At 60.1% G+C, this 60,948-nt stretch overlaps 1 protein-coding gene across 8 annotated transcripts; it reads left to right on the top strand.

Annotated features, from left to right (window-relative positions):
* Positions 1-2,339: 2,339 nt before the first annotated feature.
* BRD1 (bromodomain containing 1) lies at positions 2,340-36,625 on the top strand. Of its 8 annotated transcripts, none has more exons than XM_027968227.3 (13): positions 2,340-2,690; positions 5,596-6,973; positions 16,503-16,659; positions 20,964-21,095; positions 21,660-21,788; positions 22,024-22,336; positions 23,727-23,987; positions 28,101-28,580; positions 33,294-33,429; positions 33,776-33,903; positions 34,115-34,224; positions 34,617-34,771; positions 35,229-36,625. In XM_027968227.3, exons 2-13 carry the CDS (start codon positions 5,610-5,612, stop codon positions 35,410-35,412), a joined length of 3,549 nt encoding a protein of 1,182 aa, XP_027824028.1. In that variant the 5' UTR covers positions 2,340-2,690; positions 5,596-5,609; the 3' UTR covers positions 35,413-36,625. The 8 variants fall into 8 exon arrangements, 7 of the variants coding, with proteins under 7 accessions (XP_027824028.1, XP_042103834.1, XP_027824029.2 ...); XM_042247900.2 differs by lacking the exon at positions 2,340-2,690 and adding an exon at positions 3,303-3,999; XM_027968228.3 differs by lacking the exon at positions 2,340-2,690 and having other exon boundaries at positions 3,303-6,973; positions 28,476-28,580.
* Positions 36,626-60,948: the final 24,323 nt, after the last annotated feature.

The following is a 60,948-nucleotide window of genomic DNA, read 5'->3' as shown; positions in this document are numbered from 1 at the left end:
TTGTTTTGCCGTTTCACTTGAATGCTGGTTCCACTGTGCACGGAATTTTAGGTTCAGTTCTCTGAGAATGTTGACAGGTTCACCCCTTTGCCAACTGACAATCAGGTTCCATCTGATTAAAGAAAACCCTTCCCGACTGAAGGCCTCTGAGCTATTCTCTTCATCCCTGGAATTCCGGAAGGCCACTAGGACACACCTTCCCTCCTCCTGGCATCCCCCTGGTGGTGGAGAAGCCATCCTCCTAGGCTGTCTCCAGCTTCCTGCTGGTACCCGGCTTGCCTGAGGTGGACAAGGGTGCTCATTCTCCACTGCTGCCCCCACACATCTGGACCCAGGCAGTGACATTTGCGAGAGAGGGGCCATGCGCGCGGCTCCTGCATCTGGTGTCCACTGCTGCTCCCACACATCTGGACCCAGGCAGCGACATTTGCGAGAGAGGGGCCATGCGTGCGGCTCCTGCATCTGGTGCAAATGTGGTCGGGCCCACTGCTGGGTCTGCCTCACCTCGGCCCAAGGATAAGTCTGGAGGTTGGACTTTGCTCAGGAACTCGATCTCTGGGTGGCCTTGCCTGCAGCCCTTAACCGCCCGCCAAGCCTTCGCTTTTCAACCTGAGCAGTGGCTGCACAAATTCTGGTCAGCAAAAGGCCCGGCCAGCACCCCTGTGTGGACAGGGCCAGCCTGCTGCCAATAAGGTGTTTGCCTGAAGAGCCTAAGCGTTGGCCCTGCCCTGCCTGCCCACATGGAGGAAGGTCTCCCGGGACTCCGAAGAACCCAGGCTCTGCCCTGGGAGCGTGTTTCTTCTCCTACACTGGGGCCTCCCTGGCTGCCACAGACTGGGGGCCATCTGCCGCTTGTCCCCAGGCAGGGCTGGGCTCCCTCATGGCCAAATCCTCAGGGAAACAGCCAAGCCTCTCCCTCCTCCCAAAACACTTGGGGACTCAATCTCGAGAGGAAAACTATCATGAAACCACTGAATTTTGGAGTTCAAGCCAAGGCCACAGTGGAAGCTGCCAGTGGAGACTGCGGCTAACCCTCAGGCCTCTGAACTAGTGCTGCTCAGGCCCCTTCTGTTCTACCTGGATCCTACAGAGGCCGTTCCCACCGCAGGCCCCCCACTCTCGGTTCCTCAGGGCTCCCGGGCTGCTTGCCCCTGTCAGTACTGGCACGCCCTGGTCTCCAGCGAGGCCTGGCCAGCCAGCGCAGGGCCCTCCAAGCTGCCTGCGGCTGTCTGCCTGGCCAAGCCCGTGTCCATCTGGCGCTCACTCTGGGCTCCCCCCGTCCTGCGGCCCCCCTCTAGATTCCCCCCAACACTCAGCGGGGCCTGCTCCATCCAGTGCTTCTGACTCCTGGACCGGCCCCCTTCATCCCCTTCCCACTCCCCTCCCAGGCTCCCCTCCAGCACCCTCTCAGATGCCCCCAGTCCTGTGTCCGCGACTCCCTCGCCCGCCCAGCGCCCCCCTCTCCTGAAGCCCGCACCCCTTAGATGCCCCCGGCCGGTGTCCGGTGCCCCGTCGCCCGCCCGGCGCCCCCCTCCTGAAGCCCGCGCCCCTCAGATGCCCCCGGCCGGTGTCCGGTGCCCCGTCGCCCGCCCGGCGCCCCCCTCCTGAAGCCCGCGCCCCTCAGATGCCCCCCGCAGCCCGTGTGCCGTGCCCCGTCGCCCGCCCGGCGCCCCCTCAGATGCCCCCGGCCCGTGTGCGGCCCCCGGCGCCCGCCCGGCGCCCCCCTCCTGAAGCCCGCGCCCCTCAGATGCCCCCCGCAGCCCGTGTGCCGTGCCCCGTCGCCCGCCCGGCGCCCCCTCAGATGCCCCCAGCCCGTGTGCGGTGCCCCCTCAGGTGCCCCTGGCTCGTGTGCGGTCCCCATTGCCCACCCGGCGCCCCCTCAGGTGCCCCCGGCCCGTGTCCGGTGCCCCATCGCCCGCCCGGCGCCCCCCTCCTGAAGCCCGCGCCCCTCAGATGCCCCCGGCCCGTGTGCGGCCCCCCTCCTGAAGCCCGCGCCCCTCAGATGCCCCCGGCCCGTGTCCGGTGCCCCATCGCCCGCCCGGCGCCCCCCTCCTGAAGCCCGCGCCCCTCAGATGCCCCCGGCCCGTGTGCGGTGCCCCGTCGCCCGCCCGGCGCCCCCCTCCTGAAGCCCGCGCCCCTCAGATGCCCCCCACAGCCCGTGTGCGGCCCCCGTCGCCCGCCCGGCGCCCCCCTCCCGAAGCCCGCGCCCCTCGGGCGCCCCGGCCCCAGCGCCGGCGCGCGGCCCTGCCCTCCGTCCCCTCCCCCGGCGGCGGCCGCGCGTCATGGCGGCGGCGGGCGGGGCGCGTCTCGCACGCAGCGCGCCGGGCGGAGCGCTCGCCGCATTGTTTGCTTCGCTGGGGAGCGAGCGGGCGAGCGAGCCGGCCCTGGCGTCCGAGCAGCCCCGCGCCAGCGCCCCGCCGCCCCGCCGCCGCCGCCGCCCGCCGCCCGCCGGCCGGGCTCCCGCGCCGGGCCTCCGCTCGGCCCCGCCGCCCGCGCGAGCCGCCGCCCGCGAGCCCGCGGCCGCCGCGCCGAGCCGGGCCGGGCCGCCGCCGCCAGGAGCCCGCGCCCAGAGCGGCGGCGGGCCGGGCCTGCGCGGCCGTTGGCGGAGGAGCCGCGGGCGCCATTAGCGCCGCCTCGGCCGCGCCGGCCCCCGCGCCCGCCGCCCGGCTCCCGCGGCCGCGGCCCCGAAGGTGAGTGCGCCGGGCGGGCCGGGGCCGCCGCCTCGCCCGCGGGCCGCCGCCGCCGCCGGCCTCTCGGTGCTGGGGCCGCCGCCATGTTTGGGGCCGCCGCGGCGACGCATTGTCCGCGGGCGGCGGGGCCGGGGGAGGCCGCGGGGCGGGGGCGGCGGCGGCGGCGGGGCGGCCGGGGCCGGCGGGCGGGAGGCCGGCCTGGAGAGGCGGGGAGGGAGGGCGGCCCGGAGGCCCGGACGGGAAGCCGGGGGGCCGGGGAGGGAGGCCGGGCGGCCGGGGAGGGAGGCCGGGCGGCGTGGGAGCTCGGCAGGGAGGGAGGCGAGGCCGGCGGGCGGGAGGCTGGACGGGGAGGGAGGCCGGCCGGGTTGAGAGGCCGGGGGGCCGGCGGGGAGGTCGGCCTGGCGAGGCGGGGAGGCCTGGGGGGCCGGTCTGGAGGCTGCAAGGCCAGGGAGGGAGGGCGGGCCGGGTTGAGAGGCTGAGCGGCCGGCAGGGAGGGAGGCCGGCCGACGGGGAGGCCCGGGGGGTCCGGTCGGGAGGCTGCAGGGCCTGGCCGGGAGGCCGGGGGGCCGGGGAGGGAGGCCGGGCGGCGTGGGAGCTCGACAGGGAGGGAGGCGAGGCCGGCGGGCGGGAGGCTGGACGGGGAGGGAGGCCGGGCTGTGGAGGTGCCGAGGCCGCCCTGCCCGCCGCGCCTCCCGCCCGGCGAGGTGGGGGCGGCCCGGGGTCTCGGCTTCCCCGGCCGAGCGTTTGCCCGAGGGTCGCGTTATGTAACGGACGCGCTGGGCTTGTTGAGCCCGGACGGCAAACTTCCTGTTCCAGGGCCGCGCGGACCCGCGCGGCCGCCCCCTCCCGCGCCCGCGGCGGGCGGCCTCCGGGCCCCCAGGAAGAAGTGACCTGGTTGTAATTTACGGGGCACGCGCTACAGGCGGGCCCCGCCGGAGGAGCCGCCCACCGCCCGAGAAGGGTCGCGGGGGCGGCGCTGCATGCCGCCCCTGCGCGAGGGTGTTCGTGGCTTTCCTAGGGCCAGGCGGGAAAGGCGGTGTTGGAAGCTGAACCGGTCTTGGGTGCCGCGTTCCTCTCTTGTGGCCACAGGGCTTTTCAGGGGGCATTTATCAGAAGGGTCTGGAGGGTCTGTGAATGGCGTCCACGTGGGAACCTTTGTCCTGCACGGAAGCTCCAGCTGGACGGAGGTTGGAGGTTTGGAGCCTGGGGTGTAGGGGAATGGTGGCCTGGTGAGGTGGTTTGCAGAGTGACCAGCGCCTTCTTGTCCCTGTCACCATCGAGCTTTCAGATTGCAGAGCTGCCATGACCAGTAAGTGCTGTCCTTCTTGTAGCAAGTGGCCAGATACAAAGTCTCGGTCACTTCAGGAGCATGTGGGTTTTGAAGAGCCGGTTATGGTTAGTGCTGTTGGTACTGTGCTCTGGAGGAGAAAATTACACGTTTGCCTTTCCTCTGCTGAGTAACCAGCTGTGGCTTCTGCCCCACCCCAAAGGACCCCTGAGGCTGCACGGGGGGCCCTCCTGCAGGCTGGGGTGTGGACAGCAGGGGGACTTGCTCCTCTCCCCCGGAAGGGCTGGCAGGGCCAGGGCCAGTTGGGGGGCAGCTTGGCTGACTGCACCCCAGGAGTGCAGGGCTGTGGGCCCCTGGGATGTGGAGATGCAGGTGGGTTAGGGTTGGTTTGCCCACGGGCTCTCAGGCTCCCCTTTGTAGGGCATTCTTGTCAGATTTCACAGAAACATTTCTGTTTCACAAAAGAGAAGGAAAACCACAGTCGGAAGGCTCTGTCTCAAGGAATGCATCTCAGGTCGGCTGCGATTTCCTTTCAGGTGTGACAGCGCAGGCCGCTGTGTGGCGCCTTTTCCTGGCCGACTCCCCAGGGCCTTGTCCGGCGGGGGGCCTTGGGCTCCACCGGGCACGAGTGTCAGCCAGTCTCGTCAGCATCACTCTGCTTCCTGTCAGTGGCGAGTGGTGGTTTGGAGTGGGGAGAGGGCACTGTCATCAGTTCCTAAGGTGTTACCCTGCTTGGCGGGTGCTGGACCAGAGTCCGGGATCGTCAGGAGAGGGAGACTGGAAGTAGAACTTGCTGGTGGCTGATGGCGGATGTCTGACAAGAGCAAGTGCTCGAAAGTCTCCATGGCCAAGGCTTTAGGCGCTTGAGCCTGTGCTGCACCCGGTAGAGAGGAGGAGCACTCTGTGGATGGCGAGGGGGTCTCTGGGTTGCCCTCACTGTGACAGGATGATGGCCCAGCACTGTGGTCAAGCCAGCAGCGAGAGGGTCCCTGAGGGGCAGGCAGGTGGCTGGAATGCGGTGGCCACTTCCGAGGCCCTGCAGGGGCTGGGTGGGGTCTCCTGGGGTGAAGCCTGCCCAGGCCAGTATGGGGCTGCCCTCATGGGTCCTGGCGCGGGCGGTGGCCTGTGCCTCAGCATGGCTGTGCAGGGTGCGTTCGTGGCGACAGTGGCGGGCTGAGGGCTCTCTCCTGAGCAGCAGCGGGGGTCAGGCAGTGGCCAGAGCCTGCAGGAGTGCAGCTCTGTGCATGTACTGTCTTGGGCTCGGGACTGTGACCCGAACTCGCGAGGGGTGTGGATCCAAGCCGACCAGTGAGCTGTGGGCGTCGGCATTCTGGAGGGACTTGTCCCCGTGTGTGCCTCTGGGGGCCCTCCTGACTGCCTGCCTTCTGCTCTGGTCCTGGGAGCCCTTGGGGGGCAGTGGCCTGGTGGCAGTGGCTGGTGGCGGTTGTTGAGGTGCCTGCATGAGTCCAGGATGAGTGATTTTGGGAGCCTCGGGCAGGTTACCTGGGAGTTGTGTTTGGATTTAGTGCCAGTTGGTTCGCTCTGCGCACATGTGCTGGGTGGTTTTCACCTCTCCTGTCTTCTGCATGGCGCTCACGTGTTGTCTGTCTGTTTCAGGGAGTCAGTGCCAAATGAGGAGGAAAGGCCGAGGTCATCGCGCTGCAGCGAGGCACCCTTCCTCCCCCGGCAGCACCAAGCACTCCCCCACACGAGAGACCCTGACCTACGCTCAAGCCCAGAGGATGGTGGAGATCGAGATCGAGGGGCGCCTGCACAGGATCAGCATCTTCGACCCCCTGGAGATCATCCTGGAAGATGACCTCACCGCCCAGGAAATGAGCGAGTGCAACAGCAACAAGGAGAACAGTGAGCGGCCGCCCGTGTGCTTGAGAACTAAGCGGCACAAGAACAACCGGGTCAAGAAGAAAGGCGACGCCCCGCCCGGCGCCCACGGCGCGCCCGCCTCCGCCAGCGCCCTCCCTGAGCCCAAGGTGCGGGTGGTGGAGTACAGCCCCCCGTCGGCGCCGCGGCGGCCCCCCGTGTACTACAAGTTCGTGGAGAAGTCAGCTGAGGAGCTGGACAACGAGGTGGAGTACGACATGGACGAGGAGGACTACGCCTGGCTGGAGATCGTCAACGAGAAGCGCAGGGGCGACTGCGTGTCGGCCGTGTCGCAGAGCGTGTTCGAGTTCCTCATGGACCGCTTCGAGAAGGCCTCGCACTGCGAGAAGCAGAAGCAGGGGGAGCAGCAGTGCCTGATTGACGAGGACGCGGTGTGCTGCGTCTGCATGGACGGCGAGTGTCAGAACAGCAACGCGATCCTCTTCTGCGACATGTGCAACCTGGCGGTGCACCAGGAGTGCTACGGCGTGCCCTACATCCCCGAGGGCCAGTGGCTCTGCCGCCACTGCCTGCAGTCCCGCGCCCGGCCGGCCGACTGCGTACTCTGCCCCAACAAGGGCGGCGCCTTCAAGAAGACGGACGACGACCGCTGGGGCCACGTGGTGTGCGCCCTGTGGATCCCCGAGGTGGGCTTCGCCAACACTGTCTTCATCGAGCCCATCGACGGCGTGCGGAACATCCCCCCCGCGCGCTGGAAGCTGACCTGCTACCTCTGCAAGCAGAAGGGCGTGGGCGCCTGCATCCAGTGCCACAAAGCCAACTGCTACACTGCCTTCCACGTGACGTGCGCCCAGCGGGCCGGCCTCTACATGAAGATGGAGCCCGTGAAGGAGCTGGCCGGTGGCGCCGCCACCTTCTCCGTCAGGAAGACCGCTTACTGTGACGTCCACACGCCCCCCGGCTGCACCCGCAGGCCTCTGAACATTTACGGGGACGTGGAGATGAAAAACGGTGTCTGTCGGAAGGAGAGCTCGGTCAAAGCGGTCAGGTCCACGTCCAAGGTCAGGAAGAAAGCCAAGAAGGCCAAGAAGACGGCCCGGGAGCCCTGCACGGCCCTGCCGCCCGTGTGTGCGCCCTACATCCCCCCGCAGAGGTGAGCGCTGCAAGGGGGCGCAGGGTCTGTGCGGGCCCGCCACGTGCCGTCTGCCCGGCCCTGACGGCCCCTCTGACGGGGGGCCTTGTTCCCGCTGCCCTTGGCGGGAGCGTGGCTGTTGTCAGAGACTCGGGTCTGAGGCGGGGCCGTGTGTGTGTGTCTGGTCTCCTCGAGGACCGGGGCCGTGTGTGTGTGTCTGGTCTCCTCGAGGCCCGGGGCCGAGCTCGCTCGGCCGCAGCCCTGCCTCGGGTGCCCAGGGGTCACTGCCCTCTCTGCCTTCCTCTCTGTGCTCACGGCAGCGTTTGGGGATCTTGTGAGGACTGAAAAAACGCACGCATTTATTTATCTGGCTGCCTCAGGTCTTAACCGCAGTGCATAGGATCCTCTGTGCTGTGTGGCCCCGAGCACGCGGGCTCCGTTGCCCTGCAGCATGTGGGGGCCCAGGTCCCCAGCCAGCGACTGTTCCTTGCACGGGGAGGCGGACTCTCGCCCGCTGGATCACCAGGGAGTCCCCTGGTGGGATGTTTGATTTGCTGAACTTGGGCAGTGTGGCCGGGTGGGGCAGACACGGTGGAGACGAGAGTGGGGCTGACGGGGACCCTGGCGGGAGACTCTGCCTGCCTTCCTGTCGGGGCACGGGCTGTCTGGTTTCCCAACCGTTTCTCTCAGATGAGCGTCGCCTGGTCAGCATGGGATTCTCTTTCCCGAGTGGTCCTGGTGGTGGGTCAGGATCCTGCCGGCCACCCCCATCTCTAGACTTGCCCCCTTCTGCTTGTCTCTCTGGCTACTGACTTGTTTTTATTTCATTGGATTTAAAAATGCTCTTGTTGGGAACACCAGGTAAGTGGCTTGGGGAATTTCTCAGCAGACCTGTGAGCACTGTGGTTTGGGAAAGCCTTAAACACAGGCTCCAGTGTCGAGGGCCCGGGGCCCTGGGACCTCCCATCAGCGGCAGAGGCAGGGAGAGCGGTTCAGGGGGCTGCGCAGGGCGGCCCATGCGGTAGGCGCAGCCAGGGACATCCTGGCTTGTGCTAGAGGAGCAGGCACTTCCTGGGTGTTTGTTACAAGTTAGAAGTGTCCTAGGGGAGAGAAGTACGTAGATAACAGAGTCAGTAAATTCAGACAGTGAATAGAAAGCACTTACCATCCCTCTTATCTGGAGAAGACTTCTGGTAAAACCAAGTGTTTCTTTGCAAATAAGTCGGTCTGACTTTTTAAGACAGTTTCACTTGCATTTGGAGAAGGAAATGGCAACCCACTCCAGTACCCTTACCTGGAAAATCCCATGGATGGAGGAGCTTGGTATGCAAGAGTCCATGGGGTCGCAGAAAGTCGGACACGACTGAGCGAATTCACTTTGACTTCACTTGCATTTCTACCCGAGGGTTGGAAAGTATAGGATTTATATCAAGAGGTTTTAAGACCCCAAAGTTTTCAGGTTTACTAAAATCAAAGTAAATAAAAAGTTCGACTTTATAAATCGAGAAGCCAGGAGTCCAAGGTACTGCCCTCTGTCCAGTCCCATGTGGTGCCCACTGCCCATCTGTCCTCCAGAGGGTCAGGTGCACGGCTGGGAAGCATGGGCTCCTGGGGTCGGAGGTGCTGCCTCATGGGGGCCAAGCGGAGGAGCGGCAGGCCCTTGCCCTGCCCTCCCTGGCTCAGAGCGGAGGTTAGCGATGCACCTGGGTGAGTGTGCGTGGCTGTGGGCCTTGCCGTAGTTGTCGCCCAGAGTCTGCAGAGACCCTGACGTCAGACCAGCGTGTAGGGTGTTGGGGCGGCTGGGAGGCCCAAGCTCTCGACCACTGCTCTGGCCCCAGAGGGGGTCACTGGGGGCGAAACCCTGCGCTCTCCACAGCCACAGGACAGAGCTGCTGCCAGGACGGCTCAGGGGCCAGCTGCGGAGGTCTCAGAAGAGGAGGCCCCTCCCTCGGCTGAGGGGAGGGTCAGCTGAGAAGGCTGGGGGTGGTGGCGGGGACTGTGAGTGCTTCGTAGTTTGCGTGGTTTAAAAAGTTGTTTGCAAGTGAAAAAGATAGTTGAGACACACTGATTCTGAGACCGTCCTCTGCTCTCAGCAAGAGGCAGGCGGTCGGCTTAGTTTTCTCATCTTGCAGCATGTTCACACTACAAAGGCCACTTTCTTGGTGTCTAGTAACAGACCCCAGGGCAGAGGTGTGGGTGCTCTGAGCGAGCGCTCCCTCCGCGGGTAGGCCGGCTGGCTGTGTGGCTCAGCCCTGCAGCTGCTCCGCGCGCCTGGCCGCGCGGCATTGGCTCTTTGGGGAGCGCCGAGCGCGGCCCTGGCTGGGGCCCTCCTGGCCTCCTGGGCCTGCTGCTGTGAGGGCCCAGCCTGCAGCGAGCTCGGGAGCTGTGCCCGTCTGCCTGCCTGCCCCCTCTCTCCTGTTCTTCAGCTAGAGGGACTTTCTCCCCGAAGTAGAAGCGGCACGTTTGAAGTTGGGGAAGACCCGAGAGGTCAGATCAGAAGGAGAGCGCGCGGGCGCTCGCCCTCTCTGCTGCCTGAGCTGGGGCCGCCGTCTGGTGAAGGGGGCCTTGTCATCGGGTGGTGCTGTCCTCCTCGGAGCCTCTGCTTCCTTACCCGCTTTCTCTGCCTTGTGCGTGAGGGCAGAGGGTGGGAGAGGCAGCCACAGGAGGACCGTCACAGGCCCGGAGAAGGGGCGTGTGGCGTTGGAGCCTCTGGGTCTCTGGGGCCATTGGGTGAGTGAAGCTCCTGCGGAGCTGCCGGTCATCTGCACTCTGGGTGCTGTGGGTGCTGCTCTGGGCATGCGGAGGGGCCGCGGCAGGTTCACGCGCTGCTGCTCGCTGTGGATGCTGCCTCACGAGCCCAGACGGGGCCCTCGCCAGGGTGGGGGCTCGGCGTCTCATCCCTAGAGGACGCGACTGAAACCCCAGGGGGGCTGGCTGGACGGCGGGGGCTCAGGGGTTGCTGGGCTCACGTGCTTAATGCTTGTTGAATGTAGCAGCGAGGAGTCTGGGCCTGAGTCTTGTTTGCCCTCTTTTCTGACAGCTAGTTCTGTCACGATCTCTAAAGTTCTGACGGGCTGTGGCCTGGGGAGACGGGGGAGCTTCGTGGCCCCACAGGTGGGAGCACTGCTCTGGGTGCCCTGTGTGTGTGGGTGCCGCCAGGCAGCCCCTAGCCGGGTCCTTGGGGAGGGGCTGTTGACAGAGCCCAGGTCGGGAGTGCGGGCTGGACCGTGGCCATGGTGCGGGGAGCCAGCTGCGAGTCTGCCCCTGCCCCACTGGGCGAGCGCACAGCTGGGGGACCGTGCCGTGTGGGTGCCACGTGTCTGTGCTGACCTTCCCGTGACTTCGCTGGTTTCCCTGTACTTGAATTTGGGGTGGGGGTGTGGGGGCTGGCGGCCAGCTCCAGGCTCTGCCCCTGAGGGCCTTTGGGGGTGGGGTGGGGCCTGGGCACACGCCAGCCTATGGGCACTGAGAGTCAGTGAAGCCCAGTGTGGGGAGCCTGGCGCTCCATGGTGGCTGTGCCGCGTCTTGGGCATTTCTGAGCGCCTCTCTCGGGCTCCCGTGTGTCTGGGGCTGAAGCCAGCGCCGAGCGGGGTGCGTCCCGTGTCCCTCAGGTGTGTGGACCCCTGGCGGGCCAGGCATCCTGGGGGCGCAGAGTGGGCCCGGCGCCTAGGGTGTCTGCTGAGGACTGGGGTCTGGCAGTGCCTGCTCACGGTCCCCGTGTCTGCTTCTGCAGAGGGGGGCAGACACACGTGGACGCTTTGCTTCGCCCTGCGCTGGGGGCCTCTGCCAGGAGTGGGCCGTGGGACGGGCCCAGTGCCCGTGGGGACTGGCCTCGGCATCCTGTCCCGCCTTGTCCTTCTATTAGCTTCAAGTGCTTGTTCTGAAATGACTTCGGGTTTATAAAAGGCTGCAGAAGTAGGGGGAGAGAAATCTCCCCGTCACCTCCCTCAGCCAGAGGCCCCTCTTGCTAATGGCTCACCCGTGTGCTGTCCTGAGGGCAGACCACGTGCCCCTGTGCACCTCCCAGGCGGGGGCCAGCCTCCCCAGGCGCCTTCTTGCCTGCGGCTGGGAGTCCTGCTTGGCCTCCTAGGATCAGGGTCGCCCTTAGACTGCCTGTGCCTCCCTGTGAGGACTGAAGGGCGTGCCCACCCCGTGGGGTTCTCCTCTCAGCGCCGTGGAGGGAGGTGCAGTTTTCAGAGGGTCTGCCCAGCAGGCCTGGGTGCTGAGGCGGGCATCTGCAGGCGTCAGCGTTGGTGGGGTTTCTCAGGAGAGGGGTCTCTGACCAGCTGGCTGTCACTCGCCTGCTCGGGCTCTGAGGGGCGGCGCCCGGTGCAGGCAGCTGCCTGGCTGGGGGTGGGGGGCTTCCTGCCGGGAGGCACGCACAGGCCCCCGGGGCTCCCGGCTCTGATCTGTGCAGTCGGGCAGGGGGCGCCCCAGGAACCAGCAAGGCCCAGAACTGCGCCCCTCCAGAGGCTGACTCTGGGCTTTTGGGGGCTGGCAGGGGGGCTTCTCTCATGTCCCCTGACCTCCATATCAGCTGTTCTGAAAGGGCAGGGACTGTCGTGGAGTTATAGCCGGCTGGGAAGGGAAGGTGGCTCCGCTCCCTGAGACGCCGGTGGGGCGGCCCGGGCCCTGCTCCCCCGTCTGTGGGTGTGAGGAGGGATGAGGTTTTTAAAAAACCAAGTAACGAATCCGGCTGCGCGGGCTCTGCAGTTGTGGCATCTGGGCTCGTGGCTGTGGCCTGAGGGGTCCCTGACCTTGGCCTCTGCGTGTGGAGTCTCAGCCACAGGACCGCCGGGAAGTCCCAGGGGATGGTTTTTAATGCTGTTTTCTCCCTGCTTTTCATGACTTTAATATAGAAAGTTTAACAGAAAGACACTGACAGGGATTTATCAAATGCAGCAAAAAACGTCGGCTGACACTCGTTCCTGAGAGCCCTCAGGCCCGTCAGCCCGGCCGTGGTGACACAGGCCGCTTGCTGCGCATGTGGCTGGGTCCGTCCCAGGCCTGCTTTCCCGTCCTTCGTGCCGGGGTGGCTGCTCTCCTGCCGTGGGCGTGGGCAGGCCTTGAGTGCAGCCTGTGGCCGCAGGCCCTGGCCGGCAGGGTAGGTCTCCGTGCCCTGGTTCCCCGGGCCTCCCCCTGGTTCCCTGGGGCCCTGGTCTGGCCTGTGGGTGGCTGGCCATTTGCTGTGCTCACTGCACGTCTTCCCCGCGGCGTCCCTGCTCTTCACGTCTTTAGAAGCCCTTGTCAAAGCTGGACGTTTGTGAGGCCGGAAGCGCTACCCCCGCACCCCAGCTTCGGGAGCGCTGGGCCAGCCCCCTCACCCGCCTCGTCCTTTGGGTCACTCGGAAGCACACCCCAGTCCCGTGACGTCCCCCGGGGCCTTGGCAGCGCAGCTAACAGCTCGCTTCAGAGCCCGGCCGTGCCCTGCGGCCCTGGAGTGGGTGTGTCTGGACGGCGTGTGTCTGTCTGCTCTGAAGACGCGGCGTCTGACCCTGTGGTCCTCAGCCCACACACCTGTCTTTCCTGCTGGCGGGCAGGGCCGTCACTGACCGTTCCTGCACGCCTGACCTGGAGACCGCTCTGTGGACCCCCCCGTCCCCGAGATGTCTGTCTCCTCCTGGAAGTCCGGCTCCACGCCAGCCTTCACCCTGGCCTGGGCAAGGCCCACCTTTTGCTCACTATCACCTCTCCAGTGTTTGCTGAAAGTTCACGGTTTTCTCCATAAACATGTCCATGGAAACTTAGTATGAGAAATAGCGTTCTCTCAAATGGGCGCGTTTGGGTGCCGTGTGGACGCAGGGTCTTTACGCTGGTGCCGCGCGTGGCAGGCTCCCTTAGGTTCCCTGTGGACGTCACGTGTGCAGTGGCGGTTTGGGCGGACGTTCCCTCCGTGGGTTTCCTGTGTTTCCCGCCGGCCCGAGTGGGTTTGGCGGGCGGGAGCGCGCAGCCCCGCCTCGGCCCCCTTCCCGGGGATCGCCTCCTGCTTCCAGGGCGCGTTTTCGCTCTGTTTCATGGCTTGTGTTTGTCACGTCTCACTTGAGTGTTCATTCCCTGAGGGCCTCGAGGTTTTCTTCTGAAAGCTTTGCAGCTATCCCTCCACCCCTGCCCCCGGCCCCGCGGCCTTGGCACTGACGGGACCTCTGGGGCGCAGACTGCTGGCCTCCCGGGTCAGGATGGCCCCGAGGCGAGGCTTCGCAGCCATGCCGTCCCTCACGTGCCGGTGTCCGAGCAGCCATTTGCCCGCTTCGTCCACGGAGCACCTCCTCCCCCAGAGACCCACAGCCACCCAGCCCCGGGGGCGTCTGTGCGGCCAGCCTGCGCGCTGTGCCTGCCTGCCTCCTATGCGCCCCCGGTCGTCCGTCAGGTTCTTGGACTTTGGAGTCGGTTTGGAGGTGGCCTGCGTGCCCCTTTCTGCCCTCCTCACTGGCATCGTCACGGGCGCCTCCTGTCACTCGAGCGTGTCTTGTGGCCGTCTCCCTTCGCGGTTGGTGCACCCACCTGTGTGGTGAGCGCAGGCCTGGCGGGGGTCCCGGGGGGGCTGCTCTCGAGGGGCACCTCCCAGTGAGCCAGGAGTGAGTTACAGGGCGCCAGGGCCCCGTTTCTTGTCTTTTGTCGGGGGGGGGGGGTCGCAGTCTGGTCTCCTTCTGGGACTTCGATCTCTAGACCACTGGCCTCCTGCGCTCGGCCATGGGCCCCGGGCCCTGGGGTGTGTCTGTGCGTGTGGCGTCTGGCCTGGCCCCACTGTCCCGCCCGGTCGGGACTCACCCAGAGGACTGATGCGTGCCCTCGCCTCGCCATAGTCAGCGCAGGGCTGGGTTGGCTTGATTTCCTTTTCTGATAGTGAACCTCCTCTGAGAAATGGGTTCCTTTTATTTCTTTTGGGGGTGGTAAGGAAACTTTTAAACGGCCCGTTCAGTTTCTAGGGTGATGGTTAAAGGAGTGTACTTCAGCTTCTTTCTTTTCGTAATTCGGATTTGGCCAGGGACATTTTTCTACAGGCTTGTTGGGCATCTCGGTCTTCATGATACTCTTCTTTTTTTTGAATTGAGAGTTGGTTGATTGCTTTAGAAAGTGTTAGTTTCTGCTTCATTGGAAGGACTCGTGCTGAAACTCCAGTACTTTGGCCGCCTGATGCGAAGAGCTGACTCTTGGAAAAGACCCTGATGCTGGGGAAGATTGGGGGCAGGAGGAGAGGGGGGCGACAGAGGACGAGATGGTTGGATGGCATCACCGACTCAGTGGACGTGAGTTTGAGCAAACGCCGGGAGACAGTGAAGGACAGGGAAGCCTGGCTTGCTACGGCCAGTCCATGGGGTTGCAGAGAGTTGGACGTGACTTAGCGACAGAACAGTGGCAAGTTTCTGATGCGCTGCAGAGTGAGTGACATACAGTTACGCTGGTTTCACATTCTCTCCCGTTATGGTTTATTATGGGGCACTGAGTACGATTCCCTGTGCTGCACAGCAGCCACTCGTTATTTATCTGCTTTACGTCCAGTCCTCTACACGTTAACCCCACACTCCTAGCTCATCTCTCCCCACCCCTGCCCCCTCTGGTCACTCTAAGTCTGGTCCCTGAGCCAAGCCTGCCAGTCTCTCTCTGTTTTGTGGATGAGTTGGTCTGTGTCGTTCAGACTGCACACGAGTGACGCAGTGTTCATCTTTGATTCAGCTCGCTCAGCGCGGCAGCCTCCAGGCCCCGTGCTGCTGCCGTGCCGCCATTTCCTGCTGATGGCTGCGTAGTATTCCCTCCCTCCCTCCCTCCCCCTCCCTCCCCCCCCCTCCCCCCCTCCCCCCCTCCCTCTCTCCCTCCCCCTCTCCCCCTCACACACACACACACACACACACACACAGCCCATCGCTGTTGCTACTGCGCCATCCTTCCCTTTCTCGTGGCTGAGCAGCGCTGTCTCTCTCAACACCCCGCGTCCTCTCTGCCGTTCCCGGCGGCGGCGGGCGTTTAGGTTGTCTCTGTCTTGGCTGCTGTGAATGGTGCTGCTTTAAAGGCACGAGGCTCGCTGTCCCTTGCTCCCTGCTCCCGTCCGTCTCTTCCCTGCTCTTCACAGCGAGCACGGCGCTGGGCTTGCTGAGCTTTTCCCGTGCGCTCTTGTGTGCTGCCTGGCGGCTCAGCCAGGGTCGCGCGCCGAGTCCACCTTCTACCGGTGCCGCCCTTCACTGTTGCCGGAGCTGCGCGTGTGTGAGAGCGCATGTCTGCGTGCGCTCCGTGTGTTAAGCTGCCTGCTCTTGGCTGGCCCTGAGTCAGGTGGCAGTCGCGGGGTGAGGGCAGACCTCAGCAGAAGGGCGCCGGCTAGGTGCCCAGGACAGACACAGCCCCTCTGCAGAGGGGGGTCTGGGGTCCCCAGCGCCTTCCGCTGGAGCCAGCACCGTGTGACTGGGCGGGCCTGTGGACGCGCTGGGTGGGGCTCGCTGTCTGCCCCTCGCTGGGTTCCTCAGCCGCCAGAAGAGGCCCTGGGCAGGGCTACCCTGAGCGGCACGTGGCCTTTGGCCCCGAGGCTCGAGCTGTAGCAATTGCCTTAATGAGAAGGAGCATTGTGGGTTTGGACACAGCGGAGCCGAGGATGTCAGTACAGTTACGTCTGATTTAGGAATCACACTCCTTGGAAGATGTCCTTTTAAAATTCCTTAATTTCCGCCCTGAAATGTTGATGTCCGGTGTTCTGAAAGGAAGCCGCCTGTTCCATTGGGGTTTGGTCCGCAGCCTGCATTTGTTGTCTTCGGGAGGCGTGGTTCCCAGGAGGGGCGAAGGCAGGGGCCAGAGGCCGGCCTGGGGGGTGTGAAGCCCTTTGCGTCCCCTTGTGCGTTCTTAGAATCTGTCGAGTTTTACAGTCTCTGAAACGATGGCCTTGCCACGAGGCCTGGGGGCGCTTGTGCGCACTTTTGTGGCGCGCTGACCCCGCCCTCAGCAGCTTCTGCCTCCAGTCGTCCCATTGCTTTTTGTCTTGTGGGCTCTGGGGCCCCTTGAGAGGGGCCATCCTGCAGGCCTGCTCTCACCTGGGGGAGGCTGGTGTGAGCCTGCGCAGCTCGGGGCGGGGGACACCCGGGGTCCCTGGACGCGTGAGCTGAGGGCTCGGGGCGGGGGACACCCAGGGTCCCTGGACGCGTGAGCTGAGGGCTCGGAGCGGGGGACACCCAGGGTCCCTGGACGCGTGAGCTGAGGGCTCGGAGCGGGGGACACCCAGGGTCCCTGGACGCGTGAGCTGAGGGCTCGGAGCGGGGGACACCCAGGGTCCCTGGACGCGTGAGCTGAGGGCTCGGAGCGGGGGACACCCAGGGTCCTTGGATGCGTGAGCTGAGGGCTCAGAGCAGGTGACATCTGGGGTCCCTGGACGCGTGACCTGAGTGGTCCTGAGTGGTGGTGGCGGGAATGCGGCCTGCGGGCAGGCGGAGCCGGGAGGCAGGTGGTGGTGGTGAGGGGGCGGGGTGTAGCCAGGGGGACGCATATGGTCTGTTGACTTCATTTCTAGTTTCCGTGATAAAGTGTCCATGTCCTGCTTCATAGCTAAACCCTGAGCTTTTCCGTGTTCTAGATTAAATAGGATTGCGAATCAGGTGGCCATTCAGCGGAAGAAGCAGTTTGTCGAGCGCGCCCACAGCTACTGGCTCCTCAAGAGGCTGTCCAGGAACGGAGCCCCGCTGCTGCGCAGACTCCAGTCCAGCCTGCAGTCCCACAGAAGCTCGCAGCAGGTACGTGGCCCGCCGGGGCGGCAGGCGGCGTTTGGCCGGGGCGGCAGGCGGAGCCTCCGTCTGAGGTGCCCCTCGGCCCCGTGGTGTGCTGTCGTTTGCTGGCCCTGCCCGCTGGGGGGTGCACGGGGGAGCCTCTGCCAGCTGAGCAGGGGGTGGGTGTGCCGGGGCCTCAGGTCAGGGACCCGTGCGCAGGAAGGGCGGCCGGGAGGGACGCGTGCCTTCCTCTCAGTAGCTGATGCAGGTTCACAGGCTGGCTGACGTTCAGAGTGCTTTTCTGAAAGGTGGGTTTAGGAAGGGAGAAGCCGTCTTTGTGAGCTGTCACAGACAAACGGGGCTTGGCCACTGCTGGAGCTGAGGGCGGGCTTCAGGGCTGAGTGGAGTCTGCTCTTCCCGTCGCCCGCGTGCAGCAGGGTCGCCTCTGCTGGTTCCCGTCGCCGTTTGTGGGCCGCCCAGCCCGTTGTCCGGAAGGCTCCATGAGCCACGATGCCCAAGGGGTGCAGGGGACGCGGTGCCCCTGGGCTGGCAGGGCCTTCCCTGGCGTGGGGAACCCCCTGCTGCGTTCTGGTCGGGGCAGGCCTGCCTGGCTGGAGGCTCCGGTCCCTGGTCCCACGGCGGGCGATGGCGGCCGCCCATTCCATCGCGTTGTCCTGAGAGCCGCTGCTTCCCCGCTCTGCGCATTCTTCCCGCGGTTCCTGTGCGAGTCCGGGCTGTCTGCTGCCCGGCCTGGACGGAGCTCTGCCTCTTCGCCGCCTCAGGCTTGCGGTGCTGACGGCAGGTCATTCAGCATCGCGCACACGTGAATGTGCGTTTAAATAGAGAAGCTTAGATGTCTGAAGCTTGGATATCTTTCTAATGCTTTTTGAAATCCAGAGGAGTGTGATGTTTCTGGGTGACTGTGGGGTGGGCCGTGCCCCTGACCCTCCTCTGTCTCCAGGGAAGGAGGCAGCACATGGCTGTGGGGCCGCTCCTGGGATGCCGGGCGGGTCAGGTCCCCCGCCCGGCGGTCCTGGTGCCTGCAGGCACAGCTGTGCAGGCTCACCAACCCCGCCCCGCTGGGGAGGCCGAGCCCCACGCGCTAGGCCGGAGCCACCTCGGGCATGTACAGAGGGGCTGACGGGGCCGGGTGCCTGGCTCCCTGCCTCCTGCCCGCTCCGTGCAGCGTCAGGGCTGCTGGCGGCCAAGTCCAGTCTTGCTGCCCACCCTGGGGCGGGGATGCTCGTCCTGAACCTTCCGCCCCTCCTGGGCCTTTCTTGGGGAGGCCCTGTACTCCCTCTCCTCCCCGCTGGATACGGGGTTCTGTCTCCGTCAGGGCTGTGTCAGGACCTGGGCCTGTGGGCTGCAGGGCTGGCTGTGGGCTGGGGGAGTGTCCACGGGGCTGCAGGGTTGGAACCATGGGGACTGAGGCTGGCTGGCTGGCTTAGTGCTGCCTCAGGAGCTCCAGGAAGGGGGGCAGGGCAGAGCCCGCAGGGCCTTTGGGTGCTCGGAGAGGGTGTTGGGCCTTGGGGGTAGCGAGTTAGGCAGAGGATATCTCAAGATGGGAGCAGGGAGGCCAGCTGGGGGCCTTTGTCCTCAGCCTGGTGACGGCGGAGCAGTGGGAGGTGCAGAGTGCAGAGCTGGGAGTGTGTTCTGGGGCTGGGCTGGCGGGGGGAGTTGCGTGGGGAGCAAGACCTGGGCCGAGGTTGGGGTGCGTGAGGGGCCTGCCCGCACCTCGGGAGCACACGCTCCCAGGGTCAGCATGTGGGTTTGAGAGCAGTCGTGTTCTCACGTCCTGCCACACATGAGGGAAATTTGTAATGATAGGAGAATTCACGCACAGGAAACAGAAGGGTCAGTTTTCTCTTGGCTGAAGGAACTGGGAGGAACCACAGAGATTCAGACTGAGGTGCAGCTGGGCTTGACCAGGGGCCAGTCCTGACTTGATGGTAGTGGGCTCAGCGGTGCAGCCCGTGTGGGCAGGGCCACGGGTGGGGGTCTGCCTGCCCCCGCCAGCCTGGAATGGCTGGGAGCGCCCCATCGCAGGGTAGGTGGGAGGGCTGCACTGCCTCTTGCTTCCCACCCTGTCCTAGCGGAGGTTGGCTTTTGGGGGCAACCCGTTCATGTTCCACATGGACTGTTGAAGACTTGGTGTGATTCTGATGATTTTTGAAACTTTAAAAATGCTTGATATTAGTGTTTAACCTGACGCACTAGTCTGTGTGTCTGGGCGTCTGCCCTGAGCTGGGCCCTGGGAGAGGCTAGGTGCAGCCCTTCTCTCACAGCAGACCTTCCAGTCAGGGACGGACAGACAGACGGGATGAGCTGGGCTGGATGGGATGAGGCGCTTCGGTTGCTGGGTACTCCTGTCCCCTGCCTCCTCAGTGGTCTGGCCCCTCCGTGGTCTGTGCTGGGCCCGTGGAGCCCTGGCCTCTGTAGGTGCCCATGGTGGTTCCATCCTGCAGAGCAGGCTGGGGGCCTGCGGGCATGTGCTGGGCTGGGGGGTTGTGGCTCCTGTCCCACCCACCCTCGAGTGCTCACGTCCGCCAGCTCCCCTTGACGCGCCCTGTGGTGGGAGGGCATCCCCTGTCGCTTTCCAGGGGCTTTCGGACAGCTGGTTGTCCTGCTGAGCTGGGGCAGGGCCTCTTGCTGTCTACACCACTGCTGCTGGCGGCTTGGCAGGGTGAGATGGCTGTTCCTCAGGGTCTCCCACCCTTGCTCGTGCCCTGGGAGTCGGCCTGATGTGTGGGGTCCTCACGCCGCAGAGCCGGCCTGCCCTGTCCCCAGCTGGGGTGCTGGCCTGACCCAGTTGGTGTTGGCCCTGTGGGGTGGGGGGTTCTGTCTGTCTCGCTTCTAGGCACTGGGTGTGCTCCCCTCCTTCCACGGGGGAGCGATGGCTGGGTTGCAGACAGTGTCCTCAGAGCTCTCTTGATAGCTGACTGAAACCAGAAATGACTGCAGCACTCCCCCAGTGTATGGAGCCTTCCCGGATTGGTTTCACGTAGGAATTAGACTGCTCTTGTAGAGTCAGAAAGGCAGGCCCTTCTGTACACAAAAGGTGTGGGGCTTGGCCAGGTCCTCCCCGCAGGTTCCTGCTTGGTGGGGGCACTGTGTCGGAGGCAGGGCCTGTGGTCCTGCAGCCAGCGGCAGGCACAGCAGGTGGGCACCAGCGGTTTCTGGGGACTTAACTGCTCTCCTGTGTCTCATGGGCCACCAGGCTGAACGTCCTTCGAGCTGATATTTTCAGTGTCTGTTTCAAACTGACGGAAGAGATGATTTCAGATGCTCTCGGGAAATTTGGTTTTCTGAGCCCACTGTTTAATGTATTTACTGGCCTTGTTTATACAGCTGATGTTACTGTTAACTCCTGTTTGATGTCTGAGAATTTTAAATAACGTAAAAACAAGCCGGTGATTGGAATCCGGTAGAGCTGGAGGATGCTGGTGGAGGGGAGACTCAGGCCTGGCTCCTTCCCTGCGTCCAGCCTCCTGGGTGGGCCCATCTGCTGCCTTCCCCAGTAGAGCGAGAGGGGCCTTGCAACTCTGGCCACGGGATTTTTGCCTTCAGACCCTGAGGTCCTGGAACGCAGCGTCAGCCTTAGTCAGGGTTGATCCTCTCAGAGCAGAGTGCTCCTTGCTGCCAGGGTTCGGGGTTTGCACTGGGATAGGGGTTGGGGGCCGCGGACGCAGCCAGATGGCTGCCCTGTTACAGCTCGCTCTGGATGGAGGTGGGCCTCAAGGGGCAGAGGAGGCTGAGTGCGGAGCGTTCTGGAAAGCGGTGCCTGCGCTGCCGCAGCCGGAGCAGGCCCATGGCGGTGGTGGTGGCGGCGGCGGCGGCGGCGCGGCGGCAGGGAAGGGGAGCCTCATGCGTGAGGTTGGACTCGGCTTCCAAGTGGCCTTGACCGAGAGGGCCCCAGACTCCCCAGACTCCCGACAGGAGCCGTAGTGGGGGGTGTGGGAGGAGCTGTGGTGGGACAGCCTTCAGGTGCACTGAGAGGCCCGCACGTGCAGCGGTGGGAGGGTAGGCCCCTGGGGCTGGGGGCGGGCAGCCCTGAGCCCTTCCAGGAGGCTCTGAGGACCCCAGGTCCTGGGCAGAGCTCGGGGAGGGACGGGAGTGAGGCCGGGGGTGCGGGCATTGGCGGTGGAGTGCCGGCGGAAGCGCTCTGCGCCCTGGCCCCACCCCCGCCACAGCGCTGGCCTGGAGATGAACCAGCGACGGGCGAGCTTGTCCTGGGAGGAGGCTTCCCGGGGAGGAGGCGAGGGGCTGAGCCGCGGAGCCTTACCCGTGTGTGTCTGTGTGGGGGAAAAGGCCGACTCCATTCTTTTTCTCAGAGAGAGAACGATGAGGAGATTCAAGCTGCCAAAGAGAAGCTCAAGTACTGGCAGCGGCTTCGGCACGACTTGGAGCGCGCCCGCTTGCTCATCGAGCTTCTGCGCAAGCGCGAGAAGCTCAAGCGGGAGCAGGTGAGGCTGCGGGGGCGGGGCGTCCCGGGGAAGGGGCGGGGCGTCCCGGGGAAGGGGCGGGGCGTCCCGGGGAAGGGGCGGGGCGTCCCGGGGAAGGGGCGGGGCGTCCCGGGGAAGGGGCGGGGCGTCCCGGGGAAGGGGCGGGGCGTCCCGGGGAAGGGGCGGGGCGTCCCGGGGAAGGGGCGGGGCGTCCCGGGGAAGGGGCGGGGCGTCCCGGGGAAGGGGCGGGGCGTCCCGGGGAAGGGGCGGGGCGTCCCGGGGAAGGGGCAGCTTGTGCTAGGCCCACAGTCCTTGCCCCGGCTTCCTCTGAGTGGTCCTCTCTGGTGAGGGGTGCTGGTGGCTTTAGGGGCTGACACCGATCTCTGCCGTGAAGTAGACTGGCTGGGGTGGGGTGTGGTGTTCAGTGGGTCCCAGGAGGTGTGAGCAGGAGGGTGATACTGTATGCTTGTGCCTTTAATGTGGACCTCCATGGGCCCCTGGATGGTGCCGCACCCTCGAGGTGGGAGGTGGCTCCTCAGAGGGCGCATCCCCTCGGGCGCTGAGCCCTGGTGCACTGGCCCCCAGGTGAAGGTGGAGCAGATGGCCTTGGAGCTGCGGCTGACCCCGCTCACCGTGCTGCTGCGCTCGGTGCTGGACCAGCTGCAGGAGAAGGACCCGGCCCGCATATTTGCCCAGCCAGTGAGCCTGAAGGAGGTAGGTGTCCTCGCCTCCTGTGCCGGCCTCCCTCGGGTCTGCAGTGGCCCAGGGGATGTGGAGGACCCCTCCCAGTGTGTGCGTGTCCGGCCAGAGGAGCTGGGCTGCCCTGCGGTACTGCGTGAGCATGGAGTGTGCCTGCGTGTGTATGTATGTACATGACAGGTGTCTTGGTTGCGTGGAGTGTGTGACTCTGGTTGTGTCTGTAAACAGTTGCTTTGTTCCCTGAACCCAGGTCCCGGATTATCTGGATCACATCAAACGCCCCATGGACTTTGCCACAATGCGGAAGCGGCTAGAAGCACAGGGGTACCGGACTCTCAGGGAGCTGGAAGAGGACTTTGACCTCATCGTGGACAACTGCATGAAGTACAACGCGAAGGACACAGTGTTCTACCGGGCCGCTGTGCGGCTGCGTGACCAGGGCGGCGTGGTGCTCAGGCAGGCCCGGCGCCAGGCGGACAGCGTCGGCTTCGACGAGGCCTCGGGGATGCACCTGCCCGAGCGGCCGCCCCCGGCCCCTCGGCGGCCTTTCTCCTGGGACGAGGGTGAGCACGGCTGTCCAGGAGCAGGTGCTGGGGCACTTTCCCTGATGCTGAAGTGCAGGCTCAGGAGGCGGGATGCGAGCTGCATGCTGGCTTGAGGTTTTCTAGGAGCCCCGTGAGGACTTGTGTTCGCATCCTATCTTTAACCTGGTACACCTGATTATTGTGGTTTTAATGTGAAAGTGACCCAGGAATGGCAGGGTTGCTCTCAATGGCTTCTCCTCTGTGTGCCATGTAGCGTGGATCTTACCCTCAGCGCATCTTTGCTGAGAGCATCCACGTTTCAGGTGCCCACTTGAGAGGCACGTGAGCCGTGGCCCGAGTGGGACAGCAGGCTGCCCTGATACAGACCAGGGAGCAGTGTCACTCGGGCTGTGTGTGCAGGAGGGCCTGGGGGCCTGTGAGGACGTCCCGTGGCAGAGGAAGCCCCTCACAAGGGATCAGGGAACAGGTGCAGGCCCTCCGTGCTGGTCCCCCCGCCCCACCTCACGAGGCGGCCTCGGGAGGGGCGCCGTGTCTGCTGGCTCTCCCAGGCCCCCGGAAGCAGGCCTGCCTCCTCCCCACCCGAGCGCTCTGGGTCGGGAAGGGGTGCCAGCCTCGCGGGAAGTGGCCAGGCGGGGCACCGTGAGTCCATTTCTGCGCCCAGGTTTTCACGAAGGATGGACTGGGGCGAGAAGTACGCCCCCTCTGTGTCCCCTCTGTGCTTGGGCGGCCCCAGGCCCCTCCCTGTAGTGTCCTCTGCCTGAGGGGCTTTCGGATGAGATGGGATTTCTCGCTGTGGACCCTCCTGTCTGTGGCATTCTGTTAGGACGCATTTTTACTTGGTTCCCTGTACTGGCGTCTTGCTCTTCTCATGATGAGGCGGGTGCTTTAGGGAGAGGTTTGCCTGTGGGGCCAGAGGCTTCTCCGTGTCTGATGGCCGTGCTGCCGTGGCTTTTGTCCCGGTTCTGTTTGCAGGAGACTCTGTAGACTCGCTTAGTCTCTTAGCCGCTTCTCACTGATTCACGGTAGTTTACTTCATACGTGTTGGTGTTTGGCTGAAATTTATTTTGTTGAGGATTTTTCTCATAAATATATCCCAGACTCCAAATTACCTGTGAACTTTGCAGCCCAGTTTAAAAAAAGCCACATAACAACCTGGCACTGAGACTCAGGCTCAGACGCACGTGGCCCCGAGCTGGTGCCCCTGGCGAGTCTGGACCTCTTTCCGGCCTTTCTTCGCCTGGGCGCCTGGTCTTGGTGGGAGGGCTCAGCGGCCCTGGGCGCGGCCCCGGCCCCTGTGTCTGCCAGTGGTGCCCAGCCACTGAGAGGGTAGGGCCCTGGGGTCCCTGGGGAGGTGGTCTCAGGTTGGCGGCGCCCATGTGGCGACTGATGGCCGTGTCTCTGCCTCCAGTGGACAGGTTGCTGAACCCGGCCAACAGGGCCCACATGGTCCTGGAGGAGCAGCTGAGGGAGCTACTGGACATGCTGGACCTCACGTGTGCCATGAAGTCCAGTGGGTCACGGAGCAAACGGGCCAAGCTGCTGAAGAAGGAGATTGCCGTCCTGCGGAGCAAGCTGAGCCAGCAGCACAGCCAGCCCCCAGCCGCGGAGTCAGGTACTGCAGGCTCGGAAGAGGACGGTGCTCCGCGGGGGCAGGAGGCCGCGGAGGAAGGTAAGCGCTCGGAGACGCTCCGGGCTGAGGCTGGGGTAGTCCTGTCTGCGCCGCATTTGGCCACTTAAAAACGTTGGGGGTGAAATGAGGTTTGTTTCTCGAGCACGGTTCAGGTTGTCCACAGCCTTGCAGAGCGGTCAGAGAGTGAGGGGCTGGTGTGCCAGGAGGCGTGGCCGTGTGCTGGGGCGGGAACGTGGAGCAGTCTCCCAGCAGATGCCCAGTAACCCGGCGAGGCTGCGCGTGGGGAGGACCGTCTCAGCTCCTCTCCCAGGGCAGCAGGGCCCTCCAGTGGCCCCGTGCCCCTGTGGGTGGGACGCGCGTGGGGGCCGCTTCCTGGGGACAGCCCAGGCTCAGCCTGGGCTCCTGGAGGTGCCCTTCAGGTGCCCTTTGGGCGGGTGGAGCGTTGCCCCCTCCTGCCCTCCTCTCCTCACTTGAGAGTTGGGCGTTTCAGGCAGCAGCACAGGCGGTGGGGTCAGGCTCCCTCCCTGCACGGCTCTTAGCAGCTGTGTGTGGTCTTTCTGAATTTTTACGACTTTGTCCAAATAAGAACAACAAAGTGGTTAACGAAAGGACATAGAAAGCTGCTCTACTGCTCACCCTTTGAAAAGGACCGAGGTCTCTGCAGGTGTGTGCTGGCCTTGGGGCCCTGCCGTGTCCTGGCAGTGATGCTACGTCTCTCTCTGTGGTGCCCGTGAGCGGGTGGACTGCTCTGGTCCGGTGGTGTCCTGCAGTCCAGCTGCCTGAGGAGCAGCGAGTAGGACCTGGATCCCCAAGCTTTCTCTGCTTGGAGAGGGTGGCCGTGCGGTGAGGCGGGGCCCCTCGTGGTGCCCTCTGCCTGGGTGGCTGTGTGCCAGCTGCAGGCTCTGGAGCGTCCCTGCTCGGGGGTGGGACTCGCACTTGGACTGTAGAGTCCGGGGCCTCCCTGCCATCAGCACGGTGGCCCTGCCTGTGGGTTTGGTTCCAAGCAGCCCTTCTCCCAGGGGCCTTCGGCAGCCAGGTCTCGCTGGGCTCCCCGACGGTGCCCCCCTGTGCCCTCGGGGTTCTCAGGGTATAGGACGGCCCCTCCTGCCAGCCACCCCTGTTGCCCCCACTGCCCCTCGGGGTGAGGGCGTGCATGTCCCTTCTTGGGGGAGAACGGGCCACCAGGTTGGTGTTACCATCGCCCCAGCAGTGGGGCGGCTTCTCTGAGCTCTCCCGCTATGCGGGTGTCCCGTGGGCCCCTCATGCTGCTTTTGGGGTTGGGCGCACGTTAGAGGAAGCCAGCGTAGTGGTCTGAGCGGGGCCAGCTGGAAGGGGCGTGTGGGAGGAGCCATGTGGTGGAGGTGGCTGGCCAGCGGCACGGGCGGGGGTGCCCCCAGTGAGGCGACAGACATCAGCGTTGGGGGGGTGTCTGTGAACAGTGGCCGGTGCAGACCGTGGAGACGGCCGCGTGTGAGGGAGTGTAGGAGTGTGCTTGGGAACACGGTCCTGGGGCAGAAGTCACTCAGCGTCGCCCACCACACCTGAGAGGGCAGTGGCTTCTCGCCGACTTAGTTGTGATTTGATGCTCGCGGGGTCTCCGCTGGAAACCCTGACAAGGAGCCTCGGGGCAGGCCGGAGGGGTGGCAGCATGACCTTCCCATGGTCAGCGGGGAGCCTTGCGGGCAGGTCTTCAGTGTCCAGGTTGGTTTCCTTGAGCAGTGGGGGCCCGAACGGCGTGGCCGTGGGCCTTGGAGGGGAGTCTGCCGCCCGCTGCCGCCCTCTCGGGCTAGTCTCAGGTTGGGGCTCTGTCTTCACCACTCAGGACTGGGTCCTCTCCTTCCCCAGAGGGGTAGGGGCCGTGGGAACCAGCGCAGCTGAGGCTGGATGAAGAGGTCACGCTCGAGTCAGGCGGGGGGGCCGCCCTGACTCGGGAGAGATGGTGGCACGGTGTCCAGTGAAGCTCCCAGGCTGGGTCCCTGGTCCATGTGTAGCTTTGGTTCGGAAGCACCTCATGGGCGGGCAGTGCCCGGGGTGTGGATGGTGGGGTGGGGTGCCCTGGGCGGGGCCCATGCTGATCTGTGCGTCGTGAGTTCCCTCGCCTGGGACTCCAGATGCCAGGTTTCACGCCGATGCGTCCTGAGGCTCTGCGTTCGTTGGTGCGGCGAACACGTCGTTTATTCCAGACGTTCCTGGAACGTTTCTCCCGAGCAGCTGAGTGGTGTGTTAGCAACCAGTGGCCGCGGGGATGTGGGCCTAGCGTGTGGTCCCCGAGGACAGACCCCAGCAGCCCTGGCCAGCACCTGCTCTGCGGGCCGCCGGGTGGCGGACACCGCCCTGTCTGTTCCCGTCTGACGAATGAGAACACCGAGGCTTGGAGTCCGCGGCCCGTGGGAGGCCTGCAGCTGGTCGGGGGGTGGTTTGCACTGGGTCACCTGAGTACCTTCTGCCGTGACCCTCGCCGTCCATGAGGCTGTGGACGTCCGGGACACATCTGTGAGCCGCCCTGGCAGCCTCAGAGCCCTGAGCCATAGTGTCGTCTTCGAGGGGAGACGGGCCTCTGACGAGCCCCGCTCGTGGCTGGTGTAGGCAGAGTGTGGGCACAGTGGGGGCCGCGGGCTGCGGGGTTCAGGGCCTGTGTGCTGGGGGCAGCTGCCCTGGCAGGAACGCCCAGGCCTGGGGTGGGGCGGCCGTTGTCTTGGCCCACTGCTGAGTGGGGGCCCTGGGAGGGGCGTCCTCCATGGAGGGCGGGGCAGCTCCGGGGCAGTGCAGGTCCCCTGCCGAGGCAGAGGCAGAGGCGGATGCCGGCAGCTTGGGTATCAGGTCAGCATGAGAGCCCCTGTGGGGCCCTGGGTTGTGGGGAGAGGAGGCCTCTCCAGGGAAGGAGGAGGGGCCGGCTCCCAGGGAGGGTCCAGCACTCACCCTCCCGCCTGCAGCTCCCCCACGGGTCAGTGTCCTGCACGGCCACGGGCAGCGGGTGGGAGCTTCGTCAGCAGGATTCGAGCCTTGCCAGCTGCACACGTGTTTCCAGTTTGCACGTGTGTTTGCTCTGACATTTCTAACAGTTTTGGTCAAGGAAAGGCTGTCTCCTCGTTTTGCAAGCCGTGTCACGGAGGCTCGTCTGAAAGCTCTGGGCGGAGCCTGACCGCGGCCGCCCTCCTAGGTGCCAAGCCTGGCCGGCCCATCTCACTGTCAGTGGGGAGAATTCACAAAACGTGCTCCGAGACCTAAGTGAACCTTTGAAGTTGTGTAGCTTCTCACTTTCAAAATGACTTTGAGTTGAAACCTGTAACCTTGTGTTATTTCCGATAGACCTGGGGGGATTTGCAGGTTTCCTCCAGTAGAGACGACTTTGTAATCGTACGTGCTGCTTACACTTGTTCTGTGTTGCACGTCTTGATGCCAGCCTCAACCTTGATTGGAGGGAAACCTCAGGGGCTCATCCCAGAGAACATGCCCACCCCGTCCTCCAAGGACAGGTCTCTCCAGCTACCCAGGGCCCGGGGCTAATGCACTGGTTCTCAAGTATCTTGTTTTTTTTTGTAATTTCTAAAAGCTTTTCTAAAGAGGCTAAGATTAAGATAGTCTTTGTCCAAAGATTGTGTTTTTATCTTTCAAGTCAGATTTAAAATAACGAGCTTGGATTGTAATGTTTCTGAAGGCGGCACGGTCTGAGAGCCGATGGGGGGCGTTCCTGGCGCGTTTGCAGCCGCTCACCGCTCCCTGTTCTTTGCCATCGACTTAGAATGCCCTGGTCAGAAATCAGATTTACATGCTTGTTTCCTTCTGTTTGCTAACCTTGTGGACCAGGTCAGGACTGTGGGAATGCCCGCTTAGACCCCCTTAGTTACGTGACATATTTTTCTTCCTCAAGGTAAGTGGCTGTCGATTGCAGCGACTGTCATGAGTTCGAATGATGTCTTGGGCTGGCGCATGTGCAGTGGGCTCAGGGAGCCTCTGGACCCTGGGTGCAGGCGCCGGCCGGGCGTCAGGGACGCGCACACAGTAACCGCGGCTGCTTGCAGACAGTTATGTGTGATGCTGTGTTTCCTTGATTGAATTAGTATTTTGGTGGACTTCACAATTATAGTAAGTTTTATGATAGCTTTGATAATTATCAGCTTTCAAAAATCACTTTATTTATAATTTTTTCAGGAGATAAATCTCCCCCTAAACTTGAACCATCAGATGCATTACCTCTTCCTTCAAACTCGGAGCCTAACTCAGAACCACCAACCCTCAACCCAGTAGAACTCCACCCAGAGCAGAGTAAACTGCCCAAAAGAGTCACATTTGGTAATGAGTCACATAGCACTTGCACTCAGAGCGCGCTGCTAAGCGGACACTCTCCAGAGCCCACCCTCGCCCGTAGTGGCGCTGCGCCGGGGGCGGAGCCATCGAGCGATGTGAACAGACGCACCTCTGTTCTCTTCTGCAAACCGAAAAGTGTAAGCCCCCCAAAGTCTGCCGAGAACACTGAAACCCAGCCAACTTCTCCTCAGCTAGGGACCAAAACCTTTTTGTCTGTAGTCCTTCCGAGGTTGGAGACTCTTCTGCAGCCAAGAAAAAGGTCGCGAAGCACCTGCGGCGACTCTGAGGTGGAGGAGGGGTCCCCGGGAAAGCGCCTGGACACAGGTAAACAGCGCCCCCCGTGTGCTCCCAGTCTCGGGCAGTCGGGGTGGGGGTGGGGCCTCCAGGGCTGGTGTTTGCCCTTTGCTGTCCACGGGAGGAGACAGACACGGTTTCTTTCTGAAAAGCGCCCCGTCGCAGGCCTGAGGTGGCAGCACCTCAGGGTGGCCGAGGGCCCGAGTCCGCTTGGCCTGGGGGCCCTGCTGGTCGCCTCCTGGGAGTCTGGCCCCAGAGGCTCCGACTGTGGCGGGTGCGTGGGTGCCGGGCGGCGGGCCCCTCTTCTGAAGCCTGCGGGCCCGGTGGACACGGCATGCCGTCCGCCTGCCCTCTTGCTGTCCTGTGTGGCTTGGTTGGTTCACGTGCACTGAGCTGTCTGCTGCTAAGGCAGTGTGAATGTGGTTCTGGTTTATCACAGAGCGCTCATGGCTGAGGTCTGTCTGATGAGCTCACGTCCGCATGCCTGCGCTCCTCAGGAGTCCCCTGGGTTGTTTACACACCGGGCGTCTTTGCTCCCCTGCTTTCAGCCTGTACTGAACCCCAGCCCTTCTGGCGGATGCTCGGGGTTTCCGTGCTGGTGAACTAGCGGTGGGTCACCCTCACGTCCCCTCCGGGGTGGCTGTGCTGTGGTTGTCTCTGGAGGCGTGCTGGCCGCAGACTGGAGCCGTGGCGTGAGTTGTCGGTGCGTCGGTCACAGCCACACAGAGAAGTGCGTCCTCCCCTCTGTTGCTTGGATTTGAGCCACGGGTCCGCGGGGTGGGCAGGTCCCAGCTTTCACGGAGGTGTGTCTCCCGCACCTTGACTGACAGACCGGTGGTCTTGTTGCCAGAGTAAACGTGTGCCCGTTAACTAGCTTTATTAGATAGTACACTTTGCAGTAGGTAGAGTGCTTTTGATGAGCTGATGCCAAGTTGGCCGTTTTGGTGCGTTCAGAGCGCGGAGCTCTTTGGGCTGTGTGAGTGTCCGGGATCCAGGTTCACATGGGCCCCTTTGTGGCGGCCCTTTCTCAGCCGGGCTTAGTGGGAGACGCTTGGCTTGGCTTTCTGTTGCTAGGATTCTCCTAGCAGCGTCCCCGATGCCGGGAGGCGAGGCAGACGCCACTCTGTGGTCAGGGCCCTGGCGAAGCCGGTGTGCCGGGACTGCCAGGCCCTGAGTGCCCTCTCTAAGTGGCTGAGCTTCGGACCTCTGGCCCCGTGGGTCTCCGGCTGCTGGGCTTTCGGGGCCTCTGGGCTCCCTCCTGAGATGTCTCTGTAGGAACCACATCCCTCCTTTGCCGCCACCCCTGAGACAAGGGTGCTGCAGGTTCTCAGGGATGGTGGCTGCTCTGGAAGGCAGTTCTGGAGGCCTTGCGAGTGGGCTGGGCACGTTGGAGTTGCCAGCCCTGCGGCCCGGCTCAGGCAGCGCCCTTTCTTCCTCTCCGGATGGTGGCGTCTTCCGTCTTCCATGCGCAGTTCGTCCTGGGGGTCTGCTCGGCACCGACTGGGCTGGCCCCAGCTCCTGGGGTGGCCTCACCCGGGCGTCTGACGGGCTCCGTGGCTCCAAGCCACAGACTTTGCGGTCTCGGGATGTGGGCATTTGCAGCCTTCCGCTTTTCACAGAGAGCTGTTTTTGTGCCTCGTAGGAAGTCCTCGGTGTCCACTGCGTGTGGCAAGGCCTCCCTTCTTCCGGGCATGTGGGCCTCTCGTTGCAGACACCACTGGGGGTCATCGCGCTGGCTGTCGCTCCCGGAGCCGCGTCTCTGGGGCCCGCGCTGTCTGCCCGCCTCCTCCGTGCCCACCGACTGTTGGCCTGGGCCCTCCTGTCGCGACACCTGCCGCGTGGCTCCTTCCTCCTGGCATGTGTGCTGTTCAGGGAGTGTCTGGCCTGCAGGCCTTCAGACTAAACGGCTGTTCCGCTGTTTTCCAGGTCCTCGTTTTAGCTACTAACATGCGGGGTAACTCACTCTTTGGACCCTAACTGTTCTCTCTCTCACCTTGGACGGGAGAAGTGGAAGGACCCCGCATCCTTGCGTGTCACCCAGTCCTTGTGGATGGCATTGGAAGCGCCACACAAAACCCACACACAGCACCTGGAGGAGCCGGGCCGCCTCACCCTGCCCGCCCCGTCTGGCGGCCGGCCGCCCGCAGGTGCTCAAGCTGGCTGGGACGTCGCGTGGCCTCCCTGCGCCCAGGGCGACCGTGCAGAGGGATGCCTTGGGCTGAGGCCCCCGCGGAGCCGCTGCCTCCACAGACGACTGACGTGGACAGACCTGGCCTGCCCTCGCTGGCACTGGACTGGCTCTAGAGGACCCGGGGTGGAGCTGGGGCCGGTGCAGGAAGGACCGCGCGGCCCGGCCCGCGTGGCGTCGGCGCCGTCCGCCCTCGCTGTCGCTGTTGGCGCTGGCCTTCCGGCTCCTGCTGCCCCCTGCTTGTCCTCCTGCGCCTCGGTCGCCCCCGGGTCTCCGGGGGGCACAGCTCTGTTACTGTCACCACGCCGAGTGCCTGCTGCCGGGAGCGGACGTCCTGTCCCGGGCGTGGGCCTCCCCTGACAGGGGACCTGCCGGCCTTCCTGCTGCTGCGTCTTCTTGGAGCCGCCCTGGGCACAAGCAGGGCGTTGGGATCCTGCCTGCTGTGCATCTATGCTTTCATGGAAAGGTGGAGAGACACCCCAAGATGCAGTTCCATTGCCGACAGTGAAAATAAAACCTTGTAACTAAGACAGCCGGCACTTGACGCCGCTGCTCCGAGAGGCTGGCTGCGGTCCAGTGCCCGGGGCACCCTGCGCGAGCCTGGCGGGCTGTGGCCTGCAGGAGCCCCTGGGGGCCTCCTGTCCCCGCGCCGTGAGGGTTCAGGACGCTCACTGTGGCCCCGCCGACCGGCATCTCGAGTTGGGCCAGGGCTCCCCACTCGGCGTGTCAGTCTCTGGGATGGAGAAGGGGGTTTGAGACCCTGGGTGCCTCTTGTCATCCGAGGCATTGGCTCTGATTCCCAGGGACCCTGGGGCCTTTGGCCTGTCCCCAAAGCCACTTTTGACTGGGCCCTGACCTGACTCCTGGTGTTTCAAAGGGACCCTGTGCGAGCTCCTGCCCAGTGTCACTTGAGGCCCCGTGAGGTGCTCCAGCCACGGGCCTCATGCCCTTGGGCTTGTCTGCCACTCAGCGGGTAGCGTGTGGAAGACTCTGCTTGACTCACTTGTCACCCTGGGTAGGGGTGTCCCCTGAGTCCTGGGGAGGCACGCGTGTCCTCGTGTTCCCCCGCTGCCCCCCGGGTCCTCTCCCCCCGGTGTTGCTCGTCACCGAGCGTGTGCACGGGCAGGGCTGTCGGCGCCGTCTCCCCGGGATGCGCTCGGGGTCCTGGGGCTGGCCCATCCCCCCTTTCCCCACCCTCCGTCGGGCCTTGGGTGGGCGGCTCCCGCCTCCCGCCGTGTGCCGGGGCCGCAGACGGCAGGCCCCGTTCACCCCTCGCCGAGCCCTTCCCAGGCGCCGGGTGCCTGTCAGGTGGTGAGGCTGCCCGTCACCCTCTTGGGGTCCTCTTCTCTGCCAGGAAAGGCAGCTGAGCGGCTCGAGGGGCGGGGGAGGCGGCCCCCCAGCTCTGGTTCTGCGGCTCCGCGGCTGAGCACCCTTGGCCCTGCTGTCCCTGAGGGCGTGTCTGGGCCTGGCCCTGCGTCAGAGGCTATCTGGGGGCCTCCTGGGGTGTGGTTGGGGTCTCGGAGCCGATCTGGCCCCTGGGCTGAGACGAGACGCTTGCTTTCTCGGTGGTTTGGTCCAGGTTCCCAAAATGAGTGTAACACTCCTGACTACCTGTGGTTGCTACTTATAAATAAATAAGACCTGGGTAGAAGAGAGAACGTGCCAGGCTTGGGGTGCGTCCGGCAAGGGGCAGCCATCTGACCGGCTCACTGAGGGCGGGGCAGCAGAAAGCGTGTTGTCTTCCTGCGTCTTTGCTGCTGTCTGGTAAAGGGTCTCCCCGTCTCCTTTTATTTACAGAGAAATATGTACAGCAAATGAGAAAACCGGTAATCAGCCAGTCCTTCAAAACATTTTTAAAGAAATGGATTTTTAGGTTTTTGAAGCATGAGGAATGGGATTCTTTTTGAAGGAAAAGTCACGTTCCCCCCTGCAGCCGTCGCCCAGAGGGTCTGGGCTGGGCTGGGTGGCGCTGGACACGCCTCAGGCTCCCGGCGCGTCCGTGACCTGGGGGATGGGGCGCATGGTCTCCTCACTGCCTCCTGCTGGCGTGGACTTCTGGGGCAGGACCTGAGGTTGGCTCTGAGGCCCTCCTTGACCTGCGGCGTGATGCTGTGGGTTTGTGGGTCGCTTGCTGTTTGGGCCTCCTGGCCTCCTGTGTGCTGTGGCAGGGTCGGTGTGAGTGGCTTCCGGACATAAGGGTCCCACGCGGACCGGACGCTTGTCTTGGGTCTCAGGCTCTGGAGGGCTGGGGACCCTGCTCGTGCTTTGTTTTGGAAGAAGGTTTTCCTTCGCTGGGGACGTGCAGATCCCCTGGAAGCCCCCCCGCCCCCTCGCAGGCTCAGGGCCTCGGCTGGTGGGGCTGGAGCGTCCAGGAAGGAGTAGCCGGTGTCTGTTCGCCGTCGTGGGACCTGTGTTTCCACTCGGTTCCCCTCTTCTGTGCGTCTGTCTGTCTCCATGTGCCGGGCGCGTGGGTGTGGGTTGCAGGTACGTCTGTCTGTGTTGTCCCGATTTAGAGAGCTGGCGAGCTCAGGGCTGCATGCACACCTGTTTTCCAGGTCTCACCAATGGTTTTGGGGCCGCGCGGGGCGAGCAGGAGCTGGGCGGCGCCCCGGGGAGGACCGCCGCGCCGCGCCGCCGCTGCGCATCCGAGTCCAGCATCTCCTCCAGCAGCAGCCCGCTCTGCGACGCCAGGTAGGCCCTGGGTGTGCCTGCTCCCCGCCGCCCGCTCTGTGAGGCTCACAGTGGGGACGACAGCACTCGAGAGTTGAGCACAACTTGCGAGCGTCTAGGTCACGTCCACACGGGCCTCCCCCCAGCCCTGGTTTATCACGGAGACGGCTGGGAGTCCCTGGGGGTCCTGTGGTTAGGACCTGCCGCTCTCATTGCCTGGCCCAGGCTGGTCCTTGGTTGGGAAACTGAGATCCCACATGGTGGAGCCAAAAAAAAGTGGCTGTAGCCCACACTGCGTCCCCTGAACCCCCCACGCCCGGCACCTGTGTGCTCTGGGTGCTGACGGTCTGTCCGCTTTCCCCTGAAGCTTCAGTGCACCGAAGTGCGGCCGCGGCAAGCCAGCCCTGGTCCGCAGGCACACGCTGGAGGGCCGCAGCGAGCTGATATCCTGCATCGAGAATGGGAACTATGCCAAGGCGGCGCGCATTGCCGCTGGTGAGTCCGCGCTCACCAGCCCTGCACGGAGTTGGGGGTGCCGGAACCCGGAGGCCCGGGGCTGTGGAGCGGGGCAGGGGCACAGCTGCAGGACCCCGACACAGCACGGGGCCACTCGCGCCCCCGGTCCTGGTGCCCAGGTGACCTCGGGCGCGCGGCCCAGCGGGTCCTGAGGGCCCCTGACTCCCCTCTCCCCCACCCTTCTCCCCAGAGGTCGGTCAGAACAGCATGTGGATATCCACCGACGCGGCCGCCTCCGTTCTCGAGCCCCTGAAGGTCGTGTGGGCCAAGTGCAGTGGCTACCCCTCGTACCCAGCCCTGGTGAGTGCGGGTGGGCGGGTCAGGCATACAGGCGCCGAGCCTCGGGGCCGTGTCCCCCGCTCCTGGGCCTGGGGCCACCCCGCACTGCCGGGACAGCTGTCCCTGGAGACCCCATGCAGAGTCGGGGTCTCAGGGTGTTAGGCAGGCAGGGAATCAGGGAGTTGGGGTGTGGGGGTCTCAGGGTGTTGGGGAGTCAGGGTGTGGGGGTCTCAGAGTTGGGGTCTCGGAGTCATGGGGTGGGGCTCTTGGAGTCATGGTGTGGGGGTCTCGAAGCCAGGGCCTCACGGTGTCGGGGTGTCAGGGTCTTGGCGTTGGGGTGTGGCTGGGTCCCTCCTCGCCCACCTCCCGTCTGGCCGCCGCCTGTGCCGTGACCTCGCGCCCTCCCTGTGCAGATCATCGACCCTAAGATGCCGCGCGTGCCTGGCCACCACAACGGGGTCACCATCCCGGCCCCGCCGCTGGACGTGCTGAAGATCGGCGAGCACATGCAGACCAAGGCCGACGAGAAGCTCTTCCTCGTGCTCTTCTTCGACAACAAGAGGAGCTGGTGAGCTCGGCCCCGCTGAGCGGGAGCGGGCGCTCGGCCAGCCCCGGGACGGGCGGGGGACCGTGAGCGCTGGGCCCCCCGGGTCCTCGTGCATTCTGCGGGCTCTCTGCAAGGGCCGCTCCCGCTGTGGCTGCACGGCTTCCAGCTCCAGGCTCCTCCGCAGCCCCCGCCCTGAGGCCCGTCTGAGGCCCCGCAGTGTCCCCAGGGCACTGGTGGGACGTCTTGCTGACCCTGCCTCCTCCAGCCGGCTGCCCTGCTGGGTTCTGCTGGGCAGCCCTGTGCCCCGCCGGCTGGGTAGCGGTGTGCCTGGCAGTCAGGTGGGGGGCGGCGGGCGTGCCCGCAGGGCTTGCGCTCTGGGGTTCCAAGGAGCTGCCTGGGGTGTGGAGGCCGGGCATGTGTAGGGTCGCCATGGGCAGGTGGTGTGCTCGGGCCTCACAGTCTGTTTTCTTCCTCAAAGGCAGTGGCTTCCGAAGTCCAAGATGGTCCCTCTGGGCATTGACGAGACGATAGACAAGCTGAAGATGATGGAGGGCAGGAACTCGAGCATCCGCAAGGCCGTGAGGGTCGCCTTCGACCGTGCCATGAGCCACCTGAGCCGCGTGCACGGGGAGCCGGCCAGCGACCTCAGCGACATCGACTGAACGGCAGCTGGCCCGGCGTGCATAGCTGTACATGCTGTACATTGCCCCCCACTTAACTTATTCTCAGCTCCGCTCAGTCGGGTTCTTTCTCCCGGGGAGGGGGAGGGGTTCTTTCCCGGTTTCCTGTGGCCCATCCCCATCTGGGCGCCCGGGACGGCGTGGGCTCACCCTGGGCGCCGCTCCGTGCCCCTCACAGGGCACCGGCGGGGGCGCTGCTGGCGTCGTCTCCTCAATCTGTAGCTCGCTCGCTCTCTCTTTTTTTTTTTAAAGACTTTTGAATGTTTAATAATTTTGTAAATCATACTCTTTACACAGAGTACCACTATTTAATAGACGGGATGTACATTTACAATGACAAATGTGTATTTTAAGAAAGAAAATGACATTATTTTGAATGGTACTTTGTGGAAAGAGGTGGAGAATAAATTTATGCCGCGTGCATCACTCGCAAATCACCAAAAACACTCCGCCGCCTCCGTGAGGGCCGGGGCAGGCCTCCTGGGCCTCCCCTGCCGCCTTGCCCACCTGCCAGCCTCCCACGGTGTGCCTCCCAGCGGATTATTTATTGTAGAAAGTGTATTCATTTGCTTTATAATGAAAAATAAATTTGCAGAAGTATATTGATATGCATTTTTATACAGGCACATAAAAATTCAACTTGCTTTGGGAGCAGGATGTTGGTTGTTGTATAAATGACTCTGGCTGTGTGTGCTTTGATTTTGTAACTTGTAATCTTTTGTTTACAATGAGGGGCTTTCTGTAACTTGTTTTAATTTAGAACACTTTGGTAGCAATAGAAACTTTGGATACATTTTTGTATGGTACATGTGATGTATATAGAATTAGTACTTTATTTTTATTTTTAAGAGGTAAAAGCATTATGTTAGGGGAAAAGGTCGGGTGGGTTTCCAAAATTGCATTTTTTATATAAAAAAAATAAAGTCAAGATTTGGACGATGTGGCCCTTTCATTCCCGCCTCCCTAGCACGCCGAGCGGCCGGCAGCCGGGCTGGGGAGGGTGCCCCGGCCTGGCCCGCCCCTGGCCCGCGCCCCGCCTTCATCTCAGTGTTCTGGGGTGTCGTTATTTATTACTTCACCTAATCATATTTTTATTTTAAAATGGTAGCTTGAAACTTTACATGTTTTTTTCTTTTCAGTTTCCATTGTTTGTAACATTTCCATAGAAACTTGAAAATAAAACATCTTCCTTGGATAGCTCTGTCCCGTGTCTGACGGCCGCCTTCTCTCTGCTGGGATCCTGGGTCCTCGTGGACGGCCTGCTGGGCTGCCTTGCCGCGGTGCGGCCTTGGCCGTGGTCCGAGGGGGGTGAGAGGGACAGAGGCCTCCCGCCCGGGGCCTGTGCTCGTGGTGGGGTGGGCGCTCCTGCACCTCCGCTCCCCCAACCCCTCTGGGGCTGCCCCGCCTCTCTGGGCCACCTGCTTGGCCCTGCCCGCGTGCAGCCTGCCCGTCTGCCAAGGTTCCGTGGTGTCGGCATGGACGTTAGCATCGCCGTTCCTCACCCCGCCGTGAGGCTTCAGAGGCGCGCCCAGCCTGGCACTGGCTCCTCTGACGGAGGACAGCCCCAGGGAGGCCCCATCTCGGAAGCTCCCTCGGCCCAGTGCTGACGGCCTGGGCCCCGACCCTGGGCAGGGCTGTAGAGGGTGGGGCTGCTGGCGGACCCCTTCCCCGGGCCCGAGGGCACCCTGTGTCCTTAGCTTGGGTCACGCCCCAATGGCCCTGGGGCTCCAGGATGTAGATGTTTCACAGTTGAGAGGATTTGTCTAAAGTCCAGTCTCCTGGGGCCCGACTCTAGCCTATCCCCCTCTTGTTGCTTCCAGATCATCTTTCGTCCCCATCTCTGTTTCAGACGTGAGTGCAGAGCGGGCTGCTGAGAGCTTGGCGGGGGTGCGGGGTGGTGTGTGCCCGCTGGGGGTGTTAGCCAGCTTGGGCACCTGCTCCCTGGGTCTTGCTCCTCGGTCTCTGGCCAGGGTGGAGCATCTCGTTTATAGTCTGAATTCTGTCCCTCGCAGGGCGGTTTAAAGTGGGGGCATCTGTGTTTGGGGGTCTCTTGGCCCTGGGTCATGTGGAGGTGTCCTGGGCCTGGTGGAGACAACACCTTGGGTGGGCAGTGTGGGGGCTGGTGGAGGGGAGTAGGTTTTCCCAGGGGCTGTGTGGGGAGGGGCTGGGTCCTGGGGGACCAGTGGGCGGGGGGCAGCTTCAGCATGTGGGGGTCTGCACGGGCGGCTGGGGCCCTCGGGCTGATCTCTTAGCTCCTGCAGCTAACCCTGTGTGTTCTCTACTCAGGGCCCTGGCCCTACTGACTTGAGGCCACAGGGCCAGAGACTAGACAGCAGGGTCTCCTGGTCCAGGCAGAGTATGCGGCCCCCGCAAGTGTGGCCCTGGCGTCCAGCTCCCAGCCTGTCCTAGGGCATTCTGTGTTCAAGGCAGTGTAGAGGGTGCTTGTTACAGGGCTGGGACTCCCGACCTGTCCTCTCACACAGGGTCCCCCAGCGGTGCGGCTCCTTGCCAGTCCTGTGGGCAGCACTGAGTGGGGCAGGGATCCTTGCGTCCCCCTGCACGCCCTCTGTGGGGCCCTCCATCCCAGATGTGTCTTCCTGGCCCCCTTCCAGGCCTGCTCTGTGAGTATGATGGACTCGCCGCTCCTGGACCAGGTACGTCTGGCTTCTCGGGGGAGGAGGGATCAGCGGTCCCCCAAATCCTTCCCCACAAACCAGGGCCTGACCCCAGGCTGGGGAGACTGTTCACACCCCCCATACCCCAAGAACTGGTGGGGTCAGGTCTTGCCACCGTCACTCAGACCCCAGCCCCTCCTGGGACCCCCCCCCCCAAAGGGAACACCATCCGTGGGCAGCTGAGGCCCCCAGCCTCATCCTTGAGCCCCAGGCTTTCAGAGCCGAGTTCTGCTGGGGCGGGGGGGCATGGCCTCTCCTACAGCGCCTGCTGCTGAGATGCTGGCTGGCTGCCCCCACTGCACTCTGGTTGTGTGTTGTGATGAAGCCTCTTGAAATAAAGGCCACACTTCCAGGCTCCTTTGCAGCTCGGTGAGGCCTGGGGACCAGATAGATGCTAAGTAACTGGAAGCACCACTTCCAGGAAATGTCCTCCAGGTGGGAGGAGTTTCCTCTTGCTGGCTGGAATGTGGATGGGGCGGTTGGAGCCAGAGCAGCCATTCTGGGTCATGTGGAGAGTGGCAGGACCACAAGATGGACGGAGCCTGGATCTTGGATGCAAGCACAGAGTTTTCCTGTTGTGAAATGCAATTCATATTTTACGGCAAGACAAAAGTTTGTACAAAAAATGTTCTCTACCCTTTGGACCACTCTCTCCCCCTACTTCACCTCTGCATGGCGAATCAGCAGTATGTATCAACCAAACTTTCCCCATTGGCAGGAATACCTGCTCAACCATGAAAACCAATACTCTCCCAGCATCAGCAAGACAACTCCTTAAAGATAAATTCCTTCTTAATCTCCTGAGGGGCCATGATGACACTTAGATCTGGGTTGTGTAAATTGTCAATAATAAGTCATTTGATGTCCAACCCTCAAGGTTGAGATACAAGGTCTCAGAAACCTTGTATCACTGTGCCTTGACATAAAATGGGCAAAACAGCTCTCAGAGCTTACTGATATGCCCTTCCCAGGTTATAATCCTCAAATTTGGCTCAGATAAAATGTTTCATTTCTTATGTAGCTTGGCTGATTAATTTTTCATCAACAGCATGAATCCTGAAGACTATGTACTGTGTGTGTGTGGCAAGTCACTTCAGTTCTGATTCTTTGAGACCCCATCCACTGTAGCCCGCCAGACTCCTCTGTCCATGGGCTTCTCCCGGCAAGAATACTGGAGTGGGTTGACATTTTCTCCTCCAGGGGATCTTCCTGACCCAGGGATCGAACCCAGGTCTCCCGCATTGCATGCGGAATCTTTACAAGTGCCACCTGGGAAGCCCGATAGTTCACCAATAGGACAGAAAAAAACGGGCAAACAGTGGACTCGTTTCACAGAAAAGTAAATACAATTGGCTCTACACATGGTGAAAAAAATGCTGAATTTCACGCATAGTAATAGAGATGCAAATTACAGTGGCGCCATAAAGGCCATTTTAAACCGTCGGGAGGGCAGAGAAGCAAGACGGGGTGCGGCCTGGCGGCCGGAGGACGCGGCGCAGCCAGTCGGGCCCCAAGCCGGTCATCCGGCCGGAGCCCTTCCGGCCCGAGGCACTGCCTGAGTGACGAGCCGTGAGCCGTGCCCGCCGCGAGAAGCGATCTCTCAGGCGGCAGAATCTAGGAAGAGCCACGGTTGGCAGCGCCCTCGACGTCCACAGGCAGGGAGGCTGGGCCCGTCGGAGACTCAGTGCCCGGGGCTCCTCACGGCCTCGCCCCCTGACGGGGGAGGGTGGACACCGTGTGCCCTGCTGGGTCAGAGGGGGCGCCCGCTTGCATACGTGCAGAGACCTGATCCCCGATCCCCGATCCCTGGAGCGGGCCTGGAGCCCGGCAGCCCAGGGGCTCCCTCCAGGTGAGGCTGGGTGGGCGGGGGTCCAGCCTGGGGTCCGACTAGGACCAACCAGCATCCAGCTGCTCCTGGTTCCCGTATTAAAGGTCAGGGACACAGAGCCGACGGTCGGTCTCGGCTCCATTGCCAGGCAGCCGGGGCTGTGGGAACCGGCCTCGGGTTGGGGGACACTGGCTGGCTGGGGGGCTCCGCGGGGCTCCGTGTGCCTCCTCCCCGTTGGGGGCCCCACCGTTTATAACCGACTCTCACTTTACAATGCCTCGCCACTGTTCCGCTGGCTTCTGCCATAAACGACGTGAATGAGTGACAAGAACACACGTCCCTCCCTCCCGAACCTACCCCCCTCCACGTCCCGCTCTTTAGTTTGTCACAGAGCGCCCCTCTGGTAGCTTCCACCGGCTGGCTGTTTACACACATCCTCCAATTAACACACACACGAAAGCAAGACTAAATCTGTAAAAAAAAAAAGCACGTCAATAAAAGCACAGAACCGGCGTGTGGTCACAGCATGTGCTGACTGCTGAGCGGAGGCTCGGCCTGGGTCCAGTCCCATGGTTATCACCCCACTTGACACACGAGACTTGTGTTTAAAAATAAATACTTACCTGTCCTGGAGGACTTATTTTATTTGGTCTTAAAAAGCGATATACACAAAGATATTGAAAATTAAAAATTCATCAGTGCTCCAAGACCATCAGGCTCACCGAGACACAAGGGGGTGATTTCTCAAGGTGGCTGGGAGCAGGGGGCCTGAGCTCTTTGCTGCAGATATGGGGAGACACCGTGGAGGGCAGAGGCTCCTTGGGAAATCCGTTTGATGGTGTTCTATCGCCTTATCTCATTAACGTGCTTCTGTTGCAAATGAAAAGCGTCTCTGTGCTACCAACTCCCATCCTGGAGCCTAGACCCTCTAGGCCCCCACGCCTCCTTCCGCCTGCCCGACCAGAAGAGGCCCCCGGGGTAGAGGTACCCAGAGGTCTGAGAGCTGTGGTTGTGTCTGGGGTGGTGGGCGGCCCTGTGCACAGGACTTGGGCTGGGTGGGGGTAGGGGGTGGGCAGGAGCCCCAGGCCCTCCTGCTGTTATTAACCAGTTCAGCTCAGTCTGTCCGACTCTTTTCGATCCCATGGACTGCAGCCCACCAGGCCTCCCTGTCCTTTACCAACTCCCGCAGTTTGCTCAAACTCATGTCCATCAAGTCAGATAAAACAGCCATAGCTGGAAAGTGTTCCCTTGGTATCTCTAATTTTCTTGAAGAGATCTCTCGTCTTTCCCATTCTGTTGTTTTCCTCTATTTCTTTGCATTGATCGCTGAAGAAGGCTTTCTTATCTCTTCTTGATATTCTTTGGAACTCTGCATTCAGATGCTTATATCTTTCCTTTTCTCCTTTGCTTTTCACTTCTCTTCTTTTCACAGCTATTTGTAAGGCCTCCCAGACAGCCATTTTGCTTTTTTACATTTCTTTTCCATGGGGATGGTCTTGATCCCTGTCTCCTGCACAATGTCATGAACCTCCGTCCATAGTTCATCAGGCACTCTGTCTATCAGATCTAGACCCTTAAATCTATTTCTCACTTCCACCGTATAATCATAAGGGATTCGATTTAGGTCATACCTGAATGGTCTAGTGGTTTTCCCTACTTTCTTCAATTTAAGTCTATATTTGGCAATAATGAGTTCATGATCTGAGCCACAGTCAGCTCCCGGTCTGGTTTTTGCTGACTGTATAGAGCTTCTCCATCTTTGGCTGCAAAGAATATAGTCAGTCTGATTTCGGTGTTGACCATCTGGTGATGTCCATGTGTAGAGTCTTCTCTTGTGTTGTTGGAAGAGGGTGTTTGCTATGATCAGTGCATTCTCTTGGCAAAACTCTATTAGTCTTTTCCCTGCTTCATTCCACATTCCAAGGCCAAATTTGCTTGTTACTCCAGGTGTTTCTTGACTTCCTACTTTTGCATTCCAGTCCCCTATAATGAAAAGGACATCTCTTTTGGGTGTTAGTCCTAAAAGGTCTTATAGATCTTCATAGAACCGTTCAACTTCAGCTTTTTCAGCATTACTGGTCAGGGCATAGACTTAGATTACTCTGATATTGAATGGTTTGCCTTAGAAATGAACATAGATCATTCTGTTGTTTTTGAGATTGCATCCAAGTACTGCATTTTGGACTCTTTTGTTGACCATGATGGCTACTCCATTTCCTCTAAGGGATTCCTGCCCGCAGTAGTAGATACAATGGTCATCTGAGTTAAATTCACCCATTCCAGTTCCTTTTAGTTCGATGATTCCTAGAATGTCGACGTTCACCCTTGCCATCTCCTGTTTGACCACTTCCAATTTGCCTTGATTCATGGACCTGACATTCCAGGTTCCTATGCAATATTGCTCTTTACAGCATCGGACCTTGCTTCTATCACCAGTCACATCCATAACTGGGTATTGTTTTTGCTTTGGCTCCATCATTTCATTCTTTCTGGAGTTGTTTCTCCACTGATCTCCAATAGCATATTGGGTACCTACCGGCCCAGGGAGTTCATCTTTCAGTGTCCTATCTTTTTGCCTTTTCATACTGTTCATGGGGTTCTCAAGGCAAGAATACTGAAGTGGTTTGCCATTCCCTTCTCCAGTGGACCACATTTTGTCAGACCTCTCCACCATGACCCTCCCGTCTTGGGTTGCCCCGCGGGCATGGCTTGGTTTCATTGAGTTAGACAAGGCTGTGGTCCTAGTGTGATTAGATTGGTTTGTTTTCTGTGATTGTGGTTTCCGTCTGTCTGCCCTCTGATGCCCTTTCTCAGCACCTACTGTCTTACTTGGGTTTCTCTTACCTTGGATGTGGGGTCTCTCTTCATGGCCGCTCCAGTGCCACGGAGCCAGGAGAAGATATTAAGAAGAGGTGGCAAGAATACACAGAAGAACTGTACAAAAAAGATCTTCACGACCCAGATAATCACGATGGTGTGATCACTCACCTAGAGCCAGACATCCTGGAATGTGAAGTCAAGGGGGCTTTAGGAAGCATCATGACAAACAAAGCTAGTGGGGGTGATGGAATTCCACTCAAGCTCTTTCAAATCCTAAAAGATGATGCTGTGAAAGTGCTGCACTCAACATGTCAGCAAATTTGGAAAACTCAGCAGTGGCCACAGGACTGGAAAAGGTCAGTTTTTGTTCCAATCCCAAAGAAAGGCTATGCCAAAGAATGCTCAAACTACCACACAATTGCACTCATCTCACACGCTAGTAAAGTAATGCTCAAAATTCTCCAAGCCAGGCTTCAACAGTATGTGAACTGTGAAAGAAAACTCAACACTGGGGGAGTAACCAAAATTACTCTGGGGGGAGCCACAGAGAGTGCTCCGGGGGGAGCCACACAGAGTGCTCCGGGGGGAGCCACACAGAGTGCTCCGGGGGGAGCCTTTGCTCCGAAGAACTCAACACTGGGGGAGTAACCAAAATTACTCCGGGGGGAGTGATTGAACACTCCGGGGGGAGCCACAGAGTGCTCCGGGGGGAGCCTTTGCTCCGAAGAACTTACCTTTGAATAGCCTGTTCCGGGCGCCACTTGCCGGGGTCCAGCCCCGGTGGATCCAGGGTGATTCGAAGGTGGGGGGACGGAGTCGGCGTCTTTGGAAAAATACATATTTAATCACAGATAGAGAGAGATTAGAAACGGATAGTGTAGTAGGAAGATTAGTGGAGAAAAGGAGGCTGAATAACTTGGATTACGTGGAATAGCATCCATGCTCCAGATGGGAATTCAGCCAGAAAAACGGGAGCAAGAAAGAAGCGACATGGGGGAATCAGTCTTTCCGGAAACTGATCCGATTTCTTTATTTTGGGTTTGCTTATATACCTTTTGTTACACATAGGGATGAATACAGAGTCACGCGGGGGTCAGCAGTCCCGACCTTTGTCAAAATCAGGTGCTTCACATAAATGTATAAAAAAAAAGGTCTTAGGGATATTACATCATCTTCTGGCCATGAGTGAGACCTGCTGACATTTTATGATCCTTTCTTTCTGATAACCAAAAAACTTATTTCTTCCAAGGGTGTTTTTTCTTAAACCAGGCACCATCCTCCAAATAAAGCTGCATTCCTATAGGGTGAGGGTGTAGTGAGTTACAATCAGGAAAGGAATTTATTTAACCCGAGGTTAACATGATTAGTCTTAAAGGTTAATACTTATTTCTCCTATATGCTTAAAGGTTAATACTTATTTCTTCCTATATGCTAGTTATATTCATTATAAGGGTAGGGAACATGGAGATTGAGCAGCAAACATCAGCCCAACAAATGAAAATCCTTTCACCAATGCTCCCCTTAAGATCTATTTAGTCTTAAGATATGATAAAGTTACATTCTTACATAGCAAGGACACAGTGATTTATAACAAAGTACAGTGATCTATTACAAAAGAGAAAATCCATTAACTCAAAAAGTCTAGTATTGCTAACATCAAAAACTACTATATTTCCTTTGCTATACTCCAAATACATTGATTAATATATTCCCAAGTGCCTAAGGATATGGAGGCCTGGCGGCAATCATTGACTCAACAAGAAGAAAAAGTCCTACGCTAATTAAGACTCTCAAAATACTCCAAAACTCTCTGTGCTGTTTATGGTTGAGAGGTAGTAAACAATCATGTGGCAGGAGTAAGGATAATCCTGTCACACAAGCTAGTCTGTCAGCAGAGAGGTTTGACCTGAGACATCCTTGTCCCACCCAGGGCAGGGAATCAGCACAATTATTGACACAACAAATGAAGAGACCCTTCACCAATATAATTCCTAACCAACTATACTAATAATTTCCAACTCCCCAAAAGAATTTGCCTTTAATAAGTCTAAAACATCTCGTGCCTCTCAGATTGGGAGGCTGTAAATAATCACCTGTGGCCGGACGAACCTATACAGGCGGGCCAGATAACCTTCAGAGGAGTCCGTAAGCTGAAACACTCTTGTCACGCCCAAGAATTTTTATTGCCTTGGAGCTGCACGTTTACTCCTTCTCCGAGAGAAACGGTTATGGGGGAGAGCCCCCCGTAAAGTCAGAGGTGTAGGTGAGAGCATAAAACAGACTCTGGTTTTGGGGTTAGATGCTCGGGAACAGGGGGTTTCCTGAGGCTTGATCACGCCTTTGCGTATGCCAAGCCTCCTTCCTCATGACCTTTGCCATGGGCGGAATTCCTCACGCTGGCCCCCGGCAACTCAAGCTCTTTCAAATCCTAAAAGATGATGCTGTGAAAGTGCTGCACTCAACATGTCAGCAAATTTGGAAAACTCAGCAGTGGCCACAGGACTGGAAAAGGTCAGTTTTTGTTCCAATCCCAAAGAAAGGCTATGCCAAAGAATGCTCAAACTACCACACAATTGCACTCATCTCACACGCTAGTAAAGTAATGCTCAAAATTCTCCAAGCCAGGCTTCAACAGTATGTGAACTGTGAAATTCCAGGTGTTCAAGCTTGATTTAGAAAAGGCAGAGGAACCAGAGATCAAATTGCCAACATCTGCTGGATCATCAAAAAAGCAAGAGAGTTCCAGAAAAACATCTATTTCTGCTTTATTGACTATGCCAAAACCTTCGTGTGGATCACAACAATCTGTGGAAAATTCTTCAAGAGATGGGAATACAGACCACCTGACCTGCCTCATGAGAAATCTGTGTGCAGGTCAGGAAGCAACAGTTAGAACTGAACATGGAACAACAGACTGGTTCCAAATAGGAAAAGGAGTACGTCAAGGCTGTATATTGTCACCCTGCTTATTTAACTTCTATGCAGAGTACATCATGAGAAACGCGGGGCTGGAAGAAGCACAAGCTGGAATCAAGACTGCCAGGAGAAATATCAATAACCTCAGATATGCAGATGATACCACCCTTCTGGGAGAAAGTGAAGAGGAGCTAAAGAACCTCTTGATGAAAGTGAAAGAACTAATATCATGGCATCTGGTCCCATCACTTTATGGCAAATAGATGGGGAAACAGTGGCTGACTTTATTTTATTGGGGCTCCAAAATCACTGCAGATGGTGATTGGAGCCATGAAGTTAAAAGATGCTTGCTCCTTGGACAGAAAGCTATGACCAACCTAGACAGCATATTAAAAAGCAGAGGCATTACTCTGCCAGCAAAGGTCCGTCTAGTCAAAGCTATGCTTTTTCCAGTGGTCACGTATGGATGTGAGAGTTGGACTATAAAGAAAGCTGAGCGCCGAAGAATTGATGCTTTGAACTGTGGTGTTGGGGAAGACTCTTGAGAGTCCCTTGGACTGCAAGGAGATCCAACCAGTTCATCCTAAAGGAAATCAGTCCTGAATATTCATTGGAAAGACTCATGCTGAAGCTGAAACTCCAATACTTTGGCCACCTGATGCGAAGAGCTGACTCATTTGTAAAGACCCTGATGCTGGGAAACATTGAGGGCGAGAGAAGGGGATGACAGAGGATGAGACGGTTGGATGGCATCACTGATTTGATGAACATGGGTTTGAGTAAGCTCCAGGAGTTGGTGGTGGACAGGGAGGCCTTGTGTGCTGCAGTCCCTGGGATCGCAGAGTCGCACACTGCTGAGCGACTGAACTGTGTTGAACTGAGTTGGAAAGTGACGCCCTCCATTCCTCTTCCCTCTGCCCCCGTGTCCTCCGTGAGCCTGGCTTCTGTGACCTGTCCCGGTGGACGTGGGCCTCAGTGGGTGACCGCCAAGTTCTGAGGACAGGCCGATCCTGCTCTGCTCTGCCGAGGGTGAAGCTAGAGGTCCTGGGGTGGGGGCTACAGGTCGGGGGCAGTCTGGCCAGTGGCCCCCGGAGCAGCAGCTTCCTGGCTGTGTTGGTGATTCTGTTCTTTCTGCACATAAATCACCGTGTGTCACGTGCTGGTCGCGCTTGTGGCGGCTGCATGTCCTTAGAGAGACGGCAGATTTGTTTTAATTTATCCGTAGCAGATGCTGCGACTTTGCTGGTGCACCCAGTGGATTGTGGCCTGTGCTTGCTGACCTCTGTGAATATTAAGCAATCTGGAGCCCAGAAGGTGCTCAGCTCAGGGCTGGGGGCTGGTGTGAACCTGGGAACTTGGCTCCCCACCCTCAGCCGCCCACCCCGGCCTGGGAGCCCCACATGCCCCTGGCCCACGCACGGTGGCCCCCGAGCAAGTCCTCCCCATGCCTCTGTGAGTGCCCAGCCAGCAGGGTGCCTGGGCAGGAGGCTCGCTCCACAGGGCACGATGACCGGCCCCCACGGCCAGTGCTGCTGAGGGGGCCCTGGGGAGCTGATGGCCTCCGGGAGGGAGGTGCCTCCGGTTTGGAGGTGCTGGGGCCCCTCCATGGCTCCCCCAGGACTACGACCAGACCCGGCCTTCTCTGTTCCCTGCACAGAGACGGTCCTCATGGCACACCTGGGCCTGGGGGCAGCCCTGCTGGGCGCGCACCAGCTCCCCGTCCACCCCTGCCATCCACCCCCGTCCCCCGCACTGCTTTCCAGACCCCAGGCCTTTGTCTCCTGGGCTGCAAGCCTGGCAGGGCCATCCTCGGGCAGTGCCCCCCAGCTCGGCCTCCTTGGCCTCCTCCTCTGGTTCTTCCTCGAGCCCCCTGGTTACTGAGCCTCCTTCCTCTAGCCCATCTGTTCTCCCCCACCTTTCTGCATGTATCCACTTGGGTCCACAGCTGTTTTCTGGGAACTACTGTGTGCCGGGTTCTGTGTCAGAACAAGAGATGGGTGAGGGCCTGGTGCCCCCTCCCAGGCAGGAGCTGGGCAGCGCCCAAAATGACAGTGTGCAGTCACAGGTATGCCAGGCAGGCTGCCTGGAAGAGGTGTCTCACAGCATTGCCCAGGGTGGGGTGCTCCTGCGTGCACGGCAGGAAGGCATCAGTTCAAGGGAGGTGGGGAGGAGTGTTTGAATGGAGGAGCCCCTGAGAGGCCCCTGGAGGGGCGTAAGACCACCACCTGGACGGGGGTACCAGGTTAGCTAGCTAGGGGTGCCACTGCGCTAGCCGGATGGTTGTGCATGTTGAAGGGTGAGGTGGAGGCCGTGACATGGCTGGACTGAACTGTGGAGGAGGCAGGTCTGAGGCTGTGGACAGAGTCGTGCCCACGGGGGTTTCCGGGCAGAGGGGCTCTGAGGACACAGCACGGAAGCGCGTGGTGTCAGGAGGGGCGGGCGCCTCGGCTCCCAGTTCTTTCTGAGCCGGCTTTGCACTCTGCTCATTGTTACGTGGCGGGTCCTGGGTGGAGGGCAAGGCAAGGGCAGAGACCTGGCACCCAGGCAGGGGCCATAAGGCCAGAGCAAATGAGGAGGGGGAGATGCTGGGGGCTGTGTTCCAAGGCCTGGGGGTCGACGGTGGGTGACGCAATCCGAGCTACGAGGGCCCTTGAAGCTGTGGCTTTGAATGCAGGGCCTGGGGCCGCCCAGGGCGGCTCACCTGCGGGGAGGTGACAGAGGCCCGGTGCGCAGGTGGGCCTGCAGGTCAGCAACAGGTGTGCTGATGGTGGGACCTGCGGGCAGGGGAACCGTGGGACGCCTGAGCGTGCTGACCACTGAGGTGGGGGTCCCGGGGAGTCCTTGGGGGCTGGAGAAGGCGGGGCAGGAATTCTTCAGAAAGAGGGAGGGTCCCCAGAGAGTGTGTGTGTTCAGAGCAGAGTGGTCTGGAGGGGGAGGGGCGAAAGGAGGGTCCAGGGAGGGAGGCGTCCTGGACACCAAGTGGAGAAACTTCTGGTGGGGGTAGTGGGGTGACCGAGGGGGTCGGAGGGGAGCTGGAGGCCCCTGGGGCCCTGGCGAGGTCGTCTCGATGCAGGGGGGCGGTGGAGCTGCCGAGGAGCTGGGTCCGGCCGGGGCGGGTTGCCTGCTCTCAGGCCCACAGTCTGATCCCACCTCTGCGGCTGGGACGCGGCCCCGCCAGGCCAGGATAGCGCAGTCTGTGGACACGGGGGCCTCGGAGGGCCACGAGGCTTCTGTGGCCTTGAGACGCACAGGTGCCCGGTCGGAGGGGAGCTGGGACGCAGGCGAGGTCATGTCCAGAGAGACGGGAGGACAGGCCACCCGGGGAGACAGCCCACCCGCAGGCCCCACCAGATGCCCCTGGGATGTGGGATGGGAAGCCTCGGGGCCACTTTGCTTCCAGTCTTGCTGGGGGGCGGGGCTGGGGGTTCAGACCCCTGCTGGCAGCTCCCTGGGGGTCTGGGAGCCGCCCTCCCGGTGGGTGGCCAGGGCCCGAGTTCTGCCAGTGAGGTCCACCGGCGCCCTGAGGGGCTGCGGGCACAGCTGGTGATGGAGGCCTGGCCCCCCTCTTCGGGGCATGCCGCACCCCCGACCCAGACTGGGGGGTGGACACGCCCCCCAGGCCCACCCTGCCTCACCCTTCCCAGCTCCTGGCAGTTTGAGAAACTGGATTGTGAATGATGAGGTTTGGCTGAATCACTCCTGATGGATTCCTGCAACTTAATTGAAAATAAAATGCATGATCTTTTCTTGTGATGAGAAAAGGCAGATTTAGCTGGAACTAATCAGCAATGGGGCTGGAGAAACTTGGGGCCCGTGGAAGGAAAATAAGTTTGAAGGCATTTGAAAAATATGGTAGTTCTCCCCAGACTGTGTGAATTATGATACACTACACTGGGCCGCCAGGCGCCGCCCCGCCCCCGACACAGCCCAGGTCCGCCACCGCACTTCATCACGGCTGGTTATTGATGCCGTCCGCTTCCTCACGCCCGCTGACCGTCGCCAGGGAACTGACTGGCAGCCAGGAGCTGGAGCTGGGGGCTGGCTGGGGTGGGGGGCCATGCACCCCAGCCTCGCGGGACCCCCTGCCCACCCGTGCCTGCTGCTCCCCACTTTCTGCCCTTCTTCCTTCCTGAGCTCGGCTCTCAGCACTGTGGGCGTGGGACTGCTGGTGACGTCCCCCGGGCTCCTGGGCCCGGCCTGGGGACCAGCTATGATGGCCCCCGCGCTGCTGAGCTCTGCCAGGAGCCTCCCCTGCGGTTTCTGTGGGCTGGCTGGTGCCACCGGGCCCTCCGCTACGGCCTCGCGTGCCCGCGGTGCACGTGACCGCGGTGCTTCGCGCTCAGTCAAGCGGTCGGCCCTGACCAGCTTCCTTTGGTCGTAGGACTGTGGCTTCCCTCTCTGCTGGCTGTTTGTTGGCCAGAGGCCACCCTCCTTCCTGGTGTGTGTCTGTCCTGACGTGGCTGCTTTGCCCCGGTCCACAGAGACGGTTCCCACGTGAGGAGGGCATGGGTACCTTCACTGGTTTCCTTGTTCAGAAGTGAGTCACGGGTCCTGCCCCCACTCACGGGGGCCACACACAGGGTGGACAGCAGGACGTGGGTGGCCCGGGACTGCCCCGTGTCTGTCTGCTGTGTTAACACGCAGGGGTCTGAGCCCCCAGTACCCAATGCACACACTTCCTGGGGAAGGTGAGTCTAGGCTCCCCTCGCCGGGTTCGACGAACTGGCCTGGACCTGGCTCCCTCCCCTTGGTGTGACCCCCCTCGCTGCCCAGACAAGCCCCCAGGGCCTTCGTCCGCCCCCTCAGCGCCCCCTGACTGCCTGGCAGAGGTAGCCATGTCTGCTCCGACAACAGAGCGTCCGAATAGCGGGCAAAGACTGCTAGACCTACGAGGACAGATGGCCAAATCCGCCGGCAGAGGCCCTGGGCTCCTCTCAGTAAGGGGCAGAGAGACGACCGCAAACATGGAGCTGAGCCCACAGCGCCGTCCACCGACTGCCTGCGGCCGACGCCTGCGGATGGCTGCCCCCAGCGCAGCAGCGCGCACTCTTCCCAGGCGCACAGCATTCTGGCCCACAAAAGGTGCCTTCACAGGTTTAGAAGCCTTGTAATCTTACAAAACACGCTCTCAGACCACAGCGGAATTAAACGGGAAATGCGGAAGAGAGAGACAGCTGGAAAACCTCCGGTCATCTGCAGAAGAGACAGCACGAGGGTCAGCGGAAAGGCTCAGGAGAAGCTGAAACATATTGCGAAGTAAATGAAAACGAAAGCGTGTCATCAAAATGGGTAGGATGCAGCAGAAGCAGCGCTTACGGAGGAATTTAAAGAAAAGCGAGTGTGTCGGAAAAGAAGAAAGATCTGGAGCCCATCGTTAAGCTGTTACTTAGGAGCCTAGGCACAGAAGGACAAGTTGAATCCAAAGAAAGAAGAAGCAAAAGAGGGATGGGAACGGCAGGCGCTGACGAGGCGGGGGACCGGGGAACAACACGGATGGCGTAGACGCTGACAGCTGGCTCACTGCAGAGAGCAATGGGAGTGACAAGCCTCTACCGAGGCCCAGAAAACAGAGAGACAGGACGCAGCAGTTAATGGCAGCAGAAAGGCGGGCCACCACTTCAGACCCTGCGGATGCTGAAAGGGCAAGAAGGGCACACCGTGAGCAGCTCTATGCCACCGATTCTATAATCTAGGTGAGGTGGACCAGTTCCTTCAAGGACACGATCTGCCAAAGCTCATGCAAGAGACAGACAGTCTGAATAGGCCCATACCTGTTAAAGAAGTTGAATTAACTACTCGTAACCTTCCCAAACGGGGCTTCCCAGATGGCACTGGTGGCAAAGAACCTGCCTACCAATGCAAGGGATGGAGGACACATGGGTTCAAACCATGGGTCGGGAAGATCCCCTGGAAGAGGAAGTGGATGCCCACTCCAGTATTCTTGCCTGAAAAGTCCTATGGACAGAGGAGACTGGCGGGCTGCAGCCCACGGGATCGCCAAGAGTCGGGCACGACTGAGAGATTGAGCACACACACAACAACCCTCCTAAACAGAGGGCACCAGGCCCAGACGGCGTCTCCAGTGAATTCTGCCAAACGTTTGAGGGAGAGATTGTACCAGTTCGCTACAAGCTGTTCCAGAAAACAGCGGAGGGACTATCTTGTAACTCATTCGGTGAAGCTCTGTCGCTCAAGGGCCAAGACAAAGATTGATTAATTAATTACAAGAAAAGGGAACTACAGGCTAGTATTTCTCACGAATGTAGGGTGCAAAAGCTCTCAACAACGTATTAGCAAATCGAATCCAACAGTGTATAAAAACAATGAACTGTGACTACGAACAACTGGGATTTGTTTTAGGTATGCAAGGTTGGTTCAGCATTTAAAAATCCATTAATATAATTCATCAACAGGCTAGAGACAAAGTTCTGCAGAATTATATCAATAGATACAAAGAAAGCCTTTGGTGAAATACGATACTCCTTCCTGATAACAATTCTTAGCAAAATAGGGATTGAGTGGAACTTCTTCAGCTTCTACATCCACAAAAACCTACAGAGGGCATCATACTCAGTGATGGGAAGCTAGATGGGAGCAGAGGCACCGCCTCCAGGTGGCCTTCTGGATGCCCCCCTCCCTCTCCCGAGTGAGGGACCTCCTCTCTGGGGTCCCAGGTCCTTGTGCGGTCTCAGCTTGCCATCTGTGCATCCGCTGCTCGTCTGCCTGGGCGGAGGAGCTGCATACAGCAGACGACGAAACACCCCAAGATGGGATGGCTAAGTTTTGCAGTGAGGACATCCCTCAAGGGGCTTTTGGAGCAAGGGGGCCGCGTTCAGAATGTGGCCCACGGGTGTGGGCGGTGGTTGAGCGGGGCAGTGACGAGGCACGTGCAGAATCCGGGCCAGTGACTGGCCGCCGGGCCTCAAGGCTGTTGCCTCCACTCTGTGGGCGGCTGTGTGTGACGGCTGGGGGTGGGACTGCACCCAGGGAGCTGGTGATCTTGTGCAGTGAGTCTTCAAAGGTGGCTGATCAGCTGCCAGGTGAGAGGAGGCTCAGGACTGAGCAGGGTCACGAACTCTGGGCACGCTCTGGTGATGTTGAGGGTCATCCATCTCTCCCTCTGTTTGTCTATCCACTTACCCATCCACCCAACGATCCATCCATCATACATCTAGCCACCCATCCACCCACACATCTAAGAAGCTTGATAAACTCCAAGCACACGAGGAAAAGGACACAGGGACATTGCTTAAAACGAGTGCTAAGAGAACCTCAGATACGCAGATGACACCACCCTTATGGCAGAAAGTGAAGAGGAACTAAGAGCCTCTTGATGAAAGTGAAAGAGGAGAATGAAAAAGTTGGCTTAAAGCTCAACATTCAGAAAACGAAGATCATGGCATCCGGTCCCATCACTTCATGGGAAATAGATGGGAAACAGTGGAAACAGTGCCAGACTTTATTTTTTGGGCTCCAAAATCACTGCAGATGGTGACTGCAGCCATGAAATTAAAAGACGCTTACTCCTTGGAAGGAAAGTTGCGACCAACCTAGACACAGAATATTAAAAAGCAGTAACATTACCTTGTCAACAAAGGTCCGTCTCATCAAGGTTATGGTTTTTCCAGTGGTCATGTATGGATGTGAGAGTTGGACTATAAAGAAAGCTGAGTGCCGAAGAATTGATGCTTCTGAACTGTGGTGCTGGGGAAGACTCTTAGGAGTCCCTTGGACTGCAAGGAGATCCAACCTGTCCATCCTAAAGGAGATCAGTCCTGGGTGTTCATTGGAAGGACTGATGTTGAAGCTGAAACTCCAAAACTTTGGCCACCTGATGTGAAGAACTGACTCGTTGGAAAAGACCCTGATGCTGGGAGGGATTGGGGGCAGGAGGAGAAGGGGACGACAGAGGATGAGATGGCTGGATGGCATCACCGACTCATTGGACATGAGTTTGGGTGAACTCCGGGAGTTGGTGATGGACAGGGAGGCTTTGCATGCTTTGGTTCTTGGGGTCGCAAAGACTTGGACACGACTGAGCGACTGGACTGAACTGAAAGAGAACATCCCACACGCAGGGAGAACAAAGATAAAAATGACAGCTAAGTTCTGCTCAGAAATAAGCAAGCAGGACTCAGTGGGTCAACATTATGAAAGTATTGCAGTAAGATACTGGAACCAAGAGCTCTTCACATTAAAATATCTTTCAAAATTGAAGACAGAATAAATACTCCCAGATGCACGAACCTGAGAGAGCTTGTCCCCAGGAGACGCAAAGCAGCCGTGAGGTCTGCTCTGCCTGCTTCTCCTGAAGCTTAGAGCTGAGTCTTGGCACCCAGCCGGGGGCGGGTGGAGACAGGGCCAGGCTGCCATGTGGCTGCACTCCTGGGCATGGAGACCCTCCTGAGCCACCCAGCGCCTGGCTGATCAGAAGGAGGCCCCCTTCTTGGGGGAGCCAAGCTGGGCAGGGAGGATCCTGAGAGGGTCTGCTCTGGGACCCCACCCCACCCTGACACTGGCGGATCTTGAGGTGTGAGCTATGTCGATCTACGTTCTGCCTCCAGGGGCCCCAGGACCATGGGCCACGGCATCCTGGTCGTGTCCCGGGGGTCCCCCTGAACACCCAGCCGTCCACCTGAATATCTAGCCTTCCTGATTGTATCCCGGGTGTCCCCCTGAACACCAGCCGTCCACCTGAATATCTAGCCTTCCTGATTGTATCCTGGGGGTCTCCCTGAACACCCAGCCGCCCACCTGAATATCTAGGCTTTCTGGTCCTGTCCTGGGGATTCCCCTGAACACCCAGCCGTCCACCTGAATATCTAGGGATCCTGGTCGTGTCCCGGGGGGTCCCCCTGAACACCCAGCTGTCCCTCTGAATATCTAGCCTTCCTGATTGTATCCCGGGGGTCCCCCCAAATACCCAGCCATCCACCTGAATATCTAGGGATCCTGGTCATGTCCTGGGTGTCCCCCTGAACACCCAGCCATCCACCTGAATATCTAGGCTTCCTGGTCGTGTCCCGGGGGTCCCTCTGAACACCCAGCCGTCCGGCCAGGATCCAGCGATACAGCTGGTCCTTACCTGTGTCCAGCATCTTAGCTGACTTCACTGTGGATGCATGCTCCATGCCCATGCTCCCTGGATTCTGGGAATGAACTGGGGGGCCAGCCAGCCCCTCTGAGGAGGTGGGTGCTGTGTCAAGCCCCTCTCCACCCCGGGGCAGCCCTCACAGGTCCCAAGGCCACAGCTTTATGTGAGGGGTTATCTCCATTCTTGCTCTTGGTGTGAAACCCACTGCTCAACCTGAGGGGTGTTTGAGTCTTGTCCGCTTCTCCAAGGAGCTCCTGCCAGCTCATCTACAGGCCCCGTGCTTGAGCCCCGTCCACGTGGGGCATGCACGGCCTGGAGGGGCAAGACAGGAGGAGGCCCGGCACAGCTTCCTGGGCACCAGCTTATTTGGGCGACTTCCTCCTGGAGCCCTGATCACCACCCAGCTGTCAGCATTGCTCCTCGGAAGCCAGCTACCTGTCAGGCTAAAAGCCCAGACGCGCAACCTCCACGTGTATCAAAAATCGCTCATTTATTTCTGGCTGTTCTGCGTCTCGGTTGCTGTGCGGCTCTCCTCTAGTTGTGGAGCATGGGGGCCGCTCTCCAGCTGTGATGGGAGGCAGAGCGTGGGGCCCGGGGCCCAGGGCCCAGGGTCAGCAGCTGCAGTGCGTGGCCTTCGTTGCTCCCCATCATGTGAAATCTTCCCAGACCAGGGGTCGAACCCGTGTCCCTGCGCTGGCAGGCAGACTCCACCACTGAGCCACCGGGCAAGCCCCAACACTCACCTTTAAAACTGTCAGAAGAGCTCGGCTCGGGGGTCTTTCCAGATTCATATTTCACCTACAGATCTTAATCTCTGAGGAGGTGGAGAAATTTGCTTCCCTTCGAGTCCACACTCGTCACCCTGATCCATCCCTAGGGGTGGCCTCAGCAGGGGCCCCTCGCTCATCCCAAGAAAACACTCGGAAGGGACTTAAAAGAAGCCGTCTGACTCCATCGTGAACGAGAGCCCAGTAAGTGGTCCTGGTCCAGCTTTATAGACAAGCCGCTGTCTCGGTCTCTCAGCCCCTGTGCAGTGGCTGCAGGTACACGGTGGCGCTCACGTGTCCTTGTCTGAAGCACACCGCCATTCTAAGTGACCCCGCGGCGACAGAGGGGTCCAAGGGAAGCGGGATGCTCCGCCGCGGCAACAGTGGGGTCCAAGGGTAGCGGGGCGCTCTGCCGCTGTGCTTGTAGTTCAGCAGGGCTTGGGGGCTCCTCAGATCCCCTCAGGATGCCACGGGACCCTGAGTCCTGCAGCTGGGCCGTGGGGCAGGTGTCCTCTTGGACCTGGACGTGAGGGGCCTTTGCAGCCCGCCCCCCCATCCTGCCGGCCCCTCGGGGGCCCCTCAGGTATGTGCAGCCCTCAGAAGCTGCCCCCACCGAGGTCTCACTGTCCAGGTGCTCCTGGGGCCCAGGTCAGCCCGGGGCTCCGTGAGGACCGGCCCTCTGAGGACACTCCTGCCCTCTTCAGCCTGCCTCCCACGGCGCACATTAGTCACCTACTGCATACGTGCATGCAGGCGGGGTGTCAAGAGGGCAGGGCTTCTCTGAGCTCTGGGTGGGACCCCCTGGGCCATTTACTATCAGAGGTGGGTTTCCGAGGACAACCTGTAAAATTGCTCAGGCTCTGTTTATAAGGAGGGTTTTCTTAACTGCAGTGCATATGCAGTGACTTTTATTAATACAAGTAAATTTTGCTTAAAAGCAAGAAAATGCATTATATGATACTTAGGACTAGGATCTCGAATTTACGCGAAGTGGCTGATCTAAGAATAAAGGAGAAAAGCAACTCAGGGTGAGCCCTGCAGGGAGGGCAGCTTTCCCGAGTGGCGGGCCTGGGCCCCTCTCCTCCTGCCCCGGCCCCTCCTGCTCCATCTGACCTGGTGCCCTGACCGGGCGCCATGTGCCCCACTCTCCAGCGCGGCCTCCGGGCTGGGCTCTGGCCTCAGGCCCGGGGAGAGGTGCTGTCTGCGGGCACTGCTCTCACCCTCGCTCATCCTCGCTGGGACCTGGGGCCTTCAGGGGAGGCTGGAAGCGGAGGTGGGTGCTGACGGAGGCCCTGCCCACGGAGGAGCCGAGCCCGCTCCCTTCCAGCCCTTTGCCCTGGTGGTCTCGGGCGGCCCAGGCTCCTCCCTGTCCACCCAGTGCTGGGCCTGGGGGCCCATTCTCCGGGATCTGTTCCGTGCCTGCCGGGCTCAGGGGGACAGCAGGGAGGCTGAGAGGGGACCGGCTGTAGACTGTCAGCTCCAGCCCCAGGAGAGCGTGGCCGCCAGCAGGTGTTTCCTGCAGCGTCTAAGGCGTCCTGCTCTCGGCCGCTGCCACGCGGGGCGGGGACTCCTGTCTTCCGGTTCCCCCGGCTGGGCTTTCCCGCGGGTGGTGTCATCCCCGGCACGGCCACCAGGTGGCAGACGTGCTCTTTGCTGGCCCGGCTGCTCGCGGCTGTCACCAACCCCAGCTCGTTCCTTTTCTTTAAAATTTATGTATTTACTATTTTGTGTTCTCTGGGCCATGCCACTGCACGAGCAGGTGCGGTGAGCAGGCTTGCGGCTCCTGGGCTTCAGCAGTTGTGGCACACGGGCGTCGGTGCCCCTTGGCACGTGGGATCTTCCGAGGGTCAAACTCCTGCCCCCTGCGCTGGCAGGCGGATTTTTACCCACCGAGCCGCCAGGGCAGTGCCCGTGACCCATTCCTGTGAACTCGAAGGCTGGGGGCGAACGTGAGATATACAGCAGGGTAAGTTTAAATAGTAGCTTTGGGCAGAATTGGGACGTTCTGCTCGATTTTGTAGTGGTTCAGTTCAGTCCAGTCGCTCAGTCGTGTCCGACTCTGCGACCCCACGGACCGCAGCACGCCAGGCCTCCCAGTCCATCACCAACTCCCGGAGCTCACCCAAACCCATGTCCATTGAGTTGGTGATGCCATCCAACCATCTCATCCTCTGTCATCCCCTTCTCCTCCTGCCATCAATCTTTCCCAGCATCAGGGTCTTTTCAAATGAGTCAGCTCTCCGCATCAGGTGGCCGAAGTATTGGAGTTTCAGCTTCAACATCAGTCCTTCCTATGAACACTCAGGACTGATCTCCTTTAGGATGGACTGGTTGGATCTCCTTGCAGTCCAAGGGACTCTCAAGAGTCTTCTCCAACACCACAGTTCAAAAGCATCAATTCTTTGGCACTCAGCTTTCTTTATAGTCCAACTCTCACATTCATACATGACTACTGGAGAAACCATAGCCTTGATGAGATGGGCCTTTGTTGGCTGAGTAATGTCTCTGCTTTTGAATATGCTATCTTGGTTGGTCATAACTTTTCTTCCAAGGAGTAAGTGTCTTTTAATTTCATGGCTACAGTCACCATCGGCAGTGATTTTGGAGCCCCCAAAAATAAAGTCTGACACTGTTTCCACTGTTTCCCCATCTATTTCCCATGAAGTGATGGGACCAGATGCCATGGTCTTAGTTTTCTGAATGTTGAGCTTTAAGCCAACTTTTTCACTCTCCACTTTCACTTTCATCAAGAGGCTCTTTAGTTCCTCTTCACTTTCTGCCATAAGGGTGGTGTCATCTGCATATCTGAGGTTATTGATATTTCTCCTGGCAATCTTGATTCCAGCTTGTGTTTCTTCCAGTCCAGCGTTTCTCATGATGTACTCTGCATATAAGTTAAATAAGCAGGGTGACAATATACAGCCTTGACATACTCCTTTTCTTATTTGGAACCAGTCTGTTGTTCCATGTCCAGTTCTAACTGTTGCTTCCGGACCTGCATACAGATTTCTCAAGAGGCAGGTCAGGTGGTCTGGTATTCCCATCTCTTTAAGAATTGTCCAGTTTATTGTGATCCACACAGTCAAAGGCTTTGGCATAGTCAATAAAGCAGAAATAGATGTTTTCCTGGAACTCTCTTGCTTTTTCAATGATCCAACAGATGTTGGCAATTTGATCTCTGGTTCCTCTGCCTTTTCTGAAACCAGCTTGAACATCTGAAAGTCACGGTTCACATATTGCTGAAGCCTGGCTTGGAGAATTTCGAGCATTCCTTTACTAGCGTGTGAGATGAGTGCCATTGTGCGGTAGTTTGAACATTCTTTGGCATTGCCTTTCTTTGGGATTGGAACAAAAACTGACCTTTTCCAGTCTTGTGGCCACTGCTGAGTTTTCCGAAGTTGCTGGCATATTGAGTACATCACTTTCACAGAATCATCTTTTACGATTTGAAATAGCTCAACTGGAATTCCATCACCTCCACTAGCTTTGTTCATAGTGACGCTTCCTAAGGCCCACTTGACTTCGCATTCTCAGATGTCTGGCTCTAGGTGAGTGATCACACCATCGTGATTATCTGGGTCGTGAAGATCTTTTTTGTATAGTTCTTCTGTGTATTCTTGCCACCTCTTCTTAATATCTTCTGCTTCTGTTAGGTCCATACCATTTCTGTCCTTAATTGTGCCCATCTTTGCATGAAATATTCCCTTGGTATCTCTAATTTTCTTGAAGGGATCTCTTGTCTTTCCCATTCTATTGTTTTCCTCTATTTCTTTGCACTGATCACTGAGGAAGGCTTTCTTATGTCTCCTTGCTATTCTTTGGAACTCTGCATTCAAATGGGCATATCTTTCCTTTTCTCCTTTGCTTTTCACTTCTCTTCTTTTCACAGATATTTGTAAGGCCTCCTCAGACAGCTGGAAAAGAGTAACTCTTCTTAATTAATCGCACTCGATACCCCGTGGGCCGCTAGAAAGAACCATGGAAAGAGATGAGAAGGGCCCCCTGGGCAAGAGCAAACCTCAAAGATGGGCTCAGCAATGCCCCTGCCTGGGTTTAGTTGTATTACCTGCTGAGTGCCCTACGACCCAGCAGGGAAAGCAGCAGAGCATCAGCTGAGCCTCACAGGCTGGGTGTGATGCCTGAGGAGGTGGGCGGCTTGGCAGACCGACAGATGGGGAGGAGACCTGTTAGAGCTAACAGACAAGTTCAGAAAGGCTGCAGGACACAGAGCCAAACACAGAAGGAGATTGTGTTTCTCCACCCTAGCACTGAGCAGAGTGAAAATGGAATCAGGAAAACAATTGCACCTATAATAGTATCAAAATAACAAAACACTTAGGAATAAATTTAACCAAAGAAGAGCAAAACTTGTACTCTGAAAGCTATAACACATTGTTGAAATAAATTAGATCTAAATAAATGCAAAGACGTGTTCATGGTCAGAAAATTTAATATTATTAAAGTGGCATTGTGAAAGTGTTAGTTGCTCCGTCGTGTCTGAGTCTTTGCAACCCCAGACCGTAGCCTGCTAAACTCCTCTGTCCGTGGGGATTCTCCAGGCAAGAATACTGAAGTGGGTTACTACGCCCTCCTCCAGGGGATCTTCCCCACCCCGGGATCGATCCCTGGTCTCCCTCATTGCAGGTGGATTCTTTACCCGAGCCACCAGGAAAGCCCAGGATGGCAATACCCCCGGCCGGCCTGCAGACGGTCATGCCGACCAAAGTCTGAGCTGCCTTCTTTGTAGAAACAGAAAGGTCCTTCTACAGGTCCTATGGCCTCTTGAGGGACCCTGAATAGGGTAAAGCCGTCTTGAAAGAGGAAGAACACAGAGGAGGGGCCTCTTTCCTGGTCTGGAGTCAGTGTGGTGCCTCCGCGAGAAGGGGGAGCCAGAAAGCGGCAGTGAGAGCTCGCGGTGCGGCTTGCCCGGCAGCCCGGGCTCGAGAGTCTGTCTGCTGATGCCGGGCACGCGCGCAGGCCCCGGCCTGGGAGGGCCCCACGTGCTGGGGGCACGAAGCCCGTCCAGCACGGCTACTGAGCCTGGTGCCCCAGGGCTGGCGCTCCACAGCAGGGGAGGCCTGCACAAGCAGAGGCCCCACCCCGCAGCTGGAGGGCAGCCCCTGCTCACTGCAACCAGAGGGAGCCCTCTCGCAGTGCAGAGACCCAGCACAGCCAGAAATGAATGCATGAATTAAAAAACCAGAATGTTAAAAAGACCTTACCCTGGAAGTCAACTGATTTTTGACAGGTGCCAAAGACGCTTACTCCTTAGAAGAAAAGTGATGACCAACCTAGATAGCATATTCAAAAGCAGAGACATTACTTTGCCGACTAAGGTCCGTCTAGTCAAGGCTATGGTTTTTCCTGTGGTCATGTATGCATGTGAGGGTTGGACTGTGAAGAAGGCTGAGTGCCGAA

This window comes from Ovis aries, chromosome 3 (genome assembly GCF_016772045.2).
Source record: "Ovis aries strain OAR_USU_Benz2616 breed Rambouillet chromosome 3, ARS-UI_Ramb_v3.0, whole genome shotgun sequence".
Lineage (NCBI taxonomy): Eukaryota > Metazoa > Chordata > Mammalia > Artiodactyla > Bovidae > Ovis > Ovis aries.
This window is presented reverse-complemented; position numbering and strand designations above follow the sequence as displayed.

Bases quoted from the DNA above. Each gene is read 5' to 3' on its own strand.
- BRD1 (XM_027968226.3), top strand. From the start codon at position 5,529: ATGTGCTGGGTGGTTTTCACCTCTCCTGTCTTCTGCATGGCGCTCACG. The intron at 33,430-33,775 runs GTAGGCCCTGGG...TTTCCCCTGAAG, and splicing joins AGCCCGCTCTGCGACGCCAG to CTTCAGTGCACCGAAGTGCG. The intron at 34,225-34,616 runs GTGAGTGCGGGT...CTCCCTGTGCAG, and splicing joins ACCCCTCGTACCCAGCCCTG to ATCATCGACCCTAAGATGCC.